Source organism: Heptranchias perlo, chromosome 15, assembly GCF_035084215.1.
Source record: "Heptranchias perlo isolate sHepPer1 chromosome 15, sHepPer1.hap1, whole genome shotgun sequence".
Classification (NCBI taxonomy): Eukaryota; Metazoa; Chordata; class Chondrichthyes; order Hexanchiformes; family Hexanchidae; genus Heptranchias; species Heptranchias perlo.
The window spans coordinates 49612151-49684239 of NC_090339.1; the positions used below are offsets into that span (position 1 = coordinate 49612151).

At 42.4% G+C, this 72089-nt stretch overlaps 1 protein-coding gene across 2 annotated transcripts; it reads left to right on the forward strand.

Annotated features, from left to right (window-relative positions):
- The first annotated feature begins 17333 nt into the window (after positions 1-17333).
- rlim (ring finger protein, LIM domain interacting) lies at positions 17334-58973 on the forward strand. Of its 2 annotated transcripts, XM_067997189.1 has the most exons (5): positions 17335-17416; positions 19815-19939; positions 38141-38346; positions 47368-47475; positions 55128-58973. In XM_067997189.1, the coding sequence occupies exons 3-5, from the start codon at positions 38163-38165 to the stop codon at positions 56822-56824; spliced, it is 1989 nt and encodes a 662-aa protein (XP_067853290.1). In that variant the 5' UTR covers positions 17335-17416; positions 19815-19939; positions 38141-38162; the 3' UTR covers positions 56825-58973. The 2 variants fall into 2 exon arrangements, with proteins under 2 accessions (XP_067853291.1, XP_067853290.1); XM_067997190.1 differs by lacking the exon at positions 19815-19939 and having other exon boundaries at positions 17334-17416.
- The last annotated feature ends 13116 nt before the right edge of the window (positions 58974-72089 follow it).

Below are 72089 nucleotides of genomic sequence, written 5' to 3' on the forward strand. Positions count from 1 at the left end.
CTTTAAAAAAAATCAGTTACACAGAATTTTGGTTAATTTTTAGCACTTTTTGGCTACCTCTGTTAATTTATCTGAGTTTTCTTGTATAACGATAGATTTTTGATGGCGTAGCTGGAGGAACTCCCTTGGATGAATTACCAAGCCTAATAAATGTGAGGGAACTCATCTGGTTCAAATATAGGTACTGTTCAAATAGCAAGCTTGTCAAAGCCCCTACGTTACTGATTGTATTACTGCTGATGTTACTCCATCTCCCTCGGACTGTTGGGCTCAGTTACTACTCCCAGCCAGCACCTTGTGTACCTCTACTGATGTTACTTCGGCTGCCTTAGACTGTTGTGCTCCGTTATTCCTCCCAGCCAACTTCTGTTACTGACTGTGTCACTGCAGGTGGTAATTCATCTCTCTTTCATTGTCCGACTAAGTAACTCCTCCCAGATAATTCTCCTAATTATGTCTTTAGAATAAGCTGCTTAAACAAAAATATAGAAAATAAAATGATTTTTTAATTTATCATAATTCTTGAAATCTGTTTAATTGTTTTCAACATATATGGATGGTGACACCCTGTAATGCATTTTTTTTGCATTTGCATGCACCAGAAACAAAACATTGATTTTATTGTCAGGAATGTTCAGATTTTACAGACAACGAACTAGGCCTTCTGCCAGGCTCCTCCCTCCTGCGTGATAGCCAATTAAAGCAAATCAAACAATCAGCTAATAAAACAGTTACTGTGCAGTATTTGATATTAAAACATACCAAACTATACAAGTCATATTTCCCTGTTACTACTTATCCCTTTAGTTACACAAATTTATTTATTCTTATACTGTACAAACTGTTGGCCAATTGAAAAAAAACCATAAGATCACTGGTGTACAAACATCCAGCTTTTAATTCATTTGTTTTATGACGATTAAATTAAATATTCATATAAAGGTAATGTAGTACCGCACAACTGTCTCTTTTGAACTTGGCGGTGTCCTGCACTGCAGGTTTTGGTCCTTCAGCTTAGTTTCTCAACTTCAGAACAATCTCATTCATTCTTTTTCAAGGCCTCAAGACTGGAGAACTCCTTATCTTCCCGTCCTCCTACAATCTGCAGACTTCTAAAACTCAAACTTGGTGTCACCAGATGAGCACTTCCTGTTTTATCTTGTCTTTTTTCGATCTTGGTGCCTCCATCACTTTGGTCCTCGTCCCTTCACCATGGTTTCTGAATTAAAAATACACAAATCAGAAAACAAAAACAATCGCTGCCCTCATCAAAAAGTAAGTGTGCATTTGAGGTGAAGCTATTCACATTTCCTGGAAGGAGCCACTTCCTTCTCATCACAGCTAGGTTAAAAAAAAAAGCAGTAATTGCCACAAAAAGTAGGAGAGGGGACACACAGATTCAAACAAGGAAGATGTTCAGCAAAAAATGTTAGGAAGTATTACAGTTATAGGGAAACATTGACTGAACACATGAGCAGTTATCTCTCACATACAAATTTCATCTCACAACATTACCAGATTGCCCCCTGCTGGTCAGGAACAAAATGCTAATCTTACAGAAGTCAGCCAACAAATAAATGATTCCCAACTATTAATTCAAGCAAAAGCATTTTTGAAATAATATTTAGCATTCACTTCGGAATTCCATTTTATTATTTCCTGAACAAAATTACCAATTTCAATAACAAAAAGACACCACCACAAATCCAAATGAGATCAATACAAAAGCATCTCACTCTTGTTTGAGGCTCCTTTTAAGTTTCTAATGCCATATCTTCTTTTTCCTAAAATACATACTGCGATGTATAAAAGCAACATACTTTGGGTCAGATGGTAATCTGCCTTGCCTTGCAATCTGGTCATTTATTTCTTTGCTGTTTGTGGGACCTTGCTCTGCACAAATTGGCTGCTGTGTTTCCTACATTTCAACAGTGACTACACTTCAAAAGTACTTCATGGCTGTAAAGTGCTTTGGGACTGAGATCATGAAAGGCGCTGTATAAATGCAAGTTATTTCTTTTCTTTTTTGTGTGAACCAATTAATGCTTTGAAACCTCCTACATTTATCAAATGTAGCTTAATTATTCCTTTTGTCCACTAACTGCTGCTTTACCTCAAAGAACAGCACGAGCAGTGAATCAGGTAGGAATTCATCTGCATTTTGCAATCAGTTTTCTCAATTCACAACAATCAAATCATGACGTGTAATAGCCATTTATGTTGCAGTTGATGGATTTCTGTAACATAATGGTTCAGGTATGATAAACAGCTGAAGCATTACTTATTTTTGGTGCACGTAGGACATTTGCTGCCTCATAAGCCCGGGTGTTCTGATGTATATCACTTAATTACATTCGTTACGGCTATGTTTTGAAATTTGACAAATTGAAAATGGCAGCTTATGTCTGCAGTCAAGCAGATTTTGCTGCTTGTCAACATGGTTTTATGTTAATGCTTGTTCTTTCAACAGTGTCATAACAGCAGACTGAAGGATGCATTCAACACATTCATATACTGGACTGGAACTCTGCATCATACATCATTTTCAAAACTTTAAAGAAATTGTTTTATTTCTCCCTCCCTAGTCACAGGGGCACATTTGTGATCACAATCACACGCCCCTCTTGGATTTGCACCTATTATGGAGAAATCAAGTTTTCATCTTGTGTGAAATGGACTACTTAATAAGGCTCTTTCAATATTCAGATGTGTTTTGCATGCAGTTTGCCTGAAGTTATGAAGTTTGTTGAAGATGGAAGTAGACAGTCATTGAATAAGGAACTGCCATCTAATTGATCGTTTAACAGATTTTCTTCTTACATTAACATTTCTGTTAGGATCATAGCTGGGCTTTGGTCTTGATGTAGAGTCACAAATATCATGCTACAGTGCAGTGACATACTGTGTTGGAATACCAATATATATTGCCATCAAATGTTGGAATGGAAAATGGATAGATGCTAATAGACCTCAAACCACTGGATAGGGAGAAAATTGGAGGGAGAATTGTCACTGGATTGCTGCCATGCACCTTTTGGTGGCTGGCATAGGAATGGCAGAGGCCAAAACAGCCTGAATGAAGATGGCTGAAAGAGGGAATGTTGTCTCACCTGTGCACCAAACCTAGGAGCACGGTGAAGAAGAAAGTTACTGGTCTCGGGAAGATTGTCAAGACTGCAAGATGTGGCATTTATTACCATCTGACCCAAAGTATATTGGTTTTTACATCGTCAAGAACATGAAAGGTGGAGATGAGGGAGTGGTTGGGGCAATCAATAGCTGCAGAAGTACCATGACGAATGGAAGGCTAAGCAGTTGGGAGTTTGAAAGTTCAGTTATAAGTGACTTGGGGCAGAGATTTTTCCCGGGGTAGACGCAGAAGGAAGTTTGATTGGGAGGAGGTAGAGGATGTGGGTGATTATAGCCTGGTCAAGGATTGGCCATGAATATGGGTAGGAGAGTTTATATGGAGGGAGAGGTTTAGGGAGAACCAGAGGGCGGTGAATTCAGAGGAGAGAGAGCAAGGGCAGCAGAGATGGAGATTAAAATCACAGAAGGCGAGGAGTCACTCAGTGCAGAGGCAGAGGGAGGATATCTCAAGGAGAAAACAATGCATTTGATTTGCGTCCCATTAAATGTGCCAAACAGCACACAACAAGCACACTGCCAACTCGTGGTATCTGCGTGCTGTATATTCACATAAGGTGATGCATGTCTTGAGTGGGGAGGGGATGGAATTCTCCTCCATATTGCTGTCTGAAATCAGCAGAGAATGTCAGAAAATTCAGTCAGTGAGGCCTACCACTGCCTCACCATCCCGACCAGTATTTCTCTGCCCCATGCCTGCTCCCGCCAGGGCCACCACTGGTTGCTCCTTTCTCACCTGCTGCATGTAAACGGTGGCATGGACTGGGGCCCGGGTCCTTGTCAGATTTTTCTTCTTTCCATCCCAATTGCCACTGCTTCTCAGGGCTCCCATGTGTAAATTGGGAGTAGGCCCTGGGAGGTGATGGTAAAGGGGAGAGCCTTGTAACATCCTCTTCTCCCTTCATTCAGCTCGAGAGACTTACCTGCTGAAGGTCTTGGTCTCAGCCAAGTCCTTTACTGGGAACCTTCCTTCTGATCTTTGGGGTGCTTCATCCCCTTTAAGGTCCCTTGCTATCTCTTCTGGTGCTGCATTTGGAGTTCCCTTGCTTGCACAGGTGGGCTCTCTCTTAATGGCAGGAATTCCCCCCCACCTTGCATCCTCGGTAGCCTGCTGTGCACATGCAATGAGCCCAGACTTGGAAAATAGGTTGGGGCTGGGTGGATAGAAAAATAGATGGGGTGGGCAGAATGGATTGCTGCAACATGTGGAACAGGCTGCTGACTCGTGCGGTGAATGCTCAGTCACTGAATTCCTTCAAGCAGAGATCACCTCGTACAAAATGTAGGTACCGTTTTAACATTAATCAGGGCCATAGTGATCTCCCGGACTCGTTTTGTTCGCCTAAGGGGGTCGGAGAGGAATTTTCCAGATGTTTATTTCTCTAATTGGCCTGGGTTTTTATCTGTTTTCTGCCTCTCCCACGAGATCACATAGTTTGGGGTGGGGTGGGGAGTCTATATATTGTGATGCACAAGGCATCGCAGTTGTGTAGGACAGGCTGGATGGACCAATAGGTCTTTACCTGTCCGTCATTGTCCATATGTTCGTAACATGAAAGAATAATAGGAGCTGCTAGGGCAATGGACATTAACATGCATGATTTTGCACCTATAGTAACAGGGACCTGCTTACTGTTCATGAAGAGTGGGTGTTGGGAGTCACATGCGTGCTATCAATAATGCCCTATTTAAGGATGCTGCCTGACCTGCTGTTCTGTTTTTATGTTTTTATGTCAGACTTCCAAAATCTGCAGTATTTTACTTTTTAGAATCCTAGTGAATCTGAGTTGTCCCCTCTCAATATCTTTGCAGTAGTGTGGGGCTCAAAATTGCTTAGAGTACACTAACTGAGATGTTATCAGGATTTCATTTAGGCTTAACATTACCTCTTGGCTTTTATACTCTATATTTTGCGATAAAAGCTAGAATTCCATTAACTTAATTTTTTTATCGACCAGCGGTGCTGCCTTTAATGTTCTGTGAATCGGTACCATGCAGCTTAAGACTGACAGATGCCGGGACAATAATGGACAGCCTTGGTCTGAAGCTTGACTGCATCTCCTTGCATGCTGCAGTGCTGACCTGTGGGAATGGCACAGAGAGCAAGTACCCTGGAGCAGTAACATAGGAAGAAAGGAACAGGAGTAGGCCATTCAGCCCCTCAAGTCTGTTCCCACATTCTATTAGATCTTGGCTAATCTGTACCTCAACTCCATTTACCTGCCTTTTCTCCATATCCCTTGATACCCTAACGTAACAAAATGTCTATTGATCTCAGTCTTGAGAATTTCGATTGGCCCACCATCCCCGGCCAATCAGAGGAGAGAGTTCCAGATTTCCATGACCGTGAAGTCTTGCCTCTTTTCCCACTCCCTTGCTCAAGGGGCACCGAGGCCAATTTTTCTGGTGCCCAAACAGAGATCAGCTAACCAGTGATCGAACCCAGCACCTTCCCATCTCTTATTTTATTTCCTGGCTTATGCATCAGACCTTCCCCAGCAACCTTGAACCAGAAGGTTCACTCGGTTAATCCCGGGGATGAGGGGGCGGACATATGAGGAGAGGTTGAGTAGATTGGGACTCTACTCGTTGGAGTTCAGAAGAATGAGAGGCGATCTTATTGAAACATATAAGATTGTGAAGGGGCTTGATTGGGTGGATGCGGTAAGGATGTTCCCAAGGATGGGTGAAACTAGAACTAGGGGGCATAATCTTAGAATAAGGGGCTGCTCTTTCAAAACTGAGATGAGGAGAAACTTCTTCACTCAGAGGGTGGTAGGTCTGTGGAATTTGCTGCCCCAGGAAGCTGTGGAAGCCACATCATTAAATAAATTTAAAACAGAAATAGACAGTTTCCTAGAAGTAAAGGGAATTAGGGGTTACGGGGAGCGGGCAGGAAATTGGACATGAATTTAGATTTGAGGTTAGGATCAGATCAGCCATGATCTTATTGAATGGCAGAGCAGGCTCGAGGGGCCGATTGGCCTACTCCTGCTCCTATTTCTTATGTTCTTATGTAACCTCGCTGAGAACAGAATTTGTATTGCGTGAAGAATCAGGAGCACAAAACCACATCTCTGCCCTCCATGGTTGAACAGTGCCTCAGTGCTCCATATTAGGGTTGCCAACTCTGGTTGAATGTATTCCTGGAGCTTTTATCACATGATCTCCGGCCTCCAACTGCCCCGCCCCCACACTACCATCATTGGTCGCCCAACATGTCCATCCTCATGGTGCCCCGCCTTCCCACGCCAATTTGAAACCAAAAAGACTCTTTTTACCCAATTGGATGATTCTTGACTCTCAGTCAAAGTCTGTTTTCCCATCTCCATATTTTTATAACTAATAAACAGAAGTGTTCAAAGAAAATGAAAAAGATACTCAATTTTTTTTTAATGCACCTAGAATTTTCCTCCTAAGTTGCTCGCAACAGTGTCCTGGAGATTAATCTTCAATTCCTGGAGACTCCAGGCCAATCCTGGAGGGTTGGCAACCCTACTCCATAGCTGCATCAGACCATGCCCTCCAGTTTATTTTTTAAAGTTACCGTCATCTCATTTTAGGTCCTCCAGGTCATGCATCAATTCTCTGCCAGTGCCGTACATTGGCCAGCTGCAAGAGACATGCAGTATCTGCCTATATACACATTTTGAAAGTGCTATTTTCCCCTGTTTTGTCCTTGCGAGATCTGCTCAGTTTATATGGAGTGCCGTAAACAGAAATCCCATTTATAAAGTAAAAAGCTTACAAGTAATTGTATGATGGCTCCTTTTATGCAGAAGAAAAAAATGATCATGTGCCTTCGCTGCGATCCTGGAATGATAAAATAATTTGCAATCATAGCACACGATTATTCCCTTACTTACGTACTTGCAATGAAGTGCGAATATCTATTACAGGTATTATTGACTATGGTAAGTATATTTTAATGAAGTAAGCCAATAACTATATTTATTGATTTATTTCCCTCTGCAACTTCAAATTACATTTTTATGTTCCTCTTATTTATAAGTAATTTTATTCCTTCCTAGTCTCTCCATGCTCTGCATCATTCCCTAGCCTGTGTCCCTCTGAGGAGGTGATATGAACAAAGCACTATGCAGGAAAGCTGAGAGAGTGATTATGAACTGATTATTTGAAAATGACAAATTTCCCAGACCAGTTGTTTTAAAGAGGGTAAATCAACCTCTGTTGAATTTTAATAATTACTGCTATGTTTGATTATTGTTGCAAATGGTGCTTCTTAGTATTACTCACAGCTACTTTAAGACTATGAAAGGGTTTGATAGGATAGGCGTAGAGATGATGTTTCCACTTGTGGGGGAGACCAGAACTAGGGGCCATAAATATAAAATAGTCACTAATAAATCCAATAGGGAATTCAGGAGAAACTTCTTTACCCAGAGAGTGGTTAGAATGTGGAACTTGCTACCACAAGGAGTAGTAGATGCAGTGACTAGCATGGATGCATTTAAGCGGAAGCTAGATAAACACATGAGGGAGAAAAGAATAGAAGGATATGTTGATGGGGTTAGATGAAGAAGTGTGGGAGGAGGCTTGTTTGGAGCGTAAATACCGGCATAGACCCATTGGACCGAATGGCCTGTTTCTGTGCTGTACATTCTATGTAATTCTATGTAATACTGTTTCATTGTGCTTTAATCTGTAAGTACTTGTTTGGTTACTTCAACCTGTGAAAGTTCTGAACTATGTTTTGATAATCCACCATACTGAAGCGACTGAAAACATCATTTGAATGTACATAAATTTCAGTATGTAGATTATTGCAATTGCAATGATTGCTATGCCCAGGCCCCACAAAGGCACATCACATAAAACATACAGTATCCAGATCATAGGAGTCATTTCACGTTGCTGTGACACCACTGAAAAAGAAAATGTTACTTTAAAAACCTGAATGTAACAAGATGCAAAGATTCTTTGCCAGGGGATCTGCTAATAGGAGCTGTCAGCGACTATGCAAGAACAGTTTGTGGTTGGATACTTTGCTATTCAATTTTCCCTCCCTCTCAGTGAGGTAACAGCAGGCTTACTCTTGGAGCTAACCACAGATGCCAGAACCAAGAACAGGAACAGACCATACAGGGAATTAATTTAGCTTCAGGTGACTGTCTGAGGTCTGTTTACATACCAGGAAAAAGAATTGCATTTGCTTAAATTGTGTTCCTGGAATTATAGAATGGGTTGTAACCATACTAGCATAGCAATCCCTTGTTTGCTCATAAGGCCATTGGAAGGAAACAAACACTGTAGCAAGACATTTAAGTTAAAAGGTCTTAGATGCCATGAACAAATATCCTGCAGTTCACTGTGCTTATATACAAAGAATGCAATGACACAACTGGTGACATGATCATGTCATTAGGGCACTTAGTGTGTTTTACTGTTACTAACGATTACGTTTTTTTTTGGTTTCAATAAAAGCTAAACCATAAAACATGAATTGCTGTGAAAACCTTACATTCCATTAAGTCTAGAGCCTGTGACAGCATGGATCAACGTGGCAGTGTTTGAATTTTTTGGGCCAGGCTATTTCAGAAGGTGAGTCTGTGCGGGAAATTCTCCCCAATGAGGCACTTTTGGAAAACAAAATTTAAAACACAAATCACAAACTACCCATTACTATCAGAGTTTTTTTCAGGATTTGTATATCTAACGTTCTAATGAATTGTGGGGTCAGTTTTAAATTAATTTTCCAACTGAAGTTCCTCGGTCCAGAGCAGATCAAACTAATTCCCATAGCTGGAGAGGACTTACAACAGAAGATGTCACAAAGCTCACTCTTGTGCACCTCATTCTGGGTAGTGACACAACTGCATTGGTGCAAAAGACACCTGGAAAGGTGAAGGAAAGAAAAAGAAAGAGCTTCCCAATAAAAAATAAAGCCCAAAGTTTTGTACCACCAAACACAGAGCCAGTTATTATTGTGTAAATCAACAAATATTGTCGTGCATACATTTGTTACAATTATTTTCAATTTTGATAATATTTAGAATATCTGGAATCAAGTTGACAATACATAGCCAGATAGTTAAACCTGAAGAAGATGTTGTGAGGTTGAAGGCTCATCGAAGTGCTGAAGGAGTGAGGCTATGGATTCAGAGGGTAGCTTTAGGATCCCAGAAGCTTTGAGATCCTTTCCTCTCTTTGTATTAAAACTTTGCATAGAAATCTCTGCACCCAAAGCCCACCATTGCCAGGCAAATGTCCATCGAACACAGCTTTTCCCATGCCAACTGGTGAATTGACCCTCTACACTGTTCAGTAGGCGGAATAAATGGGGGAAACACGGGGAAAAGAAAAACTTGTACATGTGTCACACAATCATGAACTTTTTTTTTATTCGTTCATGGGATGTAGGTGTCACTGGCGAGGCCAGCATTTATTGCCCATCCCTAATTGCCCTTGAGAAGGTGGTGGTGAGCCGCCTTCTTGAACCGCTACAGTCCATGTGGTGAAGGTTCTCCCACAGTGCTGTTAGGAAGGGAATTCCAGGATTTTGACCCAGCGATGATGAAGGAACGGCGATATATTTCCAAGTCGGGATGGTGTGTGACTTGGAGGGGAACGTGCAGGTGGTGGTGATCCCATGTGTCTGCTGCTCTTGTCCTTCTAGGTGGTAGAGGTTGCGGGTTTGGGAAGTGCTGTCGAAGAAGCCTTGACGAGTTGCTGCAGTGCATCCTGTGGATGGTACACACTGCAGCCACAGTGCGCCGGTGGTGAAGGGAGTGAATGTTTATGGTGCTGGATGGGGTGTCAATTAAGCGGGCTGCTTTGTCCTGGATGGTGTTGAGCTTCTTGAGTGTTGTTGGAGCTGCACTCATCCAGGCAAGTGGAGAGTATTCCATCACACTCCTGACTTGTGTCAGGAGGCTTTGGGGAGTCAGGAGGTGAGTCACTCACCACAGAATACCCAGCCTCTGACCTGCTTTTGTAGCTACAGTATTTATATGGCTGGTCCAGTTAGGTTTCTGGTCAATGGTGACCCCCCAGGATGTTGATGGTGGTGGATTCGGCGATGGTAATGCCATTGAATGTCAAGTGGAGGTGGTTAGACTCTCTCTTGTTGGAGATGGTCATTGCCTGGCACTTGTCTGGCGCAAATGTTACTTGCCACTTATGAGCCCAAGCCTGGATGTTGTCCAGATCTTGCTGCATGCGGGCTCGGACTGCTTCATTATTTGAGGGGTTGTGAATGGAACTGAACGTTGTGCAATCATCAGCGAACATCCCCATTTCTGACCTTATGATGGAGGGAAGGTCATTGATGAAGCAGCTGACGATGGTTGGGCCTAGGACACTGCCCTGAGGAACTCCTGCAGCAATGTCCTGGGGCTGAGATGATTGGCCTCCAACAACCACTACCATCTTCCTTTGTGCTAGGTATGACTCCAACCACTGGAGAGTTTTCCCCCTGATTCCCATTGACTTCAGTTTTACTAGGGCTCCTTGGTGCCACACTCGGTCAAATGCTGCCTTGATGGCAAGGGCAGTCACTCTCACCTCACCTCTGGAATTCAGCTCTTTTGTCCATGTTTGGACCAAGGCTGTAATGAGGTCTGGAGCCGAGTGGTCCTGGCGGAACCCAAACTGAGCATCGGTGAGTAGGTTATTGGTGAGTAACTGCCGCTTGATAGCACTGTCGACGTCACCTTCCATCACTTTGCTGTTGATTGAGAGTAGACTGATGGGGCGTTAATTGGCCGGATTGGATTTGTCCTGCTTTTTGTGGACAGGACATACCTGGGCAATTTTCCACATTGTCAGGTAGATGCCAGTGTTGTAGCTGTACTGGAACAGCTTGGCTAGAGGCGCAGCTAGTTCTGGAGCACAAGTCTTCAGCACTACAACCGGGATGTTGTCGGGGCCCATAGCCTTTGCTGTATCCAGTGCACTCAGCCGTTTCTTGATATCATGTGGAGTGAATCGAATTGGCTAAAGACTGGCTTCTGTGATGGTGAGGATATCGGGAGGAGGCCGAGATGGATCATCCACTTGGCACTTCTCGCTGAAGATGGTTGCAAACACTTCAGCCTTGTCTTTTGCACTCATGTGCTGGACTCTGCCATCATTGAGGATGGGGATGTTTAGAGAGCCTCCTCCTCCAGTTAGTTGTTTAATTGTCCACCACCATTCACGACTGGATGTGTCAGGACTGCAGAGCTTTGATCTGATCCGTTGGTTGTGGAATCGCTTCGCTCTGTCTATAGCATGTTGCTTCCGCTGTTTAGCACGCATGTAGTCCTGAGTTGTAGCTTCACCAGGTTGGCACCTCATTTTTAGGTACACCTGGTGCTGCTGCTGGCATGCTCTTCTACACTCCTCATTGAACCAGGGTTGATCCCCTGGCTTGTTGGTAATGGTAGAGTGAGGAATATGCCGGGCCATGAGGTTACAGATTGTTCTGGAATACAATTCTGCAGCTGCTGATGGCCCACAGCACCTCATGGATGCCCAGTTTTGAGCTGCTAGATCTGTTCTGAATCTATCCCATTTAGCACGGTGGTAGTGCCACACAACACATTGGATGGTATCCTCAGTGCGAAGACGGGACTTCGTCTCCACAAGGACTGTGCGCTGGTCACTCCTACCAATATTGTCATGGACAGATGCATTTGCGACAGGTAGATTGGTGAGGATGAGATCAATTAAGTTTTTCCCTCGTGTTGGTTCGCTCACCACCTGCCGCAGGCCCAGTCTGGCATTTATGTCCTTCAGGACTCGGCCAGCTTGGTCAGTAGTGATGCTACCGAGCCACTCTTGGTGATGAACATTGAACTGCCAATAATTTGTACACCTAGCTGTACAAAGTTAAAGAATTGTCGCAAATTCTTGTTTATTGTGTTTAATAAAAAATATGCAGTTAAATTAAGAAATGAGATCAGTTTATTAGAAATTGCAAGTGAGACTTCAAGCCCGACTACCACTTGGGCACATTATCTTGTCTGACATTTCACTGCAGTACTGAAGGAGTGCTAAGTTGTTAGAGGTGCCATTTCTGAATGATATTATACTAACGCCTGTCTGCCAGCTGGGGTAGATCAAATGGCACTATTTGAAGAAGAGTAGGGAGTTCTCCCAATATCGTGGACAACATTGTTCCCGCCACCAGATTATCTGGCCATTCTTTAATTTATTATTTATGGAGGCTTGCTGTGTGCATATTGGTTGCTGCATTTTCCTACATAACAACAGTGACTGCACTTCAAAATTAATCCAATTAATTTTTAATAATTCATGGGATGTGGGCGTTGCTGGCATGGCCAGCATTTATTGCCCATCCCTAATTGCCCTTGAGAAGGTGGTGGTGAGCCGCCTTCTTGAACTGCTGCAGTCTGTGTGGTGAAGGTTCTCCCACAGTGCTGTTAAGTAGGGAGTTCCAGAATTTTGACCCAGTGATGATGAAGGAACAGCGATGTATTTCCAAGTTGGGATGGTGTGTGACTTGGAGAGGAACATGCATATGGTGTTGTTCCCATGCACCTGCTACCCTTGCCCTTCTAGGTGGTAGAGGTCACGGGTTTGGGAGGTGCTGTCAAAGAAGCCTTGGCGAGTTGCTGCAGTGCATCTTGTAGATGGTACACACTGCAGCCACGATGTGCCAGTAGTGGAGGGAGTGAATGTTTAAGGTGGTGGATGGTGTGCCAATCAAGCGGGCTGCTTTGTCCTGGATGGTGTCGAGCTTCTTGAGTGTTGTTGGAGCTGCACTCATCCAGGCAAGTGGAGAGTATTCCATCACACTCCTGACTTGTGCCTTGTAGATGGTGGAAAGGATTTGGTGAGTCAGGAGGTGAGTCACTTGCTGCAGAATACCCAGCCTCTGACCTGCTCTTGTAGCCACAGTATTTATGTGGCTGGTCCAGTTAGGTTTCTGGTCAATGGTGACCCCCAGGATATTGATGGTGGGGGATTCGGCGATGGTAATGCCATTGAATGTCAAAGGGAAGTGGTTAGACACTCTCTTGTTGGAGATGGTCATTGCCTGGCACTTGTCTGGCGCGAATGTTACTTGCTACTTATCAGCCCAAGCCTGGATGTTGTCCAGGTCTTGCTATACGCGGGCATGGACTGCTTCATTATCTGAGGGGTTGCGAATGGAATTGAACACTGTGCAATCATCAGCGAACATCCCCACTTCTGACTTTATGATGGAGGAATGGTCATTGATGAAGCAGCTGAAGATGGTTGGGCCCAGGACACTGCCCTGAGGAACTCCTGCAGCGATGTCCTGGGGCTGAGATGATTGGCCTCCAACAACCACTACTATCTTCCTTTGTGCTAGGTATGACTCCAGCCACTGGAGAGTTTTCCCCCTAATTCCCATTGACTTCAATTTTACTAGAGCTCCTTGGTGCCACACTCGGTCAAATGCTGCCTTGATGTCAAGGGCAGCCACTCTCACCTCACCTCTGGAATTCAGCTCTTTTGTCCATGTTTGGACCAAGGCTGTTAAGAGGTCTGGAGCCGAGTGGTCCTGGCGGAACCCAAACTGAGCATCAGTGAGCAGGTTATTGGTGAGTAAGTGCCACTTGATAGCACTGTCGACGACACCTTCCATCATTTTGCTGATGATTGAGAGTAGACTGATGAGGCGGTAATTGGCCGGATTGGATTTGTCCTGCTTTTTGTGGACAGGACATACCTGGGCAATTTTCCACATTTTATGAGGGAGTGGAGCCATTATAATTGACTTTCAACTGTTTCGGTGAGGGTCTTGGCAGAGCGGCACAAAAGCCCCACGAAATTCTGGTGTAGCGTGAGTAATGGTGTAAGTGACTTAGGCTCTCCCCCTTTAAGCTGCTTCTTAAAACCTACTTCTTTGACCAAGCTTTTGGTCACCTCTCCCAATATCTCCTTATGTGGCTTGAGTCAGCTTTTTCTCTGTTAACCCTCCTGTGAAGTGCCTTGGGACATTTTCCTATATTGTTGTTGTAGGATTGGGGAGGTTCAAATATGGAGTTATAGTAAAGATCAGCATGGGTTTGAGAGGCGACAACACATTCAAGGACTTTGGAGAGGAATGGGAGTTTGGAGATGGGGCGGTAGTTTGTAAGGACACAGTGGTCAAGGGTAGGTTTTTTGAGGAAAGGGCTGATGATGGCGGATTTGAAAGGGGGAGGGACAGCACCTGAAGAGAGGGAATTGTTTACAATATCAGCAAGCATTGGGGCCAGAAAGGGAAATTGGGTGATCAGCAGTTTAGTGGGATTAGGATGGGTCTCATGGTTAAGATGAGTTTGGAGAGATGGAGAGATAGAGAAACTAGAGAAAGAAGCGAGTTCAGGGCTGAGGCAGGAGGAACCTTTGGGGAAGCTTGGCTTGGTGGGCTAGGGGAAGAGGGATGCATCTGAACAGGTGGTTTTAACCTTTGTGGCAAATAATTATTAACAACAAAAGGCTCAAACAAAATCTTTCTCTTCACCTAGTTTACAACTATTGCCAACAAGTGATAAATCCATGTAAGGAAATATTTCCTGTGAAAACATCTTGAAGTAGTGTCTGTGGTCAGTAGGGACCCAAGCTATCAGCACCTATAGATCCCATTGCAGCAAAGATCAAAGGTTTTGTTAAGTGGATTTTAAAAGGAGGTACAGTGAATTATTTAATAAGCCTGATTTATTTGGATCATTTGATGTTCGGATATAAGGAAGGATACAGGTTTGCTTCAGTTTTTGGAAGACTGAAAAACAGACTCAGAAGAAGAATGATTAAGTAACATTAAGAAAGAGACAAGTAAGAATGGGACACGATCCAATAAGAGAAGCTGGTCATTTTAGAAAAGGAAAGAAAGCAATTGGAGAAACTAAGAAGTCAAAAGAGCAACATTCGGCTTAGAGAGAGTTCTGGCAGTATTACAATCAATTAATTCAGTAACTTTTAGGAAGAAACAGGGAAGAAGATACCAAATGAATCAAGAATGATAGATGATTGCAGCAGACTCACTGAAGGCATAATCTAGATGCCATAACAAGACCATTTTAGAGAAAGACGGAACCAGACCTTCACAGAAGAGGATTCAACTTTATCCCGACACTGTAAACTAATTCTGGAGCAAAGAACTCACAAGACTTGATAAGAGAGCATACGATTGGTATTGGCTATGCTGCTTTAGAATTACAAAAAACTTCACTTTGTGTAATTCTCAAAACTGAATTCTGTTATGGTATATTAAGATGAACCCAGCTAAAGCTATGAGTCTCTAATTCTAAATTCAGTTATTTCATATTAAGTTGAACTGAGCTGCTGCTCTGCTGTCATGACCCTGAACTTATTGTAACCATTGTGATGAATACTCTGATACCTTTGCTTTTGTGGAGTTAGGAGAATCAGATAGTGTTAAGAGATATAACTATGTGCTGCTGTTCGTTCGTTTCATTTCTGATGAACCAAGAGTTGAATGGTTTTCAACCAATACTGCAATTTATTTAACCTATTGGTAGAATATAGTATTTGTTATTATTCTGGTTGGTCAATGTAGGACAACTCAACATAAGCTTAGTACAACATCATCATATAATAAACTCTAGGCATATAAATTGTGAGTTTTGTAATGCCAGACTTTTACAGCTAATCATCCCTGCCTGAAGGGTTGCATACGCCTAAGATTTGATTTTCAATCTGCCTGAGCTTGAGATACATGTTAATCATTCTACAGTTCTTTGAGGACGAATGCTAAATAAATACAACAGTAGCTGAGACTTCCAGAAACCATCAACTCATCTTAAAACTTTGCTGCCTTCAGTTAGTATGGGAAAAAGTAATCTCTGATTGATTGGTTATGACATGCTCCAGTCCCAGCCTTCAGATTGATCTGATTGTTCGATACTGACAACCTTCAATCCCAGTTAAAACAAAATCAGATTTTTCTTGTGAAATGCTAATAAGTTGATACTTAGGTTGAAACACCAGCTACTATCTTAAAAATCTGGCACATGTATGAAATCAGATCTATATTTCTCACTCATAAGTGAGTGGTGGAAGCAGATTCAATAGGAAAATGGATAAATACTTGAAGGGAAAAAAAATTACAGGGCTATGGGGAAAAATCAGGGGAATGGGACTAATTGAATAGCTCTTTCAAAGAGTTGGCACAGGCACGATGGGCCGAATGGCCTCCTCCTGTGCTGTACATATATGATACTATGATCAATATATTTTATTTTGGTTTAGAAAATTGACTGGTTTTGATCAAAATCACTCTGAATAATAATCACAGGTCTTTGTTTAAATGCAGCTCTGTCAACGTGGAAGAAATGTCATGAATGAGATTTTTAATTATACAGGAATGACACAGATTTCAAACTTAGTTAAGCATATCGAACTGTAGCTTCAACAACAACAGGAATAATTGATATGTCATGTACTTGCATATTGGTTATTTAACACTAGAGGGCACCTGATGGGAAAGCATATTGTAACTCTTAACCTCTAGGGTCTCCTCTTGCCTGTACATTGAATGTTATTATATCCAGAGAGAATGTTTCAGTGAGTCTGTATTAAAAGCAGCCCTTATATTACCACACCAACTTGAGTGTTTATTGGAGGTAACAATGATTGTATTTACATAACGCTCAATATGCGTTGAGTCATCCTAGAGCGCTTTACAGGGCACAGTGCACAATAAATCAGGTCATTTTAAACCAAGCTGGGTGTTAATTCTTTTGCTATCTATGTGTTCCTCTTTGTAATGATTAATACTAATGTTGACATTCCATCGTGTGGTTAGTCTTCATTTAATGAGTGTGTGTCATATCTATTTGGAGTGACAGTCTCACCTTGGTTTAAAAAAGTAACCTATTTTTGTGAGTGTCACTCCTACAAATGAACACAGTTCCATTTATTTAAATGAGTTTACAGTCTGTTTCCCTGATTTGGATTATAAAACTCACTTGTAACCATTTCCTACGTTGCCACAATTGCTACATATTAAACAGTCTGGTTTAATATGTGTATGATTTTTAATTATCTGTGTGGGAAGCTGAAGCTTTTTATCTAAAATAAAATGTTTGCTTTGCCATTTCCCTGTTGCTCAGTGATACCCCGGAACCTTCCTCCTGGACCAAGCGGCAGTGAATGGGGCGGGTCGGGTGGGGTGAGGTTTCATGGTCGCGGTTCCCTGCGGGGGGATGGGGATCGGCGGGACTCGGTGCCCGACTTCCTGTTTCCGCTTGTCGCCGCCTAACAATGGTGGTAACGGTCTGACTGGTGCGGCCCGGATTTAGCGCGACGTGTTGGCAACTGGGAGCAGGTGAGGGACCTGAGTGGTGGGAGGGGGGAAAGGTCTGGAGCTTGAGGGCGGAGGGAGGGGGCTCCGTCCCCGGTTAGACCGTGGAAACCGTCAGCTGTTGCTGTCGTGTGTGTCGGGGGTGGGGGGGGGGAGGAGATATTTATGCGAGTGGAGGAAAGGCTCAGGCTCTGCGGCCTAGCGCTGACTCCGAGTCCCAGGCATAAGGGGGGGGGGGAAGCAAGGGCCGAGGCTTTTCCCCGGCCCCCAGTTGGGTAAAATCCCGAGCTCCAGCGCAGTGGAGCCCGCTTATTATCCGCACCGATTTTGTAACTCGTTGACTCGTTCACTTAAAAATCCTGTTATTAAAAATAGCTCAACACCTTTGAACTAATCCCCCTTCCCTGAGCCGGAATTATTTTTAGACAAAAACACGAAATGTAACCGCATTTTAAAATTTTAATTACTCCAGTCTTTGTTCCTTTGATTTTTTTTTTTTGGGGGGGTCTATTTCCTATTTCTAAATGTCATTTTTTTGAAGAAATCATTTTGGGTCCAATTAGTATTTTCCCATGTGACACCGTCTGGTTCCCTTTCTCTTTCTCTTCATAAACACAGGCAGAATTTCCTGGTCGAGTGGGCTCTCGTACAAATTCAGTTTTGTGCTCAAAGGCATTCGGGGTTCGTGCGTGTTTGTTCTTCTTTTTGCCCCTTTCTCTCTTCTCACTCTCCCCTGTAACAGCGGCGCCGATTGGAGTGCTGTAGAAATCTGGTGCATTACGATTTTTATGTGATTGCGTAACTGGGTTTATGTAGGTCAATAGTATGATATAGTGGAAGGTACAAATACACAGTGGTACTTAGAAACAAATGGCTGCCGTTGAGCGATGTATTGGGGTTTCTTTCCCGTCGGTTTGGTGTACTTTTTGGCTTTGTAAAGGTGGAATATTGGTTTATAAGCACACTGATCTCCAGCAAAGCTGCAATATGCCATTTATTGTGTTCGGTGCGAAGTTATACTGATTTATTAACTGCATTGCAGTACAATGGATTAGGAAGATATTTTGAGGTTTACAAACTAAAATCTTAAATGCATGAATTGTTCACCTAATTTTATTGATCTATTTTTTCCAAACTGAGTTCCCACTAATCAGGGCTAAGATTGGTAATGTAGAATAATGGTGGTACAGTTTGTGCATGTTTTTGAGGTATTCAAATGGTCCTTTTCTGAGTTGCCACCTCTAATTTCTTTTAAAATATATTTTGATTTGTTATTTCCCCTTTTGAAGAAGCCTCTTGTTGCAGAGGCATAGAGTAGGTATTTTCATCAATATTTTATTGCCATTGTCTCTCCCAATTCAGTACGCATTAACATTCATTAAGTTAGGTCTTCCGCACTCACGTCAGACAGGTCTGCAGGGTGACAAATATACTGTGCTAATTAATTCTCTATTTAGAATACCCTGTATTTCATTGAAAGCTGGTGGCTTTTAAGTCTACGTTGGTGCAGATGCATATTAATCACCTCGTACTTGCCCCAAAAAATTGTTTCTTTGAATAGCGATTTTAATGTTGCTATGTGTTGGAAAGTGTTTATTATACATATTCAACATGCTGGCTTCTGTCCATTATCCTCAATTATGGTGCAGAATTGTAGTACCCGTAACAGCTTCATTTGGTAGGATGCCATATGGGCTTCCTTCAAAGGAAATTGGTTATCAAGACCCTGATTTGTGGACTTTGCCCTGATCTCTGGGACCTTTTCTGATCCACTGATAGGCCATATTAATTGAGTACAGGGTGCATGGTTTTCTTTTTATCTTGATTTTTTTTTTCTTTCTGGGAATTTTCAGTGTTCTTCCCATTTCTGCTGTTTTTAATATAATCCCTACGCATGATAGTGGATAAATGATTGCTTTGTAATTTATCTGTTTGCTTTTAATACACCAGGCAGGAGACCCAGGAGAAAATTGGGAAATGCAGCAGAAGAAAGTGGAAAAAATTGGGGGAAGTTATTCGTCCCTTTTTAAAAAAAATAGAAGCAATTGACCATTTAATAAGGAGGGGGAAACTATATAAAAGAGTTTAGCAGCTAGGAGAATCCAGCATTTTTAAAGTAAGATATTAATCACTTCACAACATTTTATAGATAGATTCCAAAAACGTGTGGAAAAGGGATGGTAGCGGAGGATGAAATTGGCCCTAAGTAAGGTTGATGAGACACAAAATCCATGGCTGCCACCACTCGCATGCTCTAAATATTGGCATGATCCTTGTGAATCAGATTCCCAAAACAGGCCATATAGGCCATCCACTTATGCTGGAATGATCTGTCAATACCTGCTGCCTCAACTCACGTTTTAATGAATTTAATACAACTGACTTTTTAATTGGATTCTATTTCTGTATTTTTTTTTATAAGGTCCATTGTCTATATCCATGAACAAGTCAACATCGTAATACTAAAACTGACTGGATACTTGATTGCACTTCTAATCTCTGGTACTTTACCTGTCACTGGTGAAAACTTTGGATTTTATCCTCAAGGTGAGACACATCAGTGTTGGGGAATGGAAACCTATACCATTTCCTGGGCCCAGTGTTGGCAATGCTTACTTTCAGTGAGCTGCAGTGTGGGATATATGCAAGAAGGCGCTCCTATATGGCCCCAATAATGTGCTTTAATTGCTACCAAGGAAGGGCTGTTTCTCAGCCAATGTTCTTGATGGTCTCTGAGGAAAAGTGTCATGTTATCGTTAATTTAGTTATATGAACTGCCAACAAGAAACTGGATTGAGATTGCCCAAAGCTCATTTAGCATAGCGAACTTATCACCATTGGAAACTTCCATTGCATTCGCCTTGCTTGGTTTTGTTAACTTAGGTGTGAAGGATCAAAGGATTGTGGTTTTGGGCACTATTATAAGGTATTGAAGCCATGGAAAAGGTGCAATGTAGATTCGCCATGATGATATTAAGGATGAGAGAATATCGTTACGATCAGATAATTGAAAAACTAGGGCTGTATTCACTGCAGCAGAAAAGATTAAGAGGAGAATATAACTATTCAAAATTATCGAGGGGGTAAACAATGAAAGATCATTTCCACTTGTAGAATTCCTACGGAGCATTCGCTTAAAACTTTGGATTAGTGTTGGAAGCATAAAGCCTAAGCTAAAGATGGAGGTTAGAAGAAATATTTTCTCTCAGGTTCATAAAATGCATTATAAGTGAACATCGAAGCTGAATCAACAAGGACACGAAGAAATTGGGGTAAACACTTGAAGAAAACTATTAAAAGGTATGGGGAAAGAGCAGAGGTATAAGGTTAAGAGTAGATTGCTCTTATATGGAGCTAACGCTGATGCAGGCAATTGGAAAATTTTAGCAATATTTGGATGGATCTGCTGGAGTATCTGAAATTAATATGAATGGAATCTATATTTCTGGCTTGACTGCCTGTTTTGCTACTTACCAGGTCAATTGTGGTCCTTTTTAGGGCTAATTACTCAATTTATAGAATCGTACAGCACAGAAGGAGGCCATGAAGCCCATCGTGCCTCTGCTGGTTCTTTGAAAGAGCTATTCAATTAGCCCCCCTCTCCTATTTCCCCAGTGTCCTGCACATTTTTCCTTTTCAAGTATATATCCAGTTCCCTTTTCAAAGTTGCTATTGAATCTGCTTCCACCACCCTTTCAGGCTGTGCATTCCAGATCATCATAACTCACTGCGTTTTAAAAAAAACTCCTCATCTCCCCTTTGGTTCATTTGCCAAGTACCTTAAATCCGTTTCCTCTGGTTACCGACCCTCCTGCCAGTGGAAACAGTTTCTCCTTGTTTATTCTATCAAAACCCTTCATAATTTTGAACGCCTCTGTTAAATCTCCCCATAACCTCCTCTGCTCTGAGTACAATCCCAGCTTCTCTAGTCTCTCCACATAACTGAGGTTCCTCATCCCTGGAAGAAAATAAGGAAGAAAACTTGGCTTTTAGAATCCCTATAACTCCCAGCATCTGAAGGTCATTTTCTGCTGCACCCTAAACAAATTCTACGGCAAGATGATGTAGATTCAATGGCAGGCCGATCCAATTTCTTTACATTGCTGTGTTCTAAACTTAGTTTATATTAAGAAATTTAACAGCAATTTTTATTAAAACAAACAAATGTCAACTATGATTATATTAACTGAAATCTTGTTGCAATCAAATGTTAATGGCTTTAAAAAGTGTTAGCAATTTTAATTTTAAAAACTCAGCTATTTTTATAAAACACAGTTCAAACAAATTCATTACATGATAAAAATAATGCAAATAGATAAATAAGATTCCATATAAATTCCCATTAAACGCCGCATTAAACTGTTTACCAATTTAGGCCATACCTAACCATTAAACTGGGACATAACCATTAAAATAAAAAGATGCAAAAACTAGCCTCTATCCACAGAACAAAAAGACACAGCAAGGTCTATTACAAATTTTCCACAGCTCACAGTGATGTCTTCAGACATATTGCAGCTGTGGCTGGAGAGGCAGTGCACTTTGAGTCCAGGAGTGGGTCTTTCTGTGCATTTACATATTGTTCAAGATTCACACTAAGCCTGATAATTTGGTCGTTTGGTGTCACGTGACATTCCCTGAGCTGGAAGGAAAATTTTGAACTGTGGCCACCATTTTGTGCCTTTTTTATGGCAAGCATTTTTTATGTTTAAACTGGCAAAAAAGGTTGGGGAATATCAGGGAAACCATTTCCGAGGTATGGGGTAAATTCCACTATCGTGGGATCGCAGTACAGTGGGAGTGTTGGTAAAGTTCACAAGGAATTTGGTATCTGGGCTGTTTATAGAATGGCAGGCGTACTCCCTGCTCTTTCAGTTTGTTGAGAGCTTTGTGTGGGGTTCACTTGAACAGGGTTTCATTGCCTCTCCCCAGACACTTTTTAAATTGCTTAAATTAAAAACACAGAATACAGCCAGCATAGATTGTTATTTCCTAGTAAGTTGAAAAATGCATTTTTTAGCTGCTGTCACCTTAAGATGTTGACAGTTGTGCTCATATGCTGCTTCTGCACTCATATTCATCTTTCTAAAACTCCTGTAGAATGTTGCATCAGCGGAACCTACAAATGGTAAATGCAGAAAATATTCCAGCCAAGGTCGAGTTTTTTCAAATCACTTGTTTATTTTTGCAGGAAAAAAATTCACTTTTTGCTAATTTTCTTCCTTCCTAAAGCTGCAGGAATATAATTGCACAGGCGTCAGTAATCCTCTGATATCTCGCCCAAGTTGCCATTCTTCAAGTGTGAGCCCAAATGGTGAGTGTCGGCAACTGTGCAGACGATCACAGCTCAGCCCTTCATGTCCACCTAGATGCACTTGTCAGCACCAGTCACTGGATGGCAATCGGGAACCGAAGCTCTGGCTAATTTATTTTTGAATGTCTCATCAGCCTCGGTGTACTGAGACCAATTGACTCCTCCCACAGAGATCAGGCACCTTGTCACTTAATGGGAATCCAACCTGACTAAGTACTGCACTACATAGTGCATTTACCCAGTAACCTGTCTTCATTTCTGATGAGCAAAATATTGATTGCACGTTCATAAAGCTGTAGGGTTCGTGTTCAGCATCTGCCTCTGCTCCTTGGTAAGCTAGTTTTGGCTGCAATTCCTTTGAGTTTTAGAATGGCTCTAAATTTGCTGTCATACTTTTTTTAATAACAGTTTGTATTTATGTACTGCTGCTCATGCAGAAGAATGCTTTACAAGGTGGGTTGGGAAGGATTATGGTGGAGCCGAAAACATGGTTGCAGAGATTTTTAAGAGGACTTCGAAGGAAAGGAAAATTATATTGAAATTGTTTTGGGAAAGTGTTCTAAAGAGCCATGGCATGGTGGCTGAAGGATAGGCCTCTGCTGTAATGGAGGGAACAAAGTTGAGCAGTAATCCAGAGTCAGGGCAGTGGAATATGTGGGCTGGGACATGCATCTATCTGGATAAGATTGCTGAGGGGAGGTGAATCAAGAGTGGAGGGATTTGAAAACAAGGACAAGCATCTTGAAGCCATTATGCAAGGAAATGGAGAACTAATGGAGTCAGTAAGGATAGGTGGGTGTGATGAGAGGATACAGGCTGCAGAGTTTTGTGGATTAACTATGATGGGTGAAAGAGAAGTCAACAAGGAAAGCATTCGAGAAGTTGATCCTTTAGATGAAGGTGTGCGTTGGTTCCAAAATGTAAGGAAAGGTGTAGGAGTCTGAGGCATTGTTTTGGAGGTGGAAAAATTGGAGTTTGTCAACTGACCAGATATGTGGTAAAGAAGATAGCTCAGGCTCAAGCAGGATGTTGAGCTTGTGCACCACCTGAATCAGTGTAAGCTGACTGTTGGGAATATTATTGAACTGGAGCCAGAGAAACACACATCCTGGCATGAACCAAGGAAGGTGGCTTTGATTTTGTTGACGTGATGAAAATTTTGGAACATGATGTCGGACATGCGTTCAATGACCCTGTGCTTGTGGATGATGATGCCAAGGTGTTGCATAGTGTTGAGAAGCCGTGGGCATGTCGCAAGTGACCACAAAGGCACAGGAGGTGAAGCCATTTGAGGAGATGTGACTTATTGGGATAGCTAGGAATGGAACTAGGAGAGAACAGTGTTTTGGAGATGAACCGTAGGGAGTAGAATGGAGCGATTGGCAGTGTGGAATGTATTGGAGATGTGGAGGAGATTAATAGGGAACAGAGCACTTTTTTCCCTCTTAGCTTATGATTATTTGTAACAGTCTTCAAACTTTTGTGTTTTTTTTATTCGTTCATGGGATGTGGGCATCGCTGGCGAGGCCGACATTTATTGCCCAACCCTAATTGCCCTTGAGAAGGTGGTGGTGAGCCGCCTTCTTGAACCGCTGCAGTCCGTGTGGTGAAGGTTCTCCCACAGTGCTGTTAGGAAGGGAGTTCCAGGATTTTGACCCAGTGACAATGAAGGAAAGGCGATATATTTCCAAGTCGGGGTGGTGTGTGACTTGGAGGGGAACATGCAGGTGGTGTTGTTCCCATGTACCTTGTCCTTCTAGATGGTAGAGGTCGCGGGTTTGGGAGGTGCTGTCGAAGAAGCCTTGGCGAGTTGCTGCATTGCATCCTGTGGATGGTACACACTGCAGCCACTGTGCGCCGGTGGTGAAGAGTGTGAGCGTTTAGGGTGGTGGATGGGGTGCCAATCAAGTGGGCTGCTTTGTCCTGGATGGTGTCGAGCTTCTTGAGTGTTGTTGGAGCTGCACTCATCCAGGCAAGTGGAGAGTATTCCATCACACTCCTGACTTGTGCCTTGTAGATGGTGGAAAGGCTTTGGGGAGTCAGGAGGTGAGTCACTCGCCACAGAATACCCAGCCTCTGACCTGCTCTTGTAGTCACAGTATTTATATGGCTGGTCCAATTGAGTTTCTAGTCAATGGTGACCCCCAGGATGTTGTTGGTGGGGGGTTCAGCGATGGTAATGCCATTGAATGTCATGGGGAGGTGGTTAGACACTCTCTTGTTGGAGATGGTCATTGCCTGGCACTTGTCTGGCACGAATGTTACTTGCCACTTATGAGCCCAAGCCTGGATGTTGTCCAGGTCTTGCTGCATGCGGGCTCGGACTGCTTCATTATTTGAGGGGTTACGAATGGAACTGAACACTGTGCAATCATCAGCGAACATCCCCATTTCTGACCTTCTGATGGAGGGAAGGTCATTTGATGAAGCAGCTGAAGATGGTTGGGCCTGGGACACTGCCCTGAGGAACTCCTGCAGCAATATCCTGGGGCTGAGATGATTGGCCTCCAGCAACCACTACCACCGTCCTTTGTGCTAAGTATGACTCCAGCCACTGGAGAGTTTTCCCCCTGATTCCCATTGATTTCAGTTTTACTAGGGCTTCTTGGTGCCACACTCGGTCAAATGCTGCCTTGATGTCGAGGGCAGTCACTCTCACCTCAGGAATTGAGCTCTTGTCCATGTTTGGACCAAGGCTGTAATGAGGTCTGGAGCCGAGTGGTCCTGGTTGAACCCAAACTGAGCATTGGTGAGTAAGTCCCGCTTGATAGCACTATCGATGACACCTTCCATCACTTTGCTGATGATTGAGAGTAGACTGATGGGGCGGTAATTGGCCAGATTGGATTTGTCCTGCTTTTTGTGGACAGGACGTACCTGGGCAATTTTCCACATTGTCAGGTAGATGCCAGTGTTGTAGCTGTACTGGAACAGCTTGGCTAGAAGCGCTGCTAGTTCTGGAGCACAAGTCTTCAGCACTACAGCCGGGATGTTGTCGGGGACCATAGCCTTTGCTGTATCCAGTGCACTCAGCCGTTTCTTGATATCATGTGGAGTGAGCCGATTTGGCTGAAGACTGGTTTCTGTGATGGTGGGGATATCGGGAGGTGGCCGAGATGGATCATCCACTCGTCACTTCTGGCTGAAGATGGTTGCAAACACTTGTCTTTTGCACTCACGTGCTGGACCCCGCCATCGTTGAGGATGGGGATGTTCACAGAGCATCCTCCTCCCGTTAGTTGTTTAATTGTCCATCACCATTCACGACTGGATGTGGCAGGACTGCAGAGCTTTGATCTGATCCGTTGGTTGTGGAATCGCTTAGCTCTGTCTATAGCATGTTGCTTCGCTGTTCAGCATGCATGTAGTCCTGAGTTGTAGCTTTACCAGGTTGGCACCTCATTTTTAGGTACGCCTGGTGGGAACTTTCTGCAACTATTGGCACGTCCCCAGTGACCAGCTTCGTATATCTACACATTTCCAGGGACCCCATGTCCGAACTTCCAAAAAAAAGCATCTGTTAGCACAGTTTTTCCTGTGTATATCATTGTAGAAAACTTATTGATATACAACCACAAAAACAATGTGCTATTAAGTTAATGAATATGGAACAATTCAGAAGTCTGTTGACCTTGCAGACTACACCTTAAAAGCCTATGATATATTGGGAACAAGTAAATGTAACTTTTTTAAAATCTGAAATTTTTATTTAAGTACTGGCGAGGGTGTGAATAAATCATTCCAGTCTTGAATCAGTGGCTCATGTTGGAGATCCAGGCAATTTTGGGGTTCTAAATTCTAAATGTTTTTTCTCCAATATGAGGACAATTAAAAATCTGACTCTGTTTCTTTGGAAAGGGCAGCAAATAGGCAAGTTTTGTACAGAATTTCTAAATTGGCAATTTGGTCCTTGCCAAGAATGAAATTTTAGACAATGCGAATCAGAGTTACTTGTCCTAACTGGTTATGCGATTTAAGATCTTGCTTCAGCATTTGCAGGATGAACACATTTTGGTCTGTTGTTGAATGTTTGGAAAACTTTGTTGTATAAACTGAAAATTCTAGAAATATACAGCAGGTTTGTCAGGATCTGTAAAATGCAAGAAAATAAGGAAAAATAGAAAGAGGCAGGGGGAGGCAATTGGCTTTGCTAGTGTTAAATTGCTTGCAACTTGCCTTTGTTTTACTTTTTCTCTGTTTTCCCCCATTTTCTTTAATTTTTGTTGGCGGGTGTTTCCCATGTCGCTTCACCCTCCACTATTTCCACATTTTTTGGACCTTTTTGTATCAGTGTTTCATTTCATTGATCTTTTACATCATCTTAGTCTTCTATTAAGCAGTTTACAAATCATTCAACCCATTTACTCCCTCTCTATGACTGGTGCACCTGGTGATTCTCTCTCCCTTTTTTCCCTAACAGTACCAAAGTGCCTGTTTAACTGTGCCTTTGGTTCTGGTGTAGGGTACATACCCAGAACATCGTAATCTGCTTTTCCTTTTTCTAGATGCTGATTAACCTGCTGTGTATTTTCAACATTTGTGGTGTTCCCTTTTTGTGTTGTATGAGTTATTTTGTTTTGGTATATTTTTGTGTGCATATATTTGTTCAACTTGCATTTATTTATCTTTTCTGCTTGGTACACATTTTTCTATTTTTATTTGGTAATAAAGTATTAGAAGCATGACTTGTAAGGTTGTTACCAAAATGGCAACTTCTAAAGTATAATCGTTGAACTTATGTTCTAGATTATACGGTTTGATACATCCATTGATGGGCAAAATGATATAACCTTGTTCTACACATCTCCGAGTAACGTGATTGTGCTTAATGCTACATATTCATGACTCCCAATAGTCTCTCAAGCATTTTTATGCGCAGATTATTACTAAGCAATCAATGTGATCCTTGTAGTCTCCTTGGGTTGGGGGTAAGCAGGGTTGAGTTTGGTGGGAGTTGACATGCCTGGCGATGGGAGCTTAGAACTGGGTCATTCTGCCAAGGCAGATTATGTAATCGATACTTGTGCCAGGCAGGTCTACAGTATTCCAGGACACTGTTGATCATTGACCAGCCAGGTTCACTTAATAACCTGATCACGTTCTAGGTCATGTAGAAAATAACAGAAGTCTGACATTGAGTTTAATGCAGCAATCTAATTTTGCGCTGGTAGTTTCTGACTTTATCTGAACTACTTGAATGAATTGATGCTTTATGACTAGCAGCTTCTGATTATGTAAATCACCCATGGCATTGCTCCCAGATGGTGTCCAAGAACAGAGCTGGAGGCCTTGGGGTGGGAAAAGGAGCTAGAGAACTTGGAGTTGGCCTGTCAGCTATAAGAGCAGAGCAAGAGCACTTGAGGTGAGCCTCCAGGGAACAATTAGAATGTGGAACTCGCTACCACAAGGAGTAGTTGAGGTGATTAGCTAGATTAAACACATGAGAGAAAGGAATAGAAGGATATATTGATGGGGTTAGATGAAGTGTGGAAGAAGGCTCATGTAGAGCATAAACACAGACATGGACCCGTTGGACTGAATGGCTTGTTTCTGTGCTGTACATTCAATGTAATTTTAATAATGTAAGTGAGAATCCTCAGCACTGAGGTTGCAGTTGCACAGAGGCCTCAAAGGTGATGCATGTGCAGAGACCCGAATAATATTGGAAGGAAAGGCCCAGATGTACAAAGTAAATCCTGGAAAAGGAGCAAAAGTCGAGTCTTGAGAATAGGCCTCTGGGAGTACATTTCTTGGATGGATTTCCAACAGGCTGTAGAGAATATTACGGGTGAGATTAAGGATTTTTTTGAATTATTTCAGATTTTTGTGTTAGAAACCTAATTTTAGTACACGCATCCTCTGGTTACCAAGATTATGGCTGGAAGCATTTTCGAAAGTTATTTTGAGCGATATCATTGGTTTTTGCCAGTTGTATACTTCCTGGTAGATTTCCTACCTGCTTGTTCACTGCTAGCTTTCCTATCTGTTCAGTAATATTTCAAGCAATCAGACATTCCTTAGTGAGTGCTACACTCTTGAAGAAAAAGGATTTAAAAGGAATCCCAAACTAATCCAGTAAGGATTTTTTTCTAAAGTCCAGCAAAATTCTGTTCGGAAGCTGGAATGAAAAATAAACTTAAGTGGGTGAACTAATTGGGGATTTTTTTTCTTTGTTTTAGTCTTCATTCAGTGAGCTAGTGATGACTGGATCACCAGATTATTGTAGAGTGTGAAGTTCAAATTTTAAATAGTTTATGAAGTGGCAATTTTAAATTAATGACTATTCGTCATTGACTCTCCAAACAGAGGTAATAGTCTTTCCTTAATCACCCTATCAAAATCCTTCAAATTTTAAAATCCTCTATTACATCTGTTCCAGTGGAAATAGTCCCAGTATCTCAAATCGCTCAACAGTAGTTTCTCACACTTGGTATTTATATCTAGATCCCACAAACATAAATGACCAGCCCATTTATTTTGGTGGTGGTAGTTGAGGGAGAATATCGACCAGGACATTGAGAAATCGCCGCTGCTCCTCAAATAGTGCAATGGGATCTTTACCAACTACAGGAAAAGGCAGTCAGCTGAAAGACTGCATCTTTTGCTTTATTCATTCATGGGATGTGGGCGCCGCTGGCAAGGCAAGTGTTTATTGCCCATCCCTAACTGCCCTTGAGAAGGAGGTGGTGAACCGCTGCAGTTCATGTGGTGAATGTACTCCCACAGTGCTGTTAGGTATGGAGTTCCAGGATTTTGACCTTGCCACGATGAAGGAATGGCAATATATTTCCAAATCAGAATGGTGTGTGACTTAAAGGGGAACGTGCAGGTGGTGGTGTTACCATGTGCCTGCTGCCCTTGTCCTTCTCTGTGGTAGAGGTCGCGGGTTTGGGAGGTGCTGTCGAAGAAGCCTTAGCGAGTTGCTGCAGTGCATCCTGTGGGTGGTACACACTGCAGCCACAGTGCGCAGGTGGTGCAGGGAGTGAATGTTTAAGGTGGTGGATGGGGTGCCAATCAAGCGGGCTGCTTTGTCCTAAATAGTGTCGAGCTTCTTGAGTGTTGTTGGAGCTACACTCATCCAGGCAAGTGGAGAGCATTCCATCACACTCTTGACTTGTGCCATGTAGATGGTGGAGAGCCTTTGGGGAGTCAGGAGGTGAGTCATTCGCCACAGAATACCCAGCCACTGACATGCTCTTGTAGCTACAGTATTTATGTGGCTGGTGCAGTTAAGTTTCTGGTCACTGGTGGACCCCCAGGATGTTGATGGTGGGGGATTCAGCGATGGTAATGCCATTGAATGTCAAGGGGAGGTGGTTAGACACTCTCTTGTTGGAGATGGTCATTGCCTGGTACTTAAGTGGCAAGTTTCATTCGCGCCACATATCAGCCCAAGCCTGGATTTTGTCCAGATCTTGCTACATGCGGGCATGGACTGCTCCATTATCTGAGGGGTTGCGAATGGAATTGAACACTGTACAGTCTTCAGCGATCATCCCTAGTTCTGAACTTATGATAGAGGGACGGTCATTGATAAAGCAGCTGAAGATGGTTGGGCCTAGGACACTGCCCTGAGGAACTCCTGCAATCAAGTGGCACTTACTCACCAATAACCTGCTCACCGATACTCAGTTTGGAGTCCGCCAGGACCACTCGGCTCCAGACTTCATTACAGCCTTGGTCCAAACTCCTGCAGCGATGTCTTGGGGCTGAGACGATTGGCTTCCAACAACCACTGCCATCTTTGTGCTAAGTATGATTCCAGCCACTGGGGAGTTTTGCCCCTGATTCTCATTGACTTCAATTTTACTGGGGCTCCTTGATGCCACACTCGGTCAAATGCTGCCTGATGTCAAGGGCAGTCACTATCACCTCACCTCTGGAATTCAGCTCTTTTGTCCATGTTTGGACAAAGGCTGTAATGAGGTCTGGAGCCGAGTGGTCCTGGCGGACTCCAAACTGAGTATCAGTGAGCAGGTTATTGGTGAGTGAGTGCCGCTTGATAGCACTGTCGACGACACCTTCCATCACTTTGAGAGTAGACTGATGGGGCGGTAACCGTCCGGATTGGATTTGTCCTTTTTGTGGACATGACATACCTGGGCAATTTTCCACTTTGTCGGGTAGATGCTAGTGTTGCAGCTGTACTGGAACAGCTTGGCTAGAGGCATGGCTAGTTCTGGAGCACAAGTCTTCAGCACTACAGCCGGGATATTGTCGGGGCCCATAGCCTTTGCTGTATCCAGTGCACTGAGCCGTTTCTCGACATCACATGGAATGAATCGAATTGGCTGAAGACTGGTTTCTGTGATGGCGGGAATCTCGAGAAGAGGCCACTTCTGGCTGAAGATGGTTGCAAACGCTTCAGCCTTGTCTTTTGCACACACGTGCTGGGCTCTGCCAATGCAGCATTTCTTCTATACTATACTAGACTGTCACACTAGATTACTTGCTCACAACCTTTTGACTCAGATGAGTGTACTGCAAACTTAGCCATGCTGACTCTTGAAGGATACACATCTAGGCCTTGTGTTATTTCTCCAGCTGACTGATCAGAATGAATTGAATGTAGTGCTGTGATGTATGCTTGCTGGGTACATTTAGGGCACTGTGATCTTGCTTGATTTCCTTGGGGAGTCTGAGAGAAATTGCTCAGTTTTTCCTGAATTGGCTGCAGGTTTTTCTACCTTTCCCGAGGATTGCTTGGTGAGGAGGTGGGTCTGTAGTGTACATGGTTGCACCGTTGTTTAGATGGGCCGAGCTCGTTGGGCCTGATGGTCTGTTCTCATTCTCTTCATCTGGTTATATACAATATGCAGTGAGTTCTAGTGTGTTTTGACTATTTCATGCAAGGTATAAAATTTGTGTATAATAGGTCACAGTGTAGTGACATCTTAATTGATTACGGTCATCTACATTGCTGTGGTTGCTAAAGATACATTTAATTCATATTAAATGTATGGAATGTGAAAATGTCCCTTCCAGTAAACTATGGTGCAGTTTACACTGTCGTGGACTCTTCCCCCAAGTTAATCCTCTCCAGGGAGTTGAATAACCATCGAACTTGCGGAAAGGAAAAGAGGTGTAATTTAAACTTTCATTATTTATGGCATGTTGTATTTCCTGCGTGAGTAATGCTGCAATGGAGTATCACTCTTTTTAATTAAAATGAAGCATAGGTTTCACCAATGACTTTCTTTTGGTAGAACAAGAGCAGTTTTGTTTCGAGACACAAAGCACATTAGCAGTCAGTACAGCAAGTCTAATTGCTAATAAGCATAATTAGGCCTTTTACAGCAGGCTTCCCCTTGCACAGCAGAGCGAGGCAATTTAAACACTTGTTTGCGGCTAGCAATGCTCAAGTTATCAGTGAGCAAACTACTTGTTTGAGGTACACATCTGAGTTGTCCGTGTCAGCAGAGAAATTATTTCCACATGTCCGTTCACATAACTGCACTAATTAAAGTAATGCAAAGTGGCTTTGTTGAACACTTACCAATATTAGTGTCGCAGCTTCACCTACAGCAGAATGACATGGACATCATTTTACGTGATAATCTGTTGGATATGAATGTGATTTTAATGTGGCCAGCTAACGCAGGTTAAGACCTTGTCTAACTTAAAATGTCAGTAGAGTACATCGCATACTTACGCAGAATTTGCATTGACAGCCTTGTGTTTCAGTAACCAAAACTAACATTCAAGTGCCAGAGGCAGTGCAGAAAAGAGCCACAAGCATGATCTCAAGTGCAATGGCCTGAATTATGAGAAATGTATGTAGGAATGTGGGGTTTTCAGGCTTGAAACAAAGTGTCTTGAGGGGGGGATCTTTTGGATAGAGGTATAAAAGATAGTAAACCAAATGGAAAGAATACATGGGAATTTTTGAACTAGTGGTGTTTCTGTATAAAATAAGAGGTTCAGGATATAAAAGCCAAGAGATAATGATCCTATATAAAGCCACGAGACCCCTGTTAGAATACAGTGTGCAATATTGGATATTGCACACCTCAGATAATGAGGCAGTCCGTGCAGCATGACCTGGACAACATCCAGGCTTGGGCTGATGAGTGGCAAGTAACATTTGCGCCAGACAAGTGCCAGTAAATGACTATCTCCAATGAGAGAGAGTCTAACCACCTCCCCTTGACATTCAATAGCATTACCATTGCCGAATCCCCCACATCCTGGGGGTCACCAGTGACCAGAAACCTAACTGGTCCAGCCACATAAATACTGTGGCTACAAGAGCAGGTCAGAGGCTGGGTATTCTGTGGCGAGTGACTCACCTCCTGACTCCCCAAAGCCTTTCTACCATCGACAAGGCACAAGTCAGGAGTGTGATGGAGTACTCTCCACTTGCCTGGATGAGTGCAGCTCCAACAACACTCAAGAAGCTCGACACCATCCAGGACAAAACCAGCCCTCTTGATTGTTTAGGGTGGAGTGGATGGGGTACCATTCACTCCCTTCGCCACCAGCGCACCATGACTGCAGTGTGTACCATCTACAGGATGCACTGCAGGAACTCGCCAAGGCTTCTTTGACAGCACTTCCCAAGCCTGTAACTTGTACCACCTAGAAGGACAAGGGCAGCAGGCACATGGGAACAATACCACCTGCGCGTTCCCCACCTTCCCGACCTGGAAATATATCGCCGTTCCTTCGTCGTCGCTGGGTCAAAATCCTGGAACTCCCTACCTAACAGCACTGTGGGAGAACCTTCACCACACAGACTGCAGCGGTTCAAGAAGGCTGCTCACCACCACCTTCTCAAGGGCAATTAGGGATGGGCAATAAACGCTAGCCTTGCCAGCGACGCCCACATCCCGTGAACAAATAAAAAAAATTGGGATCCACGCTATAGGAAAGATATTTAGAGAGGATATAATGCAAATGCACTAAACTGCTGTCTGGTCTGAGGAAATAAAAATAAGACGACTTGAAAAGTTTGATCTTTTTTCATTAGAACATTGCAGATTATAGGGTGATGTGATAAAAGTTTTTAAAACTATGAAAGGGTGAGACAGGGTATATAGAAGCAGACTTTCCAGTAGTTCAGTTGTCAAGACGGAGGGGTTATGGATACATGATTAAATGTAAGAAATTTAGAACAGAGGATCTGAAAACCTCTTCAGAGTTGAGGTTGCGGAATTCACTTGGGGCTAGTAGTTGAGGCAGAAACTGTCAACATTCAAGATTCTATTGGATAGGTGGATGAAGGCAAAGGGGTTGAAGAGATATGGGAAGAGAGTAGGTAAATATGATTAGAACGATTTGCTTACGGACTGGTTGGGTTGAATGACCAGTTTCCGTGTTGTAACTTCAATGTATCGCTGAACATGGTGATACACACCTAATAAACAACCACAGAGAAGCTCAGATCTGGATGTGTGTGTTGCGGCCTTTTACGCTGAATGGCTAACAGCAAATATTGCTCCCACAATTTCAGAAGTCAACCCCAGATTTACAGGCCATGAAAACCAGTACAAAGTTATCATGCATTATATCTTGCAGTAATTAAGTTTGTCCAGTTGCACTATGCATTGGTATAAGAGTGCTTAAAAATGGATAGCCTAAATCAAGGTAGATTATAGGAAACCTAACTTATAATTTGTACAGTATTCAAAGCCACGATTCCCTACCTTAGTTTATGTGCTTTGCACAGCTGTCAGCAGAAGACTGTGGATTGAGGTGCTGCTTCCCTTTCTACCATCTCCCTTTTCTTCCCCCTTGCCCCTAGTAAGGAGAGGGGAATATCTGAGACTGAGTCAACCCGACCCATGCATATTTAAAATAATGCAAGTTGTTCACATGGGGGGTCTATATTTTTAAAATCTCCTTCTCCCAAGATTCTAGAATTATGGGATCTACAGAGTGTGCTGTTCTGTTTTTCATTGGACACAATTATTCCAAGAAAGGATATTTGAAAAACTGGTCTGATTTAACTGAAGATCGTACCTTATTTTCTGCTTCCTACTTTCCAGAGAATTTAGATCTAGGCAGACAGTATAGGTGGCACTACCTGGTATAACAAGACTGAGTAGAGAAGGTTGTAAATTAGCCCATGTCGTGACTCCAGTGTTGTTACTTGCTGCCTTCAATTTTCAGGACTGGTGTCAATAGTTAATGCCTGGAACGGTCGTCTGCGTAGAGTAGTAGAGGAAAAACTCCAGAATTGTTCAAGAGGCAGTTAGATGCTATGATGCACCATGGACGTTATTAGGTACTGAAATGCTCCAATGGTCAAGATGTACAGCAATTTTATTAAAACAGCGAAGGAATTTTCTGTATAAATTCTATCTGAATATAGCAACTTTAGGATCTAGATGTGATTCTAGGCCGTACCATTTGAATGCAAGTCCATTCTTTCTATCGGCTGTAAGACATTGTGAAATTTGTTTGGGAAATCTCAACCATGAGTTCACAACACAAAACTGCCTTTAAATGGGCACCAATTGACAGTTTTAGGGTATCACACAGATAACTGGAGGGGAAATGGGAATTTCGCACTTCATTGGGACATTCTCTTCTGAGGCTGCTGAGACTTTTTGTAAGGACAAAATAGTAAATCTTTTACTCTGCCTCTGAAATGGAAGTACTCAATACTGGATGCAATAAAAGTGGTCCTGTTAACTGTTCCATTGTTAACGTTGATGTCGCAGATGTTGGGCATTAAAATTTGTGCAACTATTCACTAATTCCCCAACACTGTTGGCCTGCAAAGTAGCCTGAATTTAATACTTTCCAAAATCTTAAAGGAAAGGGTATGTGGAATATTTTCTTGCTAGCTGTGCACTCATTTTTCTTGACTCCGATGTCTCCTGATTGGCAAACAGAGCCAGAAAGGAATCCAAGCTGTGGAATTCTCTGCAGAGGTGCTTGTTGATGTTGGTGTAAGCTGAATATGTCCCTGTGGAGAGGATGAGTTTGAAATAGCAGGTCTCCATGGCGAAGGATGAATTAAATTGCAAGCACCTGCTATGAGAGGTTTTTGAGAAAACATTTTCCAGATAATTTCCTATACTTTGAAAGGAGGCAGTTCCCTCCCTTTACTTGTGACTGACAAGCCCGCACTTACTGCCTATCTAGTTTGTACAACTGAGTGGCTAACTAGAGTTATGTGTAGGCCAGACTGGGTAGAGGCAGCAGTTTCTCTTCCTTAAAGGGCATTAATGAACTGATTAGGTCTTTATGACAATTTGGCAGCTTTTCATGGTCATTTTTTTCTAGTATAAGGCTGTTAGCCAGGCCATGTATAGACTCCAGCAATTTCACAATATTCTATGGTGGGATTTGAACTCTCAACCTCTGGGTTGCTGGTCCAGTACCATTCCATACCTACAAGTCAGAAATATATCCCTTATTTGAAATTAGTGCTGGTTGGAACTTTCATGACATGATAGTGATGAAAATGTCACTGAGATGCAGTTTTAAAGGGACGAACTGGCTGTTGCTTCTTCTGGAATAAATTGTATTCTATTATTAATTGTGAAATTATTAAAAATCATTTCCCATCTCCATTTAGATGGCTCACGATGTAGATTCAAAAGAAATTAGTGTACAATCAAATGTTTCTTTTGAAATACCCAAATGATAATTGCAGAATAAATTTATCAAAGAAGCCTGGAATCTGATCCACATTTAATCCATTGGATATTTGGTGGCAGATAAGTGATTACTTGTGCCATTTTTTTTGCTTTACAGATGAGGTGTGATGTCTTTGAAAGGTGGGGCACTGTGGATGTATGCTAGATATTAGCCTTTTTAAAAAAAAAACATGCAAATGTCCAATATAAATTTATTGAATGTTGGAACGATACCTTTTTTGAGGTGGGGGTGGGGAGAAGGGGTGTAGTATAATGACATATCTTGAATTCTGATCCTTTACTAGCAATTGCACAGATTTATATTAATCTAATTCTCTCTAGATTCTGCATAATTGAAAAGTAGATTATGCAGAAACATACCCACTTCACCTGAGTTGCAAGAAATATTATGAATAAGTAATAGATTGGTTAAGCCTCCATAATCTAGCCACTTTGACACTGACCTTGCTAGCCACATAGTTTCCCCTCAGATTTAAGATTCTCATCCTTGTATTTAATGCATCCATGGTGTCGCCTGTGTCTGTACCTTATCCAGTGCTACCAACACTCCTCCCCTCTCCTCCCTGCAAACACTCTGTATCTGTAACTCTAGCCTCTTGTGCCTCCTTCCCTACCTTCAGCACACCATGCTTCAGCTGTCTAGACCCCACTCTTTGGATTTCCCTCCCTATACCTCTCCATCTCCCTCTCATCCTTTTAAGACCCTCCTTAAAATTCACCTGTTTGAGCTTTTTTCTCCCCTTTCTAATAGCTCCTTCTTTGGTTTGGTGTCCAATTTTTGCCGTATGCCTCTGTGAAGCAACTCAGGCCATTTTTCTACGTTAAAGGCGTTAGATGAAGCCAGGTAGTAGTAGTATGGGATGCCCACAGTAGAGGGAATTGGATTGGCAAGGTGTGACTTCTTGGGTTTATTCACGCAGCAACTGTAATGTTGGTGTGAAGTGCTTTTGCATATCAACAGTTGTAATGTAAAGACAGCCTGAATCCAGTGGCAGGGCCCAGTCTGACCTCCAAATGAAGGGGACTGAGACTCCCTGGTGGAAGAAGTCTCTGCTTTGCTTCAGAGTCAGTTCAGGTACTGTCCATTTCCAACATGTACTAGGCATATGCCATTTTGCTTCATAGAACAAGATTTTATACTCTGCGTACTAAGCTGGTTATTGTGTTTAAAATGGAAGTAATTGTCTTGTAATTTCAATTTCAAATAGACTTCAATATTTGTGCATAAAATCAAAATCTGCTCTTTACTTACAGTATCCAAATTTCAGAGAATAAAGAAAGAACTTGCATTTTAAAGCGCCTTTTGCGCCCCAAAGTGCTTCATTGCCAATTAAATAATTTTGAAGTGTAGTCGCTGTTGTATTGTAGGGAAATGCAGCCAGTTTGGGCAGGATAGTCCCACAATCAGCAATGAGATATAAGATCAGATATGTTGGTTGAGAGTTAAATATTAACTAGGTCACCCCAGGGAGAACTCCCTAGCTCTTCAAATAGTGCTGTGGGATCTATTTCATCCACCTAAGAGGGCAGAGGGCCTCAGTTGAACGTCTCATCCGAAAGAGGGTAACTCCAACCCCATCCTAGATTGCATGCTCAAGTCTCCGGAGTAGGACTCTGACTCGAGATGAGAGTGCTGCCACTAAGCCAAGGCTGGAGTAATAACTGCATTGTCAATTCTTGATAGAGATTAACAGCTTCATATTTTGAAAGTTACTTTGGAAGTGGAGTACTCAAAGGAAAATGTGAAATTGATAGCACTGGGCTCACATTGTATAAAATTAAAATATATTTGTTACAACCCTGTTTTCACACTATTTTCTCTAGGTAAAATCTATTTTATTTCATTATGGAAAATGCTGCTAATGAAGATGGAGGAAATGAGCAGGCTGACACTCAGTCTTCTAATGAAGATCAGCGCAGGCGTCAGTCGGACCGCCTAGACCGGGAGGAAGCCTTCTATCGTTTTGTCAATAATCTGAGTGAAGAGGAATATAGGCTGATGAGGGATAATAACCTGTTTGGTACACCAGGTGGGTAACCTAATGAAATGAATATCCTTGCTTGTTTTCTGAGAGAGAAAATATGCAGATATGAAAACACCATGTCACCGTCTCTGTGGATTTTATGCATTACAGTGGAGCCCAGGTAGGAGGATAGGCTAAATTAGTTTTTCTAGGAGCACACAATGGAGTTTGATTTTCCCCAATTAGTGGATGTTGTCTTACATTAAGGAGTGGCCAAGTGCAGGCAGGTGTTTCACGTAATGTGTCACTCTAGTCTTCTTTGTCCAGTGCTTTACTTAGAGTTAACAGGTATTGAGAACAGCAAGCTTAGATTTTATGTTTGTATATGTTCCTTGGTGCAATTGTAGGTGTGTTTTCTAGAACATATTCCAATCTTGGGTACTGTATGAGTTGTCAGAGACTCTGAACCAGGTTATCAGAATTCAATGAAATGGAGATTGTATAACTGTGTGGCTGAGCAGGGTGGGGTGATTCCTCCCTTTAACTAGATTTATTGGAAGTATTACAACTGTAGCATGTTTAATTTTTTGAAAATTTTGGAGGAAACCTGTGATTCTTTGTCTTCCCCCACCACCCAAGTATTGTTTGCGAACATGTGATACTGCCATTTTTAAGTGTAAACCAGCAGATCTCCCTTGGCATTTCTCATGGTGAGTCAGCGATTGCAAGGAGGACAGTTCTAGATGGAGAAAGGGTGTTTATGACTGCTGGAGAGGTTTTTATTGGTTCTGGAAGATAGTGTTTTTCTTATACGCTGCAGATAGGTAGCTTATAAAGAAATCATTTTGTTCGCGGCACATATCATGGTTATACAAACAAATCTGCAGGTGTCAGCAGGGGAGGGGAAAGGGCACTCCACATTTTCACTACAAAACTGGACATTTGCCCGCCTAAACCAAGCTGGTTTGTGTTTCTATATTTTAAATTTTGTTTAGTACACAGGCTCATCACTCACACTCACAGAATTCGGCTTAGCGAGTTAGCCGGATGTAGTTAAAATTTAATTCAACCACAAAGATGGTTTGGTGTAGGGTAGGCCATCATTGCCAGCTAAAATATCAAATGAGCAAACATAAGTTGTATAGCTCCTTACCTAGACTTCCAAATATGCAAGCCTTTACTATCTGTTTAAAATACAGGTTTTTATAATGAGGACCAGTAAAGTCAATGTAAAATCAGTTATAGAAAGTGAAATTGAGAGAGAGTAAGAAATATTGAATTAAAAGACCGATAAGAGTCAAAGAAAAAGTAAAAAAAACTAAAAATTTTAGTCCAACATTTAAAATCCGACTGAATGAGACTCCACATTTTTAAAAGTTAACTTTGCGCGAGAGGGGTTGTTTGGCAGTCATTAAGACTTAATGCGCCATTAAAAGTTAACTTAGACCTTTTTCTGTGTAGATTAGTTCATTTTCAGCTGGGCAGGAGAGCAACTTCGCGCTAATCCATTCCAACGGGGATCCAGCCAGCGAGCTGTCCATCCCACACTGCTTTTGGAGGAGCAGGGCACCTGGTCGAGCAACTTCTGGATTTCCGGGTTTGACTGCACATGTGCGGTTGCTGGATGTTGCTCTTCCATTTGCCTTGAAATAACGGTGAGCGAGGTTAGCCTTGCCGTTATTTTAAGAGCAAATTCCAGACCATTGTGTTTTTACATGAAAACAAACAAATTCCAGTTACTTGGATGGCTTCCGTGGGAATTTCTGGGCTGTGTTCAGTACCTTCCCGTTGCCGGATGGGGCAGGAGTGATGCTTATAAACAGCAAGTCTTGACGACCTTTGTAAATGGCCAATCTTGCTATCAGTGATTAAACACAAATTCTGGGAGTTGTAGGCAGAGTGCTTACACAAATTCATACTGATGAATTCTAGTACTTTAATTTGTCACAGTTAAGCGCCTTTATTCAACTGACAATGGCTGTGAAAATCCCCATAAACGGGAGTCCTAGGATTTCCAGGGGGCCACAGAAGTCTGACAAACACTGACGTTTCAAACGCACATAGCTTCATAGTTAGTGAATTTTGAATTTTTTATGTCTTGTGTTGCAAACCATATTTCTATTCCCAAAATATTCTACTTGCCAGAAAGTGAAATGGTTGTCAAAATCGTTTGCAAAATGTATTTGGATTGATTATTTGTTCCTTTCTCATTTCTTCAATTGGTTGCTGACTGATTATTTGTTTTTCATCAGTCCTTAATTTTTCATTGGAACTTTTGTTTCCCATTTTTGATGTGTTCAATTGTGATTAGTTGCTGTTTTTGAGCCAATCGGGTGTAAGTATGACAGATTTGCATATAGCTGTGTGATGTGCAATTGTGTGTGCATTATATATACCCTTAAACTCACATTTAATTTTCAATACGTAGTATTTAGTGTATTTATTTACTTCTTATCCCATGCTACTTTTAAAGCTGAGGATACCCAGCAAGGTCTACCAGCTGGATGTAGATGTCTTGTATATAACAGTCCTGGGAATGTATGGGGGTTTATCTGCACTGGGGGGCAGTCCTAAGTTTTGACAGCGTTGGGGAATGGTTCTGTGTCAGCCTGTGCTCAATTTGGTAGTATTCTCGCTTCTGAGTCAGAAGGTTGTGGGTTCAAGTCCCACTCCAGAGATTTGAACACATTATCTAGGCTGACACTCCTGTGCAGTACTGAGGGAGTGCTGCACTGTCGGAGGTGCCGTCTTTCGGATGAGACATTAAACCGAGGCCCTATCTGCCCTCTCAGGTGGACGTAAAAGATCCCATGGCACTATTTTGAAGAAAAGCAGGGGATTTCTCCCCAATGTCCTGGCCAATATTTGTCCCTCAACCAACATTAGTTTAAAAAAAATAGATTATCTGGTCATTATCACATTGCTGTTTGTGGGACCTCGCTGTGTGAAAAATTGGCTGCCTCATTTCCTATATTACAATAGCAACCACACTTCAAAAGTACTTCATTGGTTGTAAAGCGCTTTGGGATATCCTGAGGTCGTGAAAGGCGCTATATAAATGCAAGTTCTTTTTCTTACTGGGATCAAACCGAATTAGAGTATCGGTCCTGAAGTTTGGCAGCACTACAGTGGGTCTGGCGGGATCAAGAAAGTATTTTTGATCTATCTGAATTTTGGCAGAACCAGTGGCTGGAATTGGGGTTTGGCACAGTGTTAGACTCCCGGTGTCTTATCAAGTGATGGGGGAGGTTGCTTCTAGGTCTGGCAACGCTGGTTTGTTTGTATGTTTCCAAGTGATCTTTGAAATATTGAAATTACTGTTTTACATATCTTTCTATATCTTGCAGCTGGCACACATTAAAATGTTTCTAGCTATCACCAAAACACAGTTAAGGATAACCAGCCTTTCTATTTGCCTGGAAAGCTTTCAAAGTTCAACTTAACTATTTTGAAATAAAGTACTACAATAGGATAAGGAAAGGCTGACAAACTTGTGCACATGCTCACTCTCATGCTCTCTGTAAACTTGGTATACATTCTGAAATTAATAGAATGCTTATAATTCAAACACAAAACTGACAGTGTGTAATCTGTACAATTTTTTAAAATTAAAAACTCATTATAAAGTCCTTCTGAGTAAAGCTTTTAAAATTTGGTCTCTACCTTTTCTTCAAATGATTTTGAAAAAGAACCAGATACTGTTGAGGTTGAAGAGATGCATTGTGACATGAAGCAAGTGTGACAAATAAAAGTATGCTAGACTTTTTAATATTAGATATTTTCTTTCTCGCTATGATCTCCTGTGGTGCTCCATGAGTTTGAGGATACACTGTTTCTTTTACCTGTCTATTGCGTGTGTTTCTTCTCATGCTTTTTCCCCCTTTTTGCTTTTCTATGCATGTGCCGTTCTGCTTCACTATCTCTGTTTTTATGTTTTTGTCTCTTTTGCTTCCCTCTGTCTCTGTCCTTTTCTGCTTTCCCCCACAGGGTAGCTTTTGGGTCACAAGTCAAAAGAGTGATCTGACCAGGGCACAGTTCAGCTTTTAGGTCGAAATGAGTGATCTGGCCAGATCCCTCATGCCAGCATTGGGGAGCAGGAGGTGATCAGGATAAGGCCAAAAAAACTAAGGTCAGGTGGGCAGCATAGTACAACTACCTTGGAGATGCAAATCAGGAGTGTGGGGATTGACAGGTAAATATGTATGGTAAGTATGCATGTAAGCTGTTATTTTAATATGACAGCCAGGTGTGATAACTAGGTTGAAGTAGCATTTCCTGAAAGTACAGGAAGCACCATATTATGCAAAACTTTCTTTATTGCTCTCTATCACACATTCTCTTCTGTGCCATGTGTATGTGACTCTGATGTGCTTGGTGCTGACAGTGGGTGAAAAAATAATTTTCACTCCTACATCTTTAGAGAAGATCAAAACTCACTCAGTTCTTTGGTGTTAATTGTATCCACGTGATTTATATCAATTAGATTAATTGTATTCAGTTGATGCGTATCAATTGGGAACGCTCTTTTATATCTATTTATGAGAGAGCTGATCGAGGACGTGGTGTGGGTGTAATGTCTGTGAATAAAGGCTTGGAAGCAGCTGAAGACTAGACTCCAGTCCTAGCTTAGATCCTTCATCACCCGGCTATCCAATTTATAACATTCGGGAGACAGCAATCCTTACGAAAGTTTCTAGTATTGTTTGAAATGTTCTTGTATTTTCCTCGTATTTATGGCTTGTTGTCGTAAAGTGAAATTGATGTTCATGTGAGGGGGGACACTACAGTTGCAAAATCTATAGTCACATTGTCAAGCTCAGTTCATTTTTAAATTTGAAGAGGCAGTGTGTTGATTATCTGGAGTATAGTTAGGATGCCTGACAAGGTACCATTTCAAAGCTTTATTGCAAACTTGCTGATGTAAAACTTTTTAAATCACCATTTTATGGATAAATTTATTATCCATTATATTTTTTTGACTCATGATCTGCCTCCAGTGTTTGCATGCAGACTTTCTATATTGTGGGGGGGGTTTGAGTGGAGCAGTTAGCTGCTGTTTCCAGGTCTATGTCTGTCACTCAAGCCAGACCTGTTGGAAAGTGTTGAATTATCTCCATTCTGTGCCCTCTTCTGATGGCACAACTGGTACTAGTTACTTGCAATCAAGACAATGTGAGCTAGTGTCCCATAGCTCTGTGTGACAGCGCATAATGTTGTTCTAACACTTAAAGCTATTGCAATTTCTGTAATTTCTGCTTTTTATACAGATTAGGTTATTCTTAGTTAAAGGTGTCCAACCATTCTGTTTGAAAATAAAATCCAGTGTAGAGATACTGTATGGGTTATGTCTACATGTTAGCTGTCCAACAGCATTCGCTGTAGAAATAATTCTTGTTTTAACAGTGGAAGTCCATTTTCTAGAGTGTACAGCTTACATAGTTATGATGAGAGACTTGGGAAAACTATTCAGTGGAGCAGAAAGGTTTAAGGGGGTATCTTAAAGAATTGTTCACAATTTTGAAAGAGTTTAAAGAGGGTAAGTATTGAAGAATTATATTAATTGGTCAGTGAATCAGTAACAAGGGTACATAAGGTAAGAATTATTACGAGAATTAATAGTTAGAAGTACATTCCCACAAGGGTTATTTTAAGGAGTAACTAAAGTAGTAGACAGGGGAATGTCTATGGATGTAGTTTATATGGACTTCCAGAAGGTATTCGATAAGGTTCCACAAGAGACTGTTAGCTAAAATTAAAGCTCATGGAATTGAAGACAAATTATTGACCTGGTTAGGAGAATGGTTAGGTGGTAGAAGACAGAGAGTAGGGATAATGGGTATGTACTCGAATTGGAAAGAAGTGACTAATGGTGTCCCACAGGGATCTGTGCTGGGGCCTCAACTATTCACTATATTTATTAATGACTTCGATAATACAATAGAGAGCTATATATCCAAGTTTGCCGGTGACACAAAGATTGGTGGCGTAGTAAGTAGTGTAGACGGGAGCATAAAATTACAAAGAGACATTGATAAATTAAGTGAGTGGACAAAAATGTGGCAGATGGATTTCACCACAGGTAAGCATGAGGTCAATCATTTTGGACCAAAAAAGAATAGATCCGAATATTTTTTAAATGGTGAAAAGCTAGGAACAGTGGAGGTCCAAAAAAATTTAGGGGCCCGTGTATACAGATAACTAAAATGTAGTAGTCAGGTACATAAAATAATAAAAAGGCTAATGGAATGTTAGCCTTTATAACTAGAGGGCTAGAATATAAAAGGGGGAGGAAGTTTTGCTACAGCTCTACAAAGCCCTGGTTACTGTGTACAGTTCTGGGCACCGCACCTTAGAAAGGATATATTGGCCTTGGAAGGAGTGCAGCGCAGATTCACCAGAATGTTACCAGGGCTCCAAGGGTTAGATTATGAGGAGAGATTACATAAAGTAGGCTTCTATTCCCTGTAATAGAAAGGGTGAAGGGGCGATTTGATTGAGGTTTTTAGGATTTCCGCTGATGGCGTCTAGGACAAGGGGACGTAACCTTAAAATCAGAGCCAGGCCATTCAGGAGAAAGGTTAGGAAACGCTTCACTCAAAGGGTGGTAGAAGTGTGGAACACACTTCCACAAAAAACAGTAGATGCTAGCTCAATTAATAATTTAAAATCTGAGTGATAGATTTTTGCTAGCCAAGTGTATTAGGGGATATGGAGCCATGGCAGGTGGATGGAGTGAGGATACAGATCAGCCATGATCTCATTGAATGGCTGAACAGGCTCAAAGGTCTGAATGGCCGACTCCTGTTCCTATATTACAATAAGGAATACAGTGGCTACTGAAGTCTACTCTTTTGAGAATTTTTAAAGTTGGGAAACTTTTTTTTTCACCGAGAATGCTCTGGTTCCAAAGCATTAAAAAAAATAAACTGTGTCCCCGGGACAAACTTATTTTGTTTTTGCAACTTCCTGTTCTTAAGAGCAAGAAAGTAGAAATGAGAAGGCTGTTCAGCCACCCTTAGTCTGTTAATCAGAGAGTTCCTGCGGAGAGACTTTGATGGGATTAGAGCAAATCACCCACCCACAGGTGATCCTTGATCAGACTGGAGAGATTCATATGCTCAAAGCTGGGCATGGGGGAGACTTCAGTGATGTGAAATGTTATTCTGGAGTGTATATGCTTAACATTTTACTTTATGCTTTACTTTACAACATTAGTTGTGTCTTGATTAGTAAGTGTATTGGATTCCCATAGTTGGGTTTTGTGGCTGATATTTGGTGTGCTTGGAGAATATCATCGTGGGTAACGTACGCATATAAACTCAGATTTAAAAAGGGGCAAAGCAAGCTGACCTGGCAAATTATAACCATGAATAACATCAACAATGAGTTTATGAAAAGCCTTGCTTCCCATCAGGCCATACTTTGTGGTGACCCTGTTAAAATAAGATCCCGTAGTAATCCTACTGCTACCTTAGCTGAGACTAAGGATCGAAGCTAGGATCTTGTTGATCTATATGGCAATCTTGCACCTTGTGATGTGATCTCAGAACGTATTCAGAATCATGGGTGGACTTTTCAAGGATGTATATGAATACATGTTTTCCAGCAGATTGATACTGCAAAGTTATGGTAGAAATAACTTTCCCCACCCCCAAAAAAAATTGATCATTGTTTTAAAATTATATATGTCACAAAGGCCTTGTGACTAAAGGCAGTGCCTGGTGTAGCACAAAATGATAGCGGTCTGAGGGTACCAGTTTCGATTCCTAGACTGTGCCAAATTAGCTTATCTCAGCTAGGGAAATAGTTGGTTTGCTGCAATTGGCCTCAGTGCCCCTGTTTCCAGTGGTGTGCCACAGGGCTCAGTGTTGGGTCCCTTTCTGTTTGTGGTATATATTAATGATTTGGACTTGAATGTAGGGGGCATGAATTGCAAATTTGCAGACGACACAAAAATTGGCCGTGTAGTTGATAGTGAAGAGGGTAGCTGTTGACTCCAAGAAGATATCAATGGGTTGGTGGGGTGGGCGGAGAAGTGGCAAATGGAATTCAACGCGGTGAAGTGTGAGGAAATGCACTTGGGGAGGGAACACGCAGTAAACGGGAATATATTGAGAGGGGTAGAGGAAGTGAGAGACCTTGGAGTGCATGTGCACAGGTCCCTGAAGGTGGCAGTACAGGTAGATACGGTTGTGGAGAAGACATACAGAATGCTCTCCGTTATTAGCCGAGGTATAGAATACAAAAGCAGGGATGTAATGATGGAACTGTATAAAACTCTGGTAAGGCCACAGCTGGAATATTGTGCGCAGTTCTGGTCACCAGATTATAGGAGGGCTGTAATTGCTCTGGAGAGAGTGCAGAAAAGATTTACAAGAATGTTGCCAGGGATGAAAATTGCAGCTACGAGGAGGGATTGGATAGGCTGGGGTTGTTTTCCTCGGAGCAGAGGAGGCTGAGGGGAGACTTGATTGAGGTGTACAAAATTATGAAGGGCCCAGATAGAGTAAAGAGGAAGTACCTGTTTCCCCTAGCGGAGAGTTCAAGAACTAGAGGACATAGATTTAAGCTGATTGGCGGAAGGATTAGAGGGGACGTGAGGAAAAATTTTTTTACCCAGAGGCTGGTGGGTATGTGGAATTCGCTGCCCGAATTGGTGGTAGAGGCAAGGACCCTCAATTCTTTTTAAAAAGTACCTGGACCTGCACCTAAAGTGCTGTAAGCTGCAGGGCTACGGACAGAGTGCTGGAAGGTGGGATTAGAATGGGCACCTGGTTGTTCTTCGAGCTGGCGCGGACACAATGTGCCAAATGGCCCCCTTCTGTACTGTATGTTTTCTATGGTTGTTTAGTAGAAGTGCTGGGTGGGGTGGGGTGGTGGGGTTGTTGGTTCCTGTGGAATTGTACCTTAGCAAGAGGCAACACCTTCAGGAAGAGAAAATTGACGTTCAAAATCTCACCAAAATACTATATAAAATGGCACTTATTTCTCAGTGATGGTGACTCCTGTTTCATAAGCTGGTCACCAGAATATTTATTATAATTAATGGCCGTGTTCATGGTATCTATTCCAATTGTATTTTTGAAGGGGAAATTACAGAAGAGGAACTTATCAGGCGTCTACAGCAAGTGAAGGACGGTGCCATTGAGAACAACCCTGATGCTCGGAGGAGTGAAGGTTCTGGGGACAACCGAGGTGAGCAATTAAATAATGAAGGTCCCACTTGTGTAACAGTGAAATACAGAAGATGAGGTCATTAGTTTTTAATTATATATAAATTAAAAGCTGTAGCCCTTTGTCAATTTTCCACTTTCCTGTGCCACGTGAGGTCGAAAAATGTGCATCAGGGTATAGAATGATAAATTAGTGACATTTTTTAAGCTTCCTGATTAGCAATGTTACAGCGCTGCGCTGTAGTCCTCTGGTTCTCCTTTCTTGGATGGGCCCAACCAAAATTTTCTCTTAGTCCCTTCACTCCATTGTTTTGAAGTGCAATTTGGACAGTAAACATTAACAGTTTTTCTCTTCTGAAATAGCTAATTCATTTTGAGGACAGCCTTCCAGTGCTTCACACTAGTAGCCATTCTTCCTCTGAGTAGACTTGTCCATGGAGGGTATAAGAGCTGAGACTGATCCTGTCCCTTGCTCACTGTCCACATTTGTGCAGTTTCCAGCAGGGATAGTGATGAGAACCTTGGCATATCTATGAATTTTGAAATGACCATCCACATTTACACTGGTGCTCACAGAATAAGATGCTTCATTTAAGCATCCTCCACATTCCTAAGGATCAATGCCTGGCCAGACTGGATGTGGGGAAACCTAGTGTTCAGTCAACGCATGAAAATCATGACACTGCATCTTATAAAGTTCCACCATAAGCCATTGAGCCTATTTGTCCTGTAGCTGTGTTGTCTGTCTCTTATGTTGCATCTTTCAAGTGGGACAAAGCTTTCAGTCTCTCCATAGATGATCCTTGTCGATTTTAGCTTGGAAATGTTTTTGGGTTTCCAAAACCAGCCAGTTCACGTTTTCTCTTTCAGGATTTCTGCCAGGAATTTGGCTGTCTGCATCAGTTGGCGAAACCCAAGAACAAATTGATGCTGTCCTTATTGGAGCACACATGAATAAAACAAAAATGAATTAGAATCTAATTCAAAATGTTAGCCTGTTTACAAACCCAGTTACAAGCAGTGTTCTTTCAGGGCATAAGGCAGCAACCATCAATCAGTCACATTCTCCAGATGGCCAAATAGTTTTTAAAAAAGAAACAAACAAGGGAACTGAGGCACAAAATTGGAATTTTAGCACAGAGAATGTTGGGCTCGGCTGTTGTCATTTGTATGTATACTGGCACTGACTGACACTGTATCGAAAAGGACTAGGTGCTGAACAGTTTGTTGACACTAATGTCTGCCAGAGGCTCGAAATACTGTGCAGAATGCATTGGCTCACACACAATCAGTGATCCATATGATTGATGCACAAAATGCTCATCACTAAAACATAAAATTGCTGTTTGCCTCATGTTCTCAAACTACCCATGATGAACAACTGCATCATATGTCCAGTGCTGTTTAGCACAAAATTGACAGAGGAAATACCCAAAGAAAGATGGCAATTCCTAGTTGAGAGTCACCAGTCTTAATGTATCCTGCCAGTCCAGTCAAGCTACATTGAAGATTCACTAGCTTTTACCGCAGCAATCTATCAGTGCTGATGGCACATCAGCAGCAATCAACAACAGGTATCAAAGCTATATTTAGCAGTGCAGTTACCCTCTGATTCTTATCACACCCAGAATCGTGTCACCGGGCTTCAGCGGTACCAGAAACCGCCTAGTGCACACCCACCTGGAGAGTCCAAACAAAATGCTCAGGAATGGTTTGAGGGGGATGCTCCAACTAAGACTGCTAAATCTGGGATGTACAAACAGTGGGTTATATGTGGCTTGTGTGACCTGATAATTTGGCCCTCAAAGTCCAGGCAATTCAGTTCTATTTGTGCTTGTATTTCTTTGAATTTTGTAGGTCGAGAGACTTGGAAGGGACTGTTCTTGGCACTCTTGCTTCATTGGTGGATGAATCCTGTATCAGAACACCAAGATCTGTTAGTATCCACAGCTTGAGATATATTCCCAATATTATGCACTTAAACAGCCCACAAAGATACATAAAGCTTGAACACGCCTGCTGTAAATTAATAGGAGGATATTCCCTATTGCTGCTATCCGCTTACTTCCCGTTACCACCGACTCCACACATCTATCGGAGCTCCTCTGTCGCCCTTCGCTGGACTGGCTGCTCAAGCTCCTGCTGCTGCCCCCAATTTCGTGTGTACCTCACCTCCCTACAGCTGTTCCTCGGACCAGCTCCCTCGTCTGCACTGATCCCGTGGATTTATCTTTCTCCCTCCTCTGGCTCCCTTGACTTCACTGCCCTTGGTCCTTGGGTTTCACTCCCACCGCTACTCGCTCATCTGCTAATGTATCGGATCTGCTGCTGTGCTCTGTTAACACCCGAGGCCACTTCGCACCTCCAATGGACTCCTGGATCAACTTCTGTTGGTTTCTCATCGACTCGCCACTCCTCATCCCTCTGACTCCACTGGACAACCTCCAGCAACATGATCACTGATACTCTGCCCCTCAAACTTTCCTGGATTCACTTATATTCCACAATAGTCTCCAAACCTGGACACTGGTTCGTGGATGCTCCAAGCTGACTCCACCCTGTCTACAAGTCAACTTTATCCCATCACAGGACCTCATATTTTAACTTTAGACTCTCTCTCATTGTCTCCTTCCTGTTCTCTGTTTATTACCAGTATGTCTCCGAATGTCTGCTATGCATATGTAACCTGAAATCCCTCTATGTTCATTTGAATGCGCATTTTTGAAATAAACAGACAAGGCCATCGCTGACCACTCTTCCTTGTAACCTTCACCACTCACATCTCCCTATCTCCTTCCAACCCCATCTGCTTCTGTATTCACCCCCTAGAAAAAACACTACGTCTCCTCCTCTCTTTTCCCCCCCCCCCCCCCCCAAGTCACTTTCAAACTGCCAAGCCTTTGGGCTTCCATTTGCTACAACACTTCTTCAACTGTCGATCGAGCTCAACCACTTCCTCACCATCACCTTTAATGCCCTTATCCCCAGCAAAGCACACTCGCTGTCCCAGTCGCTCCCCCTTCTGAGGCCCCCATTTCTGCTCCCAGGCCCCCGAGGGTGCAGACGAGCATATCTGACACTCTATAGGTTTTAGCCTTCCATCACCAAGTCGAGCTGGGCCACACAAGCACCATCAATTCTCACTCTCCTCTGTCAAAACTACCCACTCCTCTAGGGTAATCCTGGAGAGCAAATATAACACTAGCTTCTTTTCTCTACTATCAGCTATCTCTGTAAACCCCATCTGCCCAGCCCCTCCACCCTAATCTCTAACAAGTGTGAGGAGCTCATGGACTTCTTTGTCACTAAGATTGAGGCCGTCGTTTAGATGCCTCTGCTGCTGTCCACCCCCCCCCCACCCCAATTCCCTAAGCCCAGCAAGCAGAACCTTCCCCTAGGCTCCCCTCTGCTTGAGCTCTGAACTCCCATCTAAAGTTTCTCTCCCATCATCCCCCATGCCCTCTCTGAGCTCATCTTGTCATTGAAACCCACATCCTGCTCCCTTGACCCCATTCCCACTAAACTACTGACCACCCAACTTTCCTTGCTGACCCCTGTGCTAGCTGACATTGTAAATGGTTCCCTTTCCTCGGTTACTGTCCACTTCATTTCAAACCTGGTGTCAACGCCAACGACGCCACCCTTTTAAAAAAAAAATCTTTAACTCCTTTGTCCTTGCAAACTACTGCCCCATCTCCAACCTCCCTTTCCAATCCAAAGTCCTTGAGTGTGTTTCCAGCTCCCAAATTCATTTACTATGTTGTGATCAGCTGTGTTAAGGGCAGCAGAGAGGACAGGGAGGAAAAATGCACCACTTTGATTAGGGCCATTTCAGTGCTTTGGCAGGGACGGAAACCTGATTGGGGAGATTCAAACATGGAGTTGCAGAAAAGAAGGGCACGGATTTGGGAAGCAACAACATGTTCAAGGACTTTGAAGAGGAAAGCAGGGACAAAACTAGCTTCTACATCAGATATTTTGTACTTTCCAGAAAGCGTGGGAGGATGGTAACCTGCACCCAATACTTGACTTCTAGGTTCTAAACTAATTCCTCTGAGAAAAATTCAAGAAGGTCACACTTCTTGAGATTATTCAGGCAGTAGGAGCCTGGCTAGCGACTTTGGATGTGAAAGATGACTAATTTTATATCGCTATTTAGGAATATCATTGGAGATTTTTCTGGTTGTTTCAAAAGACAAAGCTGTCAGTATAAGGACGTGCCATTTGATGCCTCATTGGCACCCAAGGTTTTACAAAGTGCCTGTCTGTAGTCACACCACATCTAAGGATGCCCACATTCATCTGCATTGGATGACAGATTCATCAGAGCTCCTTGGAGTCCCGCTGGCATGGCCATGCAGCAGGTAATCAATACAGTCCAGGAGTTGGGTTCATAGTCAATTAATGTTCTTAAGAGCGTTATTTTGAACTAGCTGGCTGGTTTATGCTACTTGGACTTACTTTTCTTATTCTTGAGATAACTGGTTTCAATGAAAAGCTGCCTACAGATATTTGGCAGCCATCTTTGTTGTGTCCAAAACTTGTTTGAGTTTCCTTCAACTGAAACTGCTCAACCAGTGAACGTCCCTTTCTCAACAGGTAAGGATTGACCAAGCCTTTGCTCTTGACCTCACATGGTGGTCATGAGTAATATCCTGCTGGGAAAAACCCTCTGATCTCCTCCTCCACAGTTGATGGTCACAAAGACATGTACACATTCAGCCCATCTAACTCATCCTGCATAGAAACCTCTGATAATGGGTGTGTCCCTGTCTGGATGAGCTGCCCAATTATAGGAGAATTGGGCTTGTAGCTGATGGACAACAGAAACCACTTGGAACTGAGGATGATCAGGTTGACTCTGGAGCATTTCCAGATCTTAATCCAGGATAAATTAATGTGTACAACTGGACAATACCACAGCATCAGCAAACGGGGTAGGACCTCTCAAAATCCCTGTCAAGATGTGAACTACAAAATAATAAATGCGACTGTTTAACTACAAAGTAGTTTTCCATGCAAGAAATTTTAATCAGCTAGTACATAAGAACATAAGAAATAGGAGCAGGAGTAGGCCATACGGCCCCTCGAACCTGCTCTGCCATTCAATAAGATCATGGCTGATCTACCTCAACTCTACTTTCCCACCCTATCCCCCTATCCCTTGATTCCCTTAATGTCCAAATATCTATCAATCTCAGTTTTGAATATACTCTGAGTATCCACAGCCCACTGGGGTTGGGAATTCCAAAGATTCACAACTCTGAGTGAAGAAATTTTTCCTCATCTCGGTCCTAAATGGCGGACCCCATATCTTGAGACTATGACCCCTAGCACTAGACTCTCCAGCCAGGGGAAACAGCGTCTCAGCAACTACCCTGTCAAGCCATCTAAGAATTTTATACGTTTCAATGAGATCACCTCTCGTTCGCCTAAACTCCAGAGCATATAGGCCCATTCTGCTCAATCTCTCCTCATAGGATAACACTCTCATCCCAGGAAACAATCTAGTGAACTTTTGTTGCATCCCCTCTAAGGCAAGTATATCCTTTCTTAGGTAAGGAGGCCAAAAACGTACAGTACTCCAGGTTTGGTCTCACCAGAGCCCTATATAATTGCAGCAAGATCTCTGTACTCTTATACTCCAAACCACTTGCAATTAAGGCTAAAATACTATTTGCCTTCCTAATTGCTTGCTGTACCTGCATGTTAACTTTCTGTGGTTCATGTACAAGGGCACCCAAATCCCTCTGACTGCCACCATTTCTTAGTCTCATATTGAAAAATATTCTGCTTTTCTATTCTTCCTACCAAAGTGGATAATTTCACATTTCCCCACATTATTCTCCATCTGCCACCTTCTCGCCCACTCACTTACCCAGTCTATATCCCTTTGCAGCCTTTTTGCATCCTTCTCACAGCTTACTTTCCCACTTAGCTTTGTATCGTCAGCAAACTTGGATACATTACACTCGGTCCCCTCATCTAAATCTAGTAGATTTAGGGAACTGCAAGCTGTAGATTAGTAGTATCGTTGGTATTCTACCTCAGCAAGCATTTGGGCTAGTTTCGTGTTGCTACCAAAAGTTGCTGCCCTGTTTAATTTGGGCCAAGAAATTGCCCCGTTGTTTATTGTTGAGGGATACAAGAGTAAGGAAGTCTTTCTGCAAATGTGCAGGCTTTGGTGAGACCGCACCTGGAGTACTGTGTAGAGTTTTGGTTTCCTTACCTAAGGAAGGATGTACTTGCCTTAGAGGTGGCGCAACAATGGCTCACTAGATTGATTCCTGGGATGAGAGGGTTATCCTATGAGGAGAGATTGAGTAGAATGGGCCTATACTCTCAAGTTTAGAAGAATGAGAGGTGATCTCATTGAAACATATAAGATTCTGAGTGGGTTTGACAGGGTAGATGCTGAGAGGCTGTTTCCCCCTGGCTGGAGAGTCTAGAACTAGGGGGCATAGTCTCAGGATAAGGGGTGAGCCATTCAGGACTGAGATGAGGAGAGATTTCTTCACTGAGGGCTGTGAATCTTTGGAATTCTCTACCCCAGAGGGCTGTGGATGCTGAGTGGTGGATTATATTCAAGGCTGAGGTCGATAGATTTTTGGACTCTAGGGGAATCAAGGGATATGGCGATCGGGCGGGAAAGTGGAGTTGCGGTAGATGATCAGCCATGATCTTATTGAATGGCGGAGCAGGTTCGAGGGGCCGTATGGCAGCCTACTGCTATTTATTTTCTTATGCTGTGCCAATTTGAAGGGGGAGTATTATTTCTCACCTCAAAAAACCAAATTATTGTTCCTTGTATAAACCAATTTCTGAAGTCTCCTGTGGTGCAAAGACCCAAGGCAAACAGCTAATCAATTGGCAGATGGCCAAGTAGATGGTTGAATGCAGTCTGCCAATTGATTACCCTACAGAGAAGTTCCCCAAGGACCCGTTTAAAGGCTTGTGTATTTATTCCATGGCTGCTTTCTGGGTATTTCTCAATCAGATTCAAATTGGTGTTTGTACTGCAGGTCTGATCGAGATTAGTGTCTTGATTTGATATCTTTGACAGCTCTGTCTTTGTAGCTGGTATTTTCTTCTGCAGGGCCCCTCAGACTATCAATTCTCTGCCCCCCACCCATCCCAGGCCTCATGTGGACATAGATTTTTGGAATTGGGAGTTTGCTAGTTAATCAGTTTGAGGTTAGCTTCAGCCATCTACAGCATTTCAAAATTGGGAGGTTTTGATAATTGGGGGAAAGAAACCTTGCACTGGTCAGTGACTCGATAACTAGAGGGCATAAATATAAGTTAATTGCCAAAAGAATGAAGGGGGAAATTAGCAGTTTTGTTTTTTTGAGGGCTGTTAATTCATGTAATGCCTGATTACCATTGGAGGTGGAATCCATAGAGAAGTCGATAAATGTTTGGGGGAAAAATTGAAGACTGTGGGAAAAGGGCAAGGAGATGGAAGTAAATGGATAACTGAGAATGTGCACAGATGCAATGAGCTAAATTGCCTCTTTTTCTGCAGTAAAAGTCTATGATTCTAAATAATCAAACAATCAATCAAACTCCAACAGTGGAAGATGCATATCATTCAAAGAATCAAAATGACCCTATACGATAGGTGAGTTATAATTTTTTTGGTTGCTGATGGTTTCTTTTGTTTTGACCCTGTAGGTGCTGAGGGTTCAGAAGAAGGGTCGAGTGGAGATTCCCTTCTGGAGTGGTTGAATGCTTTTAGACAGACTGGGAACACAACGAGAAGTGGGCAAAGTGGGAATCGGTCATGGAGAGCAGTCAGTCGTACAAACCCAACAAGTGGTGATTTTAGATTCAGCTTGGAAATTAATGTTAGTCGCAGTAGAATTGATCAAAGTGCCGAGATGGAAAGTGAGCAACCCATGGACACTTCAAACGCAGCAGCAACCGTGCCACCAGCAGAAGAAGCACTGACACCAGTACCATCAGGAAACATAAACCCACCCCCACCAACAGCAGCACAGCCACCACAAGCAGTAATAGCTCCACCAATAACTGTAGCAGAAGAAAATGTCCAGAGTGAACCTGAGAGGTCTGAATCCACTGTAACAAGGCAGAGTAGAAGACCAAGTGGGGAATTGTCCTATGAAAACAGGTATGAACTTTTGAGACGAGAGCTTGAAACCCAGGCCCATCAAGGTCGTCCAAGAAGTGGTAGAAGTAGAAGCCCAGAACGCCGAAGGTCTTCTAGAACAAGAAGCAATCGAAGTCGGTCACCCTTGCATCCAATTGGTGAGGGGACGAGTAGATCACGACGTCAGGGGTCTTCTCAGAGGTCTGATAGATCCATTTCAGAAAGTGGGACAGAAGGAAGTTCTAGAACTAGACAGCATGTGGTGTCCAGGCAGAGTCGGGTTGGAGATGAGGTGCAGGCTGAAGTAACTAATCCTGTTTCGGCATCTGAACCAGGTGAACCGAGAGAGCCTTCTCAAGAAGCTGCTGATTCTTCAGAAGCTGTCGTCAATGATCCCTCTGTAGCTGGTCGCCGACCGCCTACCATTATGTTAGATCTGCAAGTTAGAAGAGTGAGACCTGGTGAAAATGCAGATAGAGATAGTATAGCCAACAGGACCCGCTCACGATCCCAAACATCTGACAACACAGTTGTATACGAAAGTGAGCGGGGTGGGCTCAGGCGCACTTTCTCCCGCTCTGAGCGAGCTGGGGTGCGAACTTACGTAAGCACCATTCGTATTCCTTTTCGCAGGATTTCTGATTCGGGACTTGGAGAGGCCGCCTCAGTTGCCCTCCAAACCATACTACGTCGGATAATGATGGGTGGGGAACTGAGCTCCTTTGTGGACAGTGACAGCGATTCTGAATCGAGCAACAGGGGCCAAAATCAAGTGCAGGAAGTCTCCGAATCGCAGAACAGCACAAGTGAATCCCCAACCATGGCCTCTGAAGGCAGAACAGGGGAGCAACAGGCAGGGGAACAACGGAACGGCAGTGAAACAGATAGCACAACTGGTGCAAGGAGAAGGGAAGGTCAGCAAACTCGAGGCTTGTTTGGCCTTGAAGAAAGTGGTACTTTGCCTATCCTTAGGCTTGCCCATTTCTTCCTGTTAAATGACGAAGATGAGGACGATCAGCCCAGGGGACTGACAAAAGAGCAGATTGACAACTTGTCTACAAGAAATTTTGGGGAAAGCGATGCAATTAAAACCTGCAGTGTGTGCATTAGTGAGTACACAGCCGGAAACAAGCTGCGCAAGCTTCCCTGCTCACACGAGTATCATGTTCACTGTATCGATCGCTGGCTGTCTGAAAACTCCACATGTCCCATATGCCGTCAGGCTGTTTTAGTTCGCACCACTGGTGAAAGTGTTGGCTAGTGTACAACCTCCATCAGTTTGTGCTCCAGTATTGGTGTAATGTAGAATTAGCTAGCTGTACCAAACAGTGAACCATATAAAATTGTACTTCAGAATGTAGTGGGGAAATTCAAAATAGCCATACCTAATACGTGACTGCTTCCTATCCTCTGTTCAAGGAAAGGCTTTTTTTTTGCTAATCTTTAATATGGGTTTGGACATTTCTTTTTATTAATTCTTTTGCGAGTGTGCACTGTTGCACTATTTTAAAAAATGAGAAGATTTTACCATGCTCAGAAACAAACTATAGCGATACTGTATTTAGGGCACGGCTTCTGGCATCTGGTTTCTTATGTCTGTTGACGTAACCTTTTTTTAAGGATTTGTTCTTAGCATGGTAAATAAGTTATTTAAACTTTAATGCTTTGCTTCTTCTTTCACTCGTTTTGTAAAAGGTGAATCCTTGCCCTGATTTGTCACGTTGTTAGTGCTTCATCTGGGTTAGCTGTATTGAATTTCAATTTTTTCATTTTTTGTAATTATTTTTTAATCAAAATTATTTCCTTTTCTGATGTATGATTTTAGTTTGTGCACACTTACAGTGATGGTGTATTTTAGCAATTCAGAGTATTTGTTCACATTTCGTTGCAAGGTCTGTGTACTTGGGAAGGGGAAATTGGCCACTGTTTTTAAAAAAAAATATGAAATTTGCAATGCAAATTGTCACTGCTATTAAAAAAAATCTAATTTACTGAACATCTTTAATGGACAGATTGCCTTATACTACAACATATATCAAGTCTATGGGACTAATTGGAGACATGCAGCAGTTAAGTATTGTTTTTTCTTTACAGTGGAATTAATTACTATCTCATCCATTTTTCAGTGGTATCCATTAAAAATTTTACCATCAATTTATTTCCATCTTTTTATGGAGTTACTCTGTAACTCCCTTTTATCGACTCTTGCCTCCACCTTGCACCTCCAGGTTTTTTTTTAATATTTTAAAGTGGGGAATGACCCACCAGTCCAATGACACGGTCTCTTGAATATGAAACATTTTGCCTTTGGGAAGCTAGCTTTTTTATTTCTCTACAATGTACTGGAACAGCGGGACTGTGTGTGGGCGTGCTAGTCACTCGCCACATGTCTGCCACCCTCAGACCACTGCGCTGTATAATCTGCGCCTAATAATAAAAGACCTGTGACTTCACAGCTCTCTACTTAAATAGCAGTTCGTTTTGCTGCAACCCAGCACCACTATGTCTGTGGGCCATGTCGCAGACTGCTCTCTGAAATCCTGATGGAATATTGGGGACTTCTGTGGTAGGTAAGTGCAGACCTAGTCTGCATGGAATTTAAGCTCCAGTGTTCAGCCAATTGGCAGTGTTGCATTTATAGGATGTAGAGGGTAAGGATGCTGCAGTGTAACAAAACACACTGGAAATAGCAGTTTGGTTTTTTTAACCATGAAATTAAAATGTTACAATTGTGATATAACTAATGTAACTGAATTAAAGAATCATAGGTCTTTTTTTTTGAGGCAAAATGGCTTTTTTTGTCTTCGATATATATGCACAGGATAATGGAAAAAGTAATGTCCTTATTTAGTCTGTTGCTAATCCTGATGTATATGGAAAAACCCATTTTTGTACAAAAATGACCAGATATTAATGGCATCTTGTATAAATTTTAAATGCCAATATTGTAACGTGCACATGCATTACTGAAATAGTTTAGTTCCACAGAGCAAATATTATTAGAAAAGAATGATGCTATGACACAAAATAGGAATCCCACAGACTGTGATCAATCCTGCATAAGGCGAACTGTGTAGTAAAGATTCAAAGCGAATTAGGAGACGAGTGCTTTAAGAAGTCCAGGGAGAGTACTTCCTTTAGCTGCAGGAGTCTTACCAAAGTGCATGTACTTTGGTTTACTGTACAGGGCTTGTTTAAAGTGATTTAGTTTATTTATGTAATCTGTTGTACTAATTTTTGTAAATTAGTAACTGAGTTTTCATGCAAAAAAAAAGTTTGATTCCCCAGTTGTCATTTAGCTTTCTGGGGAGAGGAAACATCAATTGCAGATAGACGTTATCTTTTGACATTGACCATTTGAAGAGTTGGGTTATCCATAAATGTTAATAAAACATTGCACGAAAAAACAACTAGCACCGTTGTCCGTGAGGTTTATTCCTTTCCTTTTCCTCTTTAGTTGAATTTTCCTTTGATGTTGATGGCATTTATTTCTAGATCACCATTTATCCATGGACTCACTTAACTGATTTTGATCTGTTAATGTTACCATTGTTTAATAGTCTGTTGCCACCATTTGTTTTCCAGAACATACTGATCATTTTATCTCTACATTTACTTTATTGGTCAAGGGGCATGAATAGGGTTTTTCTCAAATCAATTTGAAGCATTATTCAGACCAACCTTCTGTTTATGCGGAAGCTGAAATTGGGATCTTTCAGCTGATTGGCGTTGGTCACTTTTATAACTAAATATTTGCTTTTTATTTCCCAGTACTCAACTGTGGATAACTTCACGATTAGAAATCATGATGTCTGGGTTGTGGCTTCAGTGTGGATGTCATCCTGCACCAATTACATGGCTGGCTTTTAGGACTCTGCCAAACTAGCCACAATTTAATAAAACAGTTCACATGAAGGACACTATATATTTTCTAAGAATAAATAACTGGGGACTGTAATCTTTTAAGATGTAATTTGAACTGTGTAAACATTCCTGGGTATCCATTATTGTCATATATTTTGCTAATCTCTTAGAATTTGAAGTTATTTCCCCTTCAAAGTGTTTGTCACTTGTTACCTGTTGGGCTTTTTTTATTGCTCTTTAACGTATGGTGCTCAGTGCAAGGAAAGTTCCTTCAAAAAAAATGTAAAGATGCTATGTATTATAATGATCAAGCAGCTGAAAGGTTAAGTCTGGGTGCTGAATATATACCAAAATGATAGCGCATACTTGATGGGTCAGTAATTGCCTTTTATTTTTATTCCTATTTCCTTGAAGAGGGTTAGTTGGCCATGTCTTGCACGTGAAGGTGGTAGATTTAACACGGGATCCCTACAGCTTACATTGATTTTGGTAAAGTTGGCTTGTGAGTCACCCTGGTATCAAAAGAACATAGCGTGAATTGGGTAACCGTCTCTTGGAAATTTCCTCCGTGGTATTTCACTCTGCAGCGGGATTTCCTGTGCGGGCTGCTCCTGCACACTCTCTGCTTCCTCGCTCTCGTCTTTAGTCCGGACACACCTTGGTGTGCCATCTGGTGGAGGCGGGGTGCCCTAATGGAGGACTCTACACGGGCGTCCTCCCCTGCACCATTGGGGATCTGGGGTGTAGAGTGTGTTGCATGGAGCAGTGCCGACCAATAAGTTTGTAAGTCACTTCACAGATTCCCAGGCAGCCTATGACTTTTGCTGCCTGCATTCGTTCCTGTTTCGTATCTACATGGAGTGTGAGAGGTTGCATTCCCTCTTCTGCTATTTGAAAGTGCTGCTCCTCAACTTCTGGCTGCACTCCAGTCCCTGATCTTTAGCTGCCCAGTGGTGGGGTGGGGGGGGCAGTTGGGTCAGATCCTGGGTCCAGCCAAGATGGCCAACCACAGGTCCAGGTTGGACATGGCCCATTGGGAGGGTGGCTCCAGCTGCTTGCCTCTCCTGCAGCCTTGTCTGTGCCCGGGTGGCCCTGGAGAAAGAGCATGTGGAGTCTGCTGGTATGCTTAAGGTCTTCCGCAACTGTTGGGCACCACTGGGACTGGAGTATATAATGGATAATATTTAATTTGATAAAACGCAAATTATAAAAAGGAAGATTTTTTAGTTGAAAAAGAAACCCACAATGTTGCAGCAAAACAATGATGGTTCTAATATCTAACTTTGTCTTGAGGACCATTCAGTAATGCTCCAACATACTGCACTACTGCGTGATAGAACATGGGTTTGTGCCTTTTGATTCCTAATGAATGAGCTGATTTCAGTCATGGTGCTCAAGCAGTAACAGGAAGAGTTTTTTCAAAAAGACTTTGGGCCAATGGTTACATTTAATATTTAACAGGGCTATATGGATACTGGGGTAGCCCTGTCAACTTGTAGCATTGCCCTTTCTCCTGCTAAAGAGCAAGGAAAAGTAACAACTGAATTCTAGCCTCGTCAACAACTCAGACTAACGTTTCCTGAATGAAGGCCTAGAAGAATGTGGAGTGGTGAGTCTGCTGAGGGCCAGAGAGACAGAGCTGCAATACGAATACCATTCCCTCTTACCTGTACTATATTGTCACTTTAAAAAAAAAAGTCTCACTCATGCACAGACACACAAGATCGGATGGAGGATTAGAATATGGCATTTCTTTTCACCCCTCTGTTGTGGAAAATGGATAGCCTGTGTAGGGAATTCCCTATTTTGTGTGATTCTTGGACACTGGATGAATAGTCAAGCAAAGAAAGTCACCCTCACGGTAGTTTTGTTAATCAAAATTATTTAATGTTGTCATGAAGCAAAATCAAACCATACATATGACTTTCCTCTATAAAATCCTAGTAGACACTTAATAGTTTGCAACGTTATTATGTAATGACTTAACAATTCATACATCAGGAAAATCATTAATACATATACAAACTTTAAACCAAGGCTTTTGCTCATCGGGCCTGAAGGTTGATCAGCTCTTCAGTACTTGAGGTCCTCTTGCATGATGTTCAACTGCAGTGTGTGTTCCTTGTGACTGTGAGTGGTGAAGAAAAGATTTTGTTCTCTCAGTCTTTTTATATTTTTTTTACCAATAAGATGTCGGATTGGGAAGGGTCATTCTTTTTGTCCAATCACTCCCTGTTACTATGCCTCAATCATTAACGTACTTCAGTGATTGACAGTTTAGGCTTTGGTCATGTGACTGGAGACCTTTGATGTAGAAAAGACCATGTGCTTGAACGATGGCCTTTCATGTAGAGATAGCCCTCTTACATTTCTACGCATAAACATTCTTAATGGCCCTTGCGTCTCCAATTTTGATCGCTTCAATGGCTTCAAATCCATTCCTTATACCATTTGACCATATTCTGGATGCAATATATATACTAGTTCACATACTGTGCTATTACTCACAGATGTAAATATAATGGACTTTGTTCAGACCCCATTGCTGCTGATGGGTAATACTCAGCACATTGTGATTGGAAGTAGAGTCCTTGCTCCCTCTCAGCTTATTCTCTTCTGATTTCTCGTTCTGACCTCATTCTTTGCCCCACTATCTGATATCTTAGTTCATAATTCATTCTTTCATCTTTATGACTTGACTTGCTGTGGATTTGTACTTCTCACCTGGTTCCTGTCCTATGTTTGTAGCACTTTAGGGTTAGAAGATTGTCTAAACTGACACCGTAGTGTAGTACTGAGTGCTGAATTGGAAATTGAACTGCCTGCCAGCTCAAGAGGATGTAAAAGATCCCATGGAACTATTCCATGAGCAAGGGGTTCTCCTATTACCTTGGCCAACATATCTCCCTTAAATCAACACTAAAAACACTTTAACTGATCATTCTGTTGCTTTTTGTGGGGTCTTGATGTATGTAAATTGTCTGCCTGATTTTTGCCTACATAATAGTGGCTGCATTTCAAAAGTAATCTATTGGCTGTGAAGCACATTGGGATATCCTGAGGATATAATGAGTTACAAATAATGAAAGTTCTTTGATCCACATGACTGAGGAAGACAAAAAGCTGTTGGGAATTCAGCTGGAACTGCAAGGTGTTCTCAACTTGAATTTTTCAATAATTTTTTTAAAATTCTGAATTTTTGAATGTTAAATTTTATTTTGGGGGTGGATGAATTGAAACCTGTATCTGAGATATACTTGTGCTGGAAATAACATCATTAAACACTGCAGTCATTTTAGAAAATGAAATTGGGGCTTATGTGCTGAATTCTGTGCTCTCAGATGAACTGACTGCCTTCAGTGTGATTTTTGCAATTTTAATATACTAATTGATTATTGTCACTCCTCACATTTCCCTATAGATGTTGATTGCTTTAATTCAAAAGGTTGTGGATTATTTCCCTTGCTACTGCACAGTCACAAAGGCACCTCCACCATGGGCATGCAAATAAACTCAACCAGCTGTCAAATTTACGGAACATAACTAAGCATTGCAGTCACACAAATAGACCAGTGGTCTATATTGCACATTGTAGCAGTACACCTGCAGTAAAATTCTAAATCTGGGAATTTTTTTTTTAAAAAGGAAGTAAAACTCATCACTATTCTTTCCCCCATTTCTTATTATTTTCAAACTCTGGCAATTCACGAGTGCAGTGACAGAACAGCTCAATTATACTGGTTAATCCATTCATAATGGGCAGAAAATGAACCTTTGCATAGGACAATTTCTGAGCATGCTCCAGAAAGATGCCTTGAATAAAAATAAGTTTTGAAAAGTTGTATTTTAGCAGTGCATTTGTTGTGTTTAATGTCGCAGCGAGGGAAACAGGGCATCTGAGACCTGAGTGAACAGGGCAAGCAACTGTATATCTCCTTAACCAATCAAATTGAAGGATTATGAAATTAACAGCACAAGGATTGAGAAGGAAGTGTAGGTTAGAGAGGGTGAATTCAATGTCAAATCAGGTAGAGAAAGAGAGGGAAAGGAAGATTGAATTAAGGGAAAGGAAAAAAGACAGGAAAAGTTTTTTAAAAATTAATTTTAAATTTTACATTTTTAAAATCTCCAACAATTAAAACCTGAAGGAATGAGACTCCACACTTGTAGTAGTTAATTTTCAGTGCCAGAGAGGTTGACTGGCAGTAATTAACACTTACCATGTCGTTAAAAGGGCACTTAGAAGGAAATGGACAAGCCCTAACTTGCTGTGGTGAGTTTAGTTCACATCTACCGTGCCAATACAGCAACTTCACGCTGTTCAATGCATTTCAATGGTGAGGCAGACTGAGAGATACCATATTCGTGAAGCTAAAGACGGAGCATCTTCGACAGCAGGTTGTGGATTTCCGCGTTTACCCCTCACCTGAAGTTGCTGCAGCATTTGCGCATAAATAACAGTGAGCGCTATTAGTCTCACTGTTTGACAGCAAATTCTGGGCCAATATTGGTGCAGTGAGAGAGAAGAATGCTTTGGGCCCTGGCAGAGTGAATATGACTGCAAATCTGATGACCATCTGCATAATCCATTTCCATTTCAGTAGAATGGACCTATATTCTCTGAAGTTTAGAAGAATGAGAGGTGATCTCATTGAAACGTATAAAATTCTTAGAGGCCTTGACAGGGTAGATGCTGAGAGGCTGTTTTCCCCGGCTGGAGAGTCTAGAACTAGGGGTCATAGTCTCAAGATAAGAAGTTGTCCATTTAGGACCAAGATGAGGAAAAATGTCTTCGCTCAGAGGGTTGTGAATCTTTGGAATTCTCTACCCCAGAGGGCTGTGGATGCTCAGTCATTGAGTATATTCACTGAGATCGATAGATTTTTGAACTCTAAGGGAATCAAGGGATATGGGGATTGGGCAGGAAAGTGGAATTGAAGTAGATGATCAGCCATGATCTTATTGAATGGCAGAGCAGACTCGAGGGGCCGTATGGCCTGCTCCTGTCCTATTTCTTATGTAAGGAATCTTACAACACCAGGTTATAGTCCAACAGTTTTATTTGAAAATCAAATAAAACTGTTGGACTATAACCTGGTGTTGTAAGATTCCCTACATTTGTCCACCCCAGTCCATCACCGCATCTCCACATCATGGCTCCTATTTCTTATGTTCTAATTATGGTGGCCCCTTGGAAATGACATGCTACATGAACCCAACACTGAAGGAGATGTAATGGAATGCAGGAATTTATTTCATAAGCCAGTATATGTCTCTGTAAATGATGTTTTTGTGTTTATGTGCAGCTCTTCCTCCTTTATCCTTTAATGCTATTTACTTAGTGCACATGCTGTTATTGCTGATATGTTTTCGCTGCTGCTGGGGTTCAGGAGGTCACTGCATATATTAGTCTGAGTATGCCCCTGAGGCTTACTGGCTCCTAACCTCAGACTGATCTTGACAATCTTGTAAAAAAAGAAATAAAGAACCTTCAGTGTAGGAAAGCGACTGCAATCTGGATATAGCCATCATTGCACAGCTCCTGTCAAGCAAGGTTTCACCACAAGGTGGAGACTGGAAGGTGCTAATTCTGCATCTTGTTTCCAAGACTCATTCACTGACACTGGAACTGCAGCATCAAATAGCCAAAACACTGCTTAATATGTGGAGAATTTTTTTTCATAATTTAGTCAAATATTATGTGTACACAATGAAGGGATCTCCCTTAGCAAAGATAGAAAATGGAAATAACTTGCTTTGATTATTTACTTAACGTTTCTAGTTAATGTGAACCATCAGCCAAACTGATCAAATGCATTTCAAGGACATTTGACTATATTCTAACCTTTATAGAATGGTGAGCTCGCAATACTGTGTGCCCACCTTCAAAATGATATTGATACATTGGAGAGAGTTCAGATAAAGGTAATCAGGATTTTAAAAAAATTCGTTCATGGGATGTGGGCGTCGCTGGCAAGGCCAGCATTTATTGCCCATCCCGAATTGCCCTTGAGAAGGTGGTGGTGAGCCGCCTTCTTGAACCGCTGCAGTCCGTGAGGTGAAGGTTCTCCCACAGTGCTGTTAGGAAGGGAGTTCCAGGATTTTGACCCAGCGACGATGAAGGAACGGCGATATATTTCCAAGTCGGGATGGTGTGTGACTTGGAGGGGAACGTGCAGGTGGTGTTGTTCCCATGTACCTGCCACTCTTGTCCTTCTAGGTGGTAGAGGTCGCGGGTTTGGAAGGTGCTGACGAAGAAGCCTTGGCGAGTTGCTGCAGTGCATCCTGTGGATGGTACACACTGCAGCCACAGTGCGCCGGCGGTGAAGGGAGTGAATGTTTAGGGTGGTGGATGGGGTGCCAATCAAGCGGGCTGCTTTGTCCTGGATGGTGTCGAGCTTCTTGAGTGTTGTTGGAGCTGCACTCATCCAGGCAAGTGGAGAGTATTCCATCACACTCCTGACTTGTGCCTTGTAGATGGTAGAAAGGCTTTGGGGAGTCAGGAGGTGAGTCACTCGCTGCAGAATATCCAGCCTCTGACCTGTTCTTGTAGCCACAATATTTATATGGCTGGTCCAGTTAAGTTTCTGGTCAATGGTGACCCCCAGGATGCTGATGGTGGGGGATTCGGCGATGGTAATGCCGTTGAATGTCAAGGGGAGGTGGTTAGACACTCTCTTGTTGGAGATGGTCATTGCCTGGCACTTGACTGGCGTGATGTAGTCCAGGTTTTGCTGCATGCGGGCTCGGACTGCTTCATTATTTGAGAGGTTGCGAATGGAACTGAACACTGTGCAATCATCAGCGAACATCCCCATTTATGACCTTACGATGGAGGGAAGGTCATTGATGAAGCAGCTGAAGATGGTTGGGCCTAGGACACTGCCCAGAGGAACTCCTGCAGCAATGTCCTGGGGCTGAGATGATTGGCCTCCAACAACCACTACCATCTTCCTTTGTGCTAGGTATGACTCCAGCCACTGGAGAGTTTTCCCCCTGATTCCCATTGACTTCAATTTTACTAGGTCTCCTTGGTGCCACACTCGGTCAAATGCTGCCTTGATGTCAAGGGCAGTCACTCTCACCTCACCTCTGGAATTCAGCTCTTTTGTCCATGTTTGGACCAAGGCTGTAATGAGGTCTGGAGCCGAGTGGTTCTGGCGGATCCCAAACTGAGCATTGGTGAGCAGGTTATTGGTGAGTAAGTGCCGCTTGATAGCACTGTCGACGACACCTTCCATCACTTTGCTAATGATTGAGAGTAGTCTGATGGGGCGGTAATTGGCCGGATTGGATTTGTCCTGCTTTTTGTGGACAGGACATACCTGGGCAATTTTCCACATTGTTGGGTAGATGCCAGTGTTGTAGCTGTATTGGAACAGCTTGGCTCGAGGCGCAGCTAGTTCTGGAGCACAAGTCTTTAGCACTACAGCCGGGATGCTGTCGGGGACCATAGCCTTTGCTGTATCCAGTGCACTCAGCCGTTTCTTGATATCACGTGGAGTGAATCGAATTGGCTGAAGACTGGCTTCTGTGATGGTGGAGATATCGGGAGGAGGCCAAGATGGATCGTCCACTCGGCACTTCTGGCTGAAGATGGTTGCAAACGCTTCAGCCTTGTCTTTTGCACTCACTCTGCCATCATTGAGGATGGGGATGTTTGCAGAGCCTCCTCCTCCTGTTGTCTAATTGTCCACCACCATTCACGACGGGATGTGGCAGGACTGCAGAGCTTTGATCTGATCCGTTGGTTGTGGAATCGCTTTGCTCTGTCTATAGCCTGTTGCTTCAGCTGTTTAGCGTGCATGTAGTCCTGAGTTGTAGCTTCACCAGTTTGGCACCTCATTTTTCGGTAAGCCCGGTGCTGCTCCTGGCATGCTCTTCTACACTCCTCATTGAACCAGGGTTGATCCCCTGGCTTGTTGGTAATGGTAGAGTGAGGAATATGCCGGGCCATGAGGTTACAGATTGTGGTGGAATACAATTCTGCTGCTGCTGATGGCCCACAGCTCCTCATGGATGCCCAGTTTTGAGCTGCTAGATCTGTTCTGACTCTATCCCATTTAGCATGGTGATAGTGCCACACAATATGCTGGATGGAGTCCTCAGTGCGAAGACGGGACTTCGTCTCCACAAGGACTGTGCGGTGGTCAGTCCTACCAATACTGTCATGGACAGATGCATTTGCGACAGGTAGATTGTTGAGGACGAGGTCAAGTAAGTTTTTCCCTCGTGTTGGTTCGCTCACCACCTGCCGCAGGCCCAGTCTAGCAGCTATGTCCTTCAGGACTCGGCCAGCTCGGTCAGTAGTGGTGCTACCGAGCCACTCTTGGTGATGGACATTGAAGTCCCCCACCCAGAGTACATTCTGTGCCCTTGCTACCCTCAGTGCTTCCTCCAAGTGGTGTTCAACATGGAGGAGGACTGATTCATCAGCTGAGGGAGGACGGTAGATGGTAATCAGCAGGAGGTTTCCTTGCCCATGTTTGACCTGATGCCATGAGATTTCATGGGGTCCAGAGTCAATGTTGAGGACTCTCGGGGCCACTCCCTCCTGATGATTCCAGGTTTAAAATTCAAGTTATGAAGAGAGACACGAAGAACTGAATTTCTTTTTCACTGGAGAAAGAAACATTGAGGGGCCCATTTTCTAGATCTTTAAAATTCTGAGAGGCACAGATGATTGAAGCAGTCATTGACTGTTCGCACAGACCTAGATAATTCAGGTTTGAAGATGACCTAGCCTGTGTATGAAATGAACTGTGGAGATCTGATTTAATACTGCAGTCTGGACCATAAGAGTTAGTTGGTTTTTATTTGTACAATATCAACCACAAATGATATTTTCTGAATAATCATTTTTATTTAGATGCAGAAATGTAGCTATAGTCCTCTAAATGTGAATGGTCAGCATTTGTACTCTGCTTTCAATTAGTATTAATTTTACAACCCAATTGCAAAAGAGGTCTGCTTCATTATGCCTCACAGCAGACACTCAGTCTTCAACTCAGGTGATTTATGCAACCTCTGCTCATTAGTAGAGATCAATAATGACAGACAGCAATTTTCCTGAGTTTTAGTTAACCCTAACGAGCCACTGAACTATAATAATAAAGTGCAGGAGGCGGGACTTCTGGCCACTAACATTTCAGTCAGCCCATCAACTAGATGAAGTACCCAAGGCCCTTACTGGGCAGAAGATTCAATTTTGCAAAAAAATACTTTTGTTCCTGCAGTGAGCATTTGGGCAGCTACCTTAAGGTATTCAATCTCTTAGTTTACATCTCTTTAATTTTGGGGCCTGCAGCAGGCCCAGAATGGAACCCATACCTGCTTTCAACAGGTGAGAATTCTATTGTGCTGCGCAGAGATCCTGAGGTAACCAGGAAATGCCCCTGGGCCCTTGGCAGCAAAGCATAAGGAGAGCGGGCTGAATAAGACCCACCCCCCCACCCGATCTCTAAGCAAGTTAAGTGGGGCAGAAATCAGATGGATCTGGGTTCCACCCCAAATAATGCCCGCCCCCCTCCCAACATTGTGGCCTCCCCATAGGGAATGCATCACATCTCCACTGCACTATAGTTCATAACGTTTTTATTATATAAAATATAAATGGCAGCTGAGCTATTATTTAACACTGAAATAAAAGAAACAATCATTTTATTCTATAGGTTTGCAAAGTTTATTTTGTACTTTAATAAAGACATTATCACTTGGCAACCTCACTTGTGCATAATACCAGTATTGGTGAAGAATTTTCAACATGAAAGAAGGACAAAAATGATATTTATAACCAGCAAATTGTTTTTTTTTTATTCGTTCATGGGATGTGGGCGTCGCTGGCGAGGCCAGCATTTATTGCCCATCCCTAATTGCCCTTGAGAAGGTGGTGGTGAGCCGCCTTCTTGAACCGCTGCAGTCCGTGTGGTGACGGTTCTAATTAATCTTGGTGGGTTCATTTTAACAAGAGAACTACCATTTTTTGTACCTCACTTTGCTACATTTCCCCTGTTTCTACAGTGCTTTAAAAGAACACAGGAGATGATGTGTTATTTTCATTGCTTCAGTCAGCCAAAAGATGGAGCTCAACATGGAAATTATTTCTTAAATCGGTAACCAATCATAACTTCTCATCATGTAATTCTTTAAAAATCTCATTGTCTCGGCGATTATTGATTTCCACAGCACAGTTATGCCTTTTTGACGGGTTGCTAAATCAAGTTTTTAAAAAAGAATTGGATTGAAATGCTGGTAAACTATCCTATTCATGCAGCTGATGAAATTGTACTGTTGGTTTTTGGTATTTACAGTTTACCCTGTATATCTGTACAGCGACGGTCTAGAAATCTTAAAATTTATTAGAAGGTGTAAAACACTACAAATTTCTGTGTAAAAGCTATTCATAGTCAGGCTGATTATACATTACTAGGATTTAAAAGACACTAAGAAACTGTCACATATTAAGTCAGAACTGTATTTTTAGTATCCACGGTGAGCTTCCTCAATACAGCTGTGTCTGATTTCAGATAGGGCAGAGGAGGGTAAGCATCAATTAAATGTTTTTCTATGGGGAGCGAGAGGGCATCAGTCAACTTAAGTCTCTAAGCAGCTGGTTTCAGAACAGCACTGGCCTAGCCTGGGAGTAAGACACCTACCTGCTTTCTCAATTGGAGATAAACGTGGGGTTCAAAGAAAGTGGGGGAGAAAAGTATCTTAAACAGAGGAAAAGGAATGAAAGAATCTATCTTAGGGAACAAACAAATCAAAAGGGGGAGTCGAGACACAACTGATGGGTTCCCTTATTAAACTTTACTTGCATGTCTTTGGGAATTACATCGAGTTACATCGCATCTGCAGCACAGAAACAGGCCATTCGGCCCAAGTGGTCTATGTCAGCGTTTATGCTCCACACGAGCCTCCACCCACTCCTCTTCCTCCAACCCTATCAGCATACCGTCCTATTCCTTTCTCCCTCATGTGCTTTTCTAGCTTCCCCTTAAAAGTATCTATGATATTTGCCTCAACTCCTCCTTGTGGTAGCACGTTCCACATTCTTACCACTCTTTGGGTAAAGGAGTTTCTCCTGAATTCCCTATTGGATTTATTAGTGACTATCTTATATTTATGACCTCTAGTTTTGGACTCCCCCACAAGTGGAAACATTTTCTCTATGTCTACCATATCAAACCCTTTCATTGACTTAAAGACCTCTATCAGGTCACCCCTCAGCCTTCTCTTTTCTAGAGAAAAGAGCCCCAGCCTGTTTAGTCTTTCCTGATAAGTATATCTTCTCAGTTCTGGTATCATTAAGGTATTAAGGGATATGGGCCAAAGGCAGGTATATGGAGTTAGATCACAGATCAGCCATGATCTTATCAAATGGCGGAGCAGGCACAAGGGGCTGAATGGCCTACTCCTGTTCCTATGTTCCTATCATCCTTGTTGGTCCTAATAAAAACTTAAATCTTTCTTCCTACACCCTCCTCAGATTTTCTGTACTATTTGAATTTAAGATTTTGTCTCTTGGGTTGAAACATTCCAACTTAATTTAAATATCAGCTGTAACTGACTGGAATTGAGGTACTCAGCAATGAGAAGTCTATGGTGTCAGAGGAAAACAGAATTATAAAAAATGCTACAGGCAACAGCTAAAAATAACACGGCTGCTGTCATTGCTTGGCCTGTTATTTGTGCTGCCAGGTTCCTGGTTTGTATTGGCTACAAAATGGCACCAAAATCTGATATCCTAATTCAGAGTTTCTGTTAAAGGTCCTTAAATGGAAGCAACATTCAGAAGCTGTTAATCAAACCTCCAATTTGTACTGAAAGGTTCAGCAGCCTTAAAATATCTACACAATTGCAATCGGCAGTCAGGAGGTCTCTTACATGAAAACCTACTTTTGAATCCACAGGTAAATTATTTCCAGTTGGGGTCGGGGGGAGAGATAGGATTCAATTGCTTGACTTTAAAAAACGCAATGTCCCTTTCCCCAAATCTTTTATATTTCTCAGGAATGATCCAATAGGAAGCTTCATGTACCTTAATGAGCTCAAGTATAAAATAATTTATACTTATTTATCACCACATATTGATAAAGCAAATTGGTGAGGAATACTTCTGCGCTGTAAGCATTTTACTGGGGTAGTCTCATTCTACAGATTTTTCTTTACGTCTTCCCTAATTGTACACTGATCAGTGTTATTGCTTTAATACACAAAAACACAGAAAATATTATACAAGCAGCAGGCTTACAAAACATAACCCACACCTAGCAGACATGTCTACAAACAGGTATCACAACTAGTGTAGCATTGAGACCAATGCAATGTGCTGAATAATTGGTCAGCCAGAAGTAAATGAGGTTAGAGAGGTAGTCAGACCCTGACTGTCACCATTTATGGAGCCGATGCCATATTAGCGTACTATGAAAATACAATGAACAGCTTCGCAATGGTGAGCTAACTGAAAATAATTCAGTTTAAGACAGCCACTGTGAATGTACCTCTCAATATAACTAGGTGGATAATTTTACGCATCTTACTTTGCTCCCAGTTGCATGTATGCACAGAATAAATCCCCGCTACTCTCAGCGGATAACTCATGGGGAGATATCAAATCAGACAGTTCCATGACAAAGGCTGGCCCAGTAACGCAAGTGATC

Excerpts from the sequence above, each read along its gene's own strand:
- rlim (XM_067997190.1), top strand. The coding sequence starts at position 38,163 with ATGGAAAATGCTGCTAATGAAGATGGAGGAAATGAGCAGGCTGACACT. Across the intron at positions 38,347-47,367 it reads TAACCTGTTTGGTACACCAG|GGGAAATTACAGAAGAGGAA; the intron begins GTGGGTAACCTA and ends GTATTTTTGAAG. Across the intron at positions 47,476-55,127 it reads AGGTTCTGGGGACAACCGAG|GTGCTGAGGGTTCAGAAGAA; the intron begins GTGAGCAATTAA and ends TTGACCCTGTAG.